Raw genomic sequence first — 62,291 nt, forward strand, 5'->3', positions numbered from 1 at the left:
GTTTAGCATCATTACTTCAGCTAACGCGACAAGACGCATCCCAAAGGTTTCTAACTTTCGAGTTGAAGCTTTGCGAACCTGTATTCTCAGCATAATAACCAAGTCAAATTGGAGGTAAGCAAATACCTATATGAAAAGCAAGTATGCCGCTTCGTGTTTCACTGGCTGTTAATGTCTGTAAGTGCACAAGCCTTGTTATCAAGCGTGTTTACTGTATGCTTTTGTTTTTCCTCCTGTTCGGTTTAAGTTACAGTTATTGACCTGGGCTCACATTTGTTTACTACCCACAACTGGTCAAAATGAAGCAACAAACAGTGCTTGTCTTTGTTTTTTGTTTTGTTTTTTTTTAGGATTTTCAGTTTCGTCAGATGAAGAAAGCAAGAGTTTTTGAGGCCCCTGAGGATTTGCCAAAAGAACGATCCAGCTTGCTCACCATCTCAAACAAATTTGGTTTAACCTTTGTTGGGCTCGACAGAACATTCAAAGTTTACCGAACTCAAGATATACTGGCTGCTGATAAAGCTGATGGAAACTCCAACGAAATAGGTATGAATATGTTCCTACAGGTTTAAGTATGAATACTTACCTTTTCAGTTTTGCGCAGCATTATTATGTTATTTGTTGTTACTCAGAATACATTTTTATTACCTCTCATGTCTCTTACACACAATTCACTTTAGTTTTCTTCTTTGTTTTAGTGAGTGGGATAGCAGCAGTGGCGGAGGTGACTGTGGAGCTGGCTCTGCACCACTTGGCTCTCAGTTGTGATGAACTCACTTTGTCAGTATGTGGCATGTCTGAGGGAGGGGGGTTGTCCCTCACATTCTACGATGTCCGCACCTTTATGAATAAGGTAACCCATTTAGTCAGTTTACCTAATGCACCAGTGTTTGAGGCACACATCATGTCATTTCAGGTTCCAGTGGGGGCTGTACAACAAACATACGGGGCGGATATATTTGTTGATATATAAGTTGTGCTGCACAATACACAAAGGTGTTGTTCTAGATTTCTAGATAACTACACTCCTCCAGTAAATAAATGTCCAATGCAGATGACTGACTATAATGAACTGACTGCAGGGAAATTACAGATCTTTTCTCATAAAATTGTTCAGTGTGCACAGAGGGCTCAACAAAGTAGACTAATTCAGAATAGGAAATGCATGACAGAATAGAAGGGATAAACATGATCTGTAGTCTCTTTTGTGGAGTTGATGCATCTCTGCAACAAAACAAAGCATACATTATCATTTGGTATAGTAGTGTCAGCAGCAGCAGACTTGCAGAGATTCCTATTATGAAGAAATCCCTGACATGCAGCTAGTCAACATAATATGTAATTAGAGTCACTGTAAATTCTCCAAACAGTTAATCTACCTTTTTTGTATTTTGACCTTTATAAATACACAGTTTGTAAACCCCTGCTGCTGATGGGATTTTCCGACAGTTACAGTAGAGGGTAGTAAGTACATAATAAAATAAATCTAGGAAATTGCACCATTGGGATTTTCATATTTACACATTTAATTTCAAATTTGACAACTTTTCTTACCCAGGTATTCAGCAGTATAATATCATAGTATCTGCAAGATTTGGCCACTTTAGGCATTCTGCACCTGTTGATTTTATAATTTATTTTCCTCTTTTCCAGGCAAGACTACAGAAGTTACCTTTTACGTCGATGCAGGCGGCTGCACCCTCTGGCACTTCAGTGCAGGACCTGAAGTGGAATCCCACTCAGGCATCCACTCTGGCTGCCTGCCTGTCTGATGGCAGTATGATGATTTTGGATGTCACTGACAGTGTCAAAGTACAGGCTCAGCTACCTGCTTCTAGTGGCATCACATGCAGTGAGTGAGGCTGAGGATAATAATTGAGCTTACTAATACTGCACATCTCCACTGTGACTCATATGTTGTTAACATTCTTTGTTTCACACAGTTTGCTGGAGTCCAAAAGGAAAACAAGTTGCTGCTGGAAAAATGGATGCCACAGTCACTCAGTATACACCAGTGAGTGAATCTAATTCACTGTCATCAAAGATAAAACACTTATTGCTCCCTGACAGCTACAGCACCCAGTCACTGACAAGAAGAATAACTGATTTTCTCCTTTGTTCAAAAGTCACTAGAAGCGAAGAAAGATATCCCATGTCCACACTTCTACACTTCTTCCTCTGTTGAACCTGTCAAAGGTAAGACGGCTGCTCTCACATTCAATAAAATTAAATGAGATCTGTGATATATACTCATATACTGATCTTTCACCAGAATATTACACATTTAATTTGTTTGCATTTTACTGCCATTACTAAAATGCTTAAATCCTATTTGTGACTAATGGCTTTTTCCCCCCCATTGTCCTCCACAGCTCTGGATGTGCTGTGGCTGAAAACCTTTGTGTTTGCAGTGGTGTACGCTGCTGCAGATGGATCCCTTGAGACCCCTCCTGAGCTAGTGTTGATCTCCCTCCCTGTGAGTATGCTCTACATCCATGTAATTCACGTAATCACATTTGCATTTTTGTCAGGTTGCGCTCCTTCAGTCTGCAGTGCTGGCTTACTCATCGCCTCAGTAGATACATTTTACTGTACATTTCCTTTGAAATTCACATGAATGTTGCCTGAAGGTCAAATTATTCCTCCGTATTGTGGTATTGTTTTCACATATTTGTGCACTGGCTCTGTGGCTACAATAGAGCCTTGTACTGCAGTTGACATGCATGTCCTTATCGTACATTGTTACTTGAGTAGGATGCTTCGTGGAATCAACTGCTAAGCCATATAAGGCTTTTTTTCTTAGTTTCATAGAGCTACTTACTATGAATAACAGCTTATCATGCTGCTTGTTTATATCAGCTGTGTTACAGATTATGAGAGCATGTTAATTCATATATTTCTCAGTATTTGTTTTGGCATTTTCTGGTAATGATGATGAAAATGATAAATTACCAAGCAGCTAAGATAAGCTTCCACCATACAGTGTCATCAGTTGTTCCATCTTGTTAAGGTTCCTTAACCAAATGACTGTGAGAAAGTGTAATTTCATCTTATTTTTACAGAAGAAGGATGAGAATGTGGAGACAAAGTGTCTGAACTTTGGTGACCTGGTGTACGGCAGCTGCACTGAGCGACTACACCACTACTTCCTTAGCCACGTAGAGGACTGGTAAGAATGATCACAGTGTACAGGCATGTGTGAAATCCTTATCAATGTTAACTTAAAATGCATTGTTTATTCCTTCTAACTTTGGCCTTTGTTTAGCTATAATGTATTGTTAAATTGCAATAACAATCTCCTTTGCGTCATTGTTTATTTCATCCAGGGACCTCGTGTTTGCAGCATCAGCAGCTTCCATAGAAGTCAGCGTCATAGCAAAACAAGATGAGAAGGTACTTCATTAAATATAAAACTAAAGATGTTATAGAAATCTTATGTTTATAGACACAGAGTTTTTAAATATAGATAGAAAATAAAGGCATTTCTCACTATGTTGTCTGTTTGAATTCTTGAGAAACATATTAAGTGTTTGAGATGCTCCAAAGTATCAAGGAAAGTTACATAACTATTCTACAAAGTTCTTCTCACTCAAAACACTTTTCCTCGGCCAGCAGAGCTCCCCACCCTCAACAAACCTTATGCCAAATACTTAACTAGCCCATGTGGTGACAGTTAGGCCAGCTTGTGGATGTGCTCATGTTTTTTAATTACTGCTTTAGGTCTGCATTCAGAAACATGTTTTCTTGTGTTTACAGTGTTTAACCAGCTGAGACCTGAACTAGACTTGATTTAATCAAAAATACAGCCGAATGCATGAAAATATGAAGCTCTGTGTTTTATATAATAAACAGATTATATTCTCATCTTTTTCATTTGCTTTAATTTACAGTTTGTTTGATGCTTAATAAATGGTTATTAAATCGTTAATAAACACACCTACAGCAAAGTCTGTAGACTGATGACAGAGAATTACTGTCCTTTTAGATCTGGGAACTTTGGATCCTGGAAGATGCGAGTAGGGCTGAGCTCCCAGTGACCGAGACCAGTGACGACACTCTGCCCCTCGGCTTAGCCATAGACTACACCAGCCAGCAGGAGATCCACATCTGTAAGTGACTTGGGTTTACTTTATATTTCCCCTTTTCACCTGTTTGATGTAGCCTAATATTTGTTGTCTGACCGGTCTTATTTATCTGTTATTAGTCGAGTTGAATTTCCGGCAAATATACATATACATACATTCACAGCACAGCTGATGCTGAAGATTTTAGACATAGTGTTCACCCCTGTTTGCAGCCATAATCGCAGCCTTTTGCACCCCAGGATTTTGAAGATATTAAATTAGATCTCTTCTCTATGTTTTTTGGTTGTCACCTTTAGTTTTACAGTGTCAATCATTAACACTTTTGTGTGTCTGCAGTGGGGTGCAGTGAATTCACTTTTTCCCCCACAAAATAGTTAGATGACAGTATGGATGGTGTGCAGAAAATTGAACCACTTCAGGCAAGTCTGCCACCAGCGATACTACCCACCCCAATAGGCTTGTTTTAATGAGCATGCATGCTTAGAATATTTCATATTGAACCTGGTGAGACATACAGTATGTTTTACTGGTGCTTAAAAAAGGTCAAGGCACTGTAACCTTCTTATTTTGTCTTTTCAGATTTCTACAGACTAATGGTTCTGTGGTGTAAAGTTTTTTTTTTCATAGGCATTCCAAAGATCTCCTCTAATGGAAGGGGAACCAGGAGGTTTCTGTCATACCTAAGTTAACTTTCAATTTCAGGTTTCTTTGTGCATACAGCATCCACTGCAGTGCTGTATTGCAGCATGTGTAAAGAATAGTGATAAGCTACCGTCTCAGTGCACTGTTTTATCTTAACTGGCCCAGTCTGTCAGACATTCACGTAGAGCTGCTGTTGCTGTCTAGTCACATCTCTCCCCGCTCATTCTATGAGCTCCTTCCCCATCGAGAGAGAAAAAAAACTTGCAATTTGAGCAACATTTTGACATGATTGTAGTCTGATCAAAACCTTTATCCTAAGTGAGACATTAGATAGGGAAGGCAAAGGGAGAGTAACGAGAGCGTTATCTGCAGAGGAAAAAAATGCACTCATTAAAATGGCTCAGACAAGCTAGAGGACCACAACAAACAACAAAGCCCAGACAATCCTGTTGCAGAATGCTGATGAGGTTTACCGTGTGCCTCTCCCTTCTGTTCACTCTCTCTTTCACCCTCTATCTCTTTGCTTCTCGCTATCTTCCAAACTAAAGTTTCATAACTGAGATGAAAATAACATTAGATGCTAGAGTTTTGTGTTTTTGTTCTCCGCATTGTGTGCCTATTTTGTAGAGAACGTAGGATCACTTTATTTCTTGAAATGTAATATTTGCCATCTTCTGTGCTTGAATATATGTTTGTATATGTATATTGAATATGTGATTGTATTTTTGTGTGTGGGTGTATATATCTGTGGTAGATATAGGTTTGAATTCATGCAGACATTAATGGAATGAATATGCAGTAGGTGTAAAATGTAAGATAACAGTCACAGACGTGAGTCATAGGTAATTAATCAAACACAGAGAGGCACTGAGAAAGAACAGCCACCGCTGTTATCCCCTGATGACAGTGAAAGTTGTACTTGAGGAATAGTTGTAGATATGAGGCACAGCTGTAGAGAGAACAAAGAGGACAAAGTGCTCTGTATACATTACTGATGTATCTAAAATGACTAGAATCGACTCTGACTAATGCATCTTTATTTTGGGGTGTGAATACTCCGTCTTCATTTAAATGTTGGTTTAGACTGGATTTGCCATTTTTGTCTGCAGCCCACAGCCCACTGTGTGATTTTTGGAAAGTGCAGGAAAGTGGGTGTGAAGAGCAGGAAAGAGTTTGGCAAGAAAAGGAATGTGGTGGACTGTGTTTTACCAAATGTGGCGTCTTAGGACAGTCGTCTTACATGACTACAGTGTGCCTTTTTCAACTGAGCACTGGTTGCTTATTTTAACCACTAGAGAACAGAGTGAGCCAAGGTCAATGAGATAAATAACTAACATATAGTGTCTGTGCTCACATGCTGTCAACACTTGATGATGATTTTGATTCATAATTAAAGTGACAAACTGCATTTTGCCATTATGAACAGAGAAAGCACAGTGAGCAGACAACACTTACTGTTAAGTGTTTTGCATGTGGTGTGAGTTAGAAGCACAGCGCTGTGCAGAAGACTAAAAGTCACAAAAGTCTGTTATTATGCAGTGTAGACAGCACACGGATGTGGCTCTCAATTGATAAACTATCTATAAATTTTTCTCCCAGAGCTGTAGAGATTCTCCCTGATTCTTTGATCTGTGGAAGGTTACAAAATGACTGTCTGAGAGGGAGGAAATGGGGGAGTCATGCTAGGGAGGAAGATGGAATGTGTATGTATGTGGGTGCAAGTTTTGTTATGTTTCAGTCTGTACCTCATGTCAACACTTTCTCTCAAATTATCTTTTGTCTGACGCTGTTTGTATCTCGTCTTTCCACCCTCTCAAAGCTGATGAGAAGACCTTACCCCCAGCGCCCACTATGCTAATGCTGTCCACAGAGGGATTACTCTGCCCATTTGCTCTGCTCAACCTCAATCCTGGGGTTAAGCAGCTGGTGTCACCTCCCAGTGCCCTCCCCTTGGAGGGAGAGAGACTGTCCAAGCCAGGTAAAAAAAAAGCCAGTGAATTAGACAGATGTTTTAGTCTGAAATGTTGTTGAGAGGGTTTCACGTTTGTTCATAATCACGCAGTGCAATGATGTATTTTTTCAAGTGATAATTACTCAATACAATGTTTGCCAGATTTTCCATTTCCTGGTGTGATGCCATCAAAGGCTGTTGACAAACTTGGACATATCATTTTACATATCATCCATTTGTCTCTAACTGTGGAGTTTAGTATCGCCCCCGTGTTAGTTGTGGAGCTGAGTTGGACCACACAAGTGGCAGTTTCCACAGCTCAGTTTAACAGCCTGAGAGACCAATCAAATAAACATACATCCAGATATATCCCTCATTAGACTTAATGTCTTCTATTTTATTCTGCATAAAATGTTAGTTCTTAGACTACAAGTACGTTAATGATGTTTTATCACTGTTTACATAATCAAACAGGGGCCTAAAGGCATTATGAGTTGTGTTTGGGTGTTGTTGTTAACTGTAGTGTTAATTAAAATACTTTTTAGAGAGAGAGTGCTATTTATAAATACTGACAATCATTTTAAGTTTTAATTTTTGTCTCTTGCTGGAATGTTGAAGAATTTATCAAATAATTTCTTGTTCAGTGGTTTTTTATACACACACACACACACACACACACACACACACACACACACACATATATATATATATATATATATATATATATATATATATATATAAAACATGTGATGAGATCAAATAACACCTAATTTATTTATTTATTATATTCACAGGTTCTTTGGCAACCCAACCACCCAAAGTCACTGCATCCATCCTATCTGCCCCAGTGGCATTCCCAAGCCTTGGCTCTACTCCTGCAGCTCCTGCTGCCTCTGCTGCCTCTGCTGCCTCTTCGTCTGTGGCTCCATTCAGCGTTGTCCCTGTGTCATCGTCATCAGGCTTCACTTTCTCTGTCCCAACTACCTGCGCCACCTCAGCCCCTCCAGCTTTCTCCCTTGGGGGATCCATACCTTTCGGCTCAGGATCCTCAGGCTTCTCCTTTGCCTCCAAACCTCCCTCTGACACGCCTTCAGCACTTTCAGCATTTTCTTTCAGCACCCCTTCCATCAAACCACCAGCAGCTCCAGCTCCAGCTCCAGCTCCAGCTCCAACTCCAACTCCAACACCAACACCCCAGAGCCTTGTCACTGCCTCTCCACCCTCTGTGAAACTGAATCTAAATGAGAGGTACTGAGCTATCATATATGAGGGTATTCTGACTGACACATTGTGGTTTATATACATACACTCAAATATATACAAATCTGTCTACTCTCTCGTAAGGTTTTCAGCAGTGGAGACCCCAGCACCAGCCCCACAGTCTTTCTCCTTTAATTCTCCGCTGCCCAAAGCAACTGTGCCCAGTTCCAGTAGTTTGACAGCACCAGCAGTGTCAGCCACTAAACCACCAGCTGTATTGGGTAAGAAAATCCTACATCAGGTCCTTAACTTATACTTCGCATAAGTGTCTCATTCTTGTTATATATTTTTAAAAGTGCAGAATTATTTTACTCTTAAGTGTTCATGATTATGATTGTGATTCTAATATTGTTGGTTATGCCTCAGCCCCAGTGCGTCCAGTTCAAACCAGCACACCACCCACAGTTGTCCAGAAACCCACTCCTGCCGCCCAGGGCCGTGTCCAAACTCCACAGGTCCTGTCTGTTTATCATGAAGGAATATTTCTGTTAACATATGAGATAAATTTGTTTTGTTGATATTTTGCTGAAAGTACACCTAAAGATAAATAGGTCTACTGTAGGGACACACTGAAGGCAGGGAACCTCCATCTGATTTTTAAGAGCAATAAAATATTTAGCCAGAATGTTGTATGTAATGTTCTCCACTCTGTTTTTATCATGGGAACCCTTTTCATGCAGCTTTAGCTTGACTATGAAATATTTTATTTGGTAAATACTGAAGTTGAATGGATAATATAATTCTCCTGCTCTCATTCTATGTGTAGGTGAACAGTTATGCAGTGAGCTAAACAAACCTCAGTAAAAGCTTAACAGTTGCCCTTTAAAGTTTTTGAAGAAAGCAAATGTGAAACTGTGACAGCAATGATAGTGATTACAAATTAGAAAAAGATGAGACACCATAAACAAGACTGAAGAAGTAGAGCCAGAAGTATTGTGGTGATAAACATGAATTATTGGGGTTACAAGAAAACAGAATTCACATTATCATTAAATTAGTTACATTTGTTTCTTCTTGTCATCTAACATTACAGGGAGAAACAGTACATCAGTGTTGAAAGAATAAGAATCAGTTCAATCATTACACAGTCTATATGCAAAAAACCCCCAACAGTTTTTAATGCACTGCAATAACAACACATTAGCCTCAGACAGCTAATAGCTATGTATAAAGGCTAAAATGGTTGTAGTAAACTGATCACAGTAAAACTAAATTAACAAATAACATCAACAATAACAATGACTGACAAAAAGAGTACATAGTAGATAAAACATACAGTATTTATGTGGTAAGAGGTCTAACAAAATGGAGGATGTAACAAAGTCAGTTGAATTGTAACTACTATGTGCTGGTTGTGGTTGCTAGTAGCAACAGAATATTCATCTGAAACTAACTGATGGTGGCGAAAGTGTATGTTTACTAAGTCAGACAGAAACCTTTTCAATCTATTTTTTATTCGTACTTGTGTAAACAATAGGTTTTGATGTAACTCTATCACTTCTCGGTGCAGGCTGCTGTTAATGTGAAGGCCCTGGAGAAGCAGCTACAGCAAAAGAAAGACTCGGATCACATCATGGCTGGTATTTTGGAGGAGGTGAGATATGTTAGCCAGCCAGCACTGAATAACCATGTACCTCTTTTAGATTTACTTGCTAGACGCTTGTGTTTAGGTTTTCTTGTTTAATTTTTCCACCTCATGAAGATGTAGTGTTAAATCTGTCAATCATTTTTTAAGCATATTAACTGTACTGTTGGCTTTTTCTGTGTTTTGGTATGTTCGATATAAACATAAATCCAGTTGAAATTTTTATGTGCTTAGTGTTATATGTAACATTAAAACAGATAGCACCATGTAAACTAATTACCATGTAGAAACTAGTTGCTACCAAATATTTACACCCAGTAACTGCTACATCCTGTCAGCTAACTGAACTAGCTGACTGACACTATATACATATCGTAGATAGATATATACTATGCATTAAAGCGATTCCTGAATAGCTGATACAACTCATTCCTGGTCACTATGAAGAGTGGTAAAATGAGTCTAGACAATTTTTCTCTCAAATTGTTTTGTGACTAAGCATGCCTTTGACTCGTCATTAGATTGCGCACTTCCAGAAGGAGCTGGATGACCTTAAGGCAAGAGGTGCAAGAGCTGACTTCAAAGTTGGCACCAATGAGGAGATGAAGGAGTTGAGGAAGGAGTCTGAGGAACTCCATATTTTCACCCTGGAGATCAAGGAAACTACAGAGGTAAGACCATGGTTGGGAAAACTGAAACATGCTCATATTATTTATGTCTGTTTGCACTCTCAGCAGCCGTTGTGTGTAAACTAGTCCTCAAACCATTTAAGAAATTAGAGATTATGTATTAATGTTTTAAGTCTAGGCCTATTGCATCAGCACCATGTTAACTCCCAAATGACTTCAAGACTTTAAAGTAGTCTTGTTTAGGCACTGTTTATTTATATGATGTATAATGCTCATTACTTGAGAATTATTGAAGCAAAAATGTTTGTTTGGCTTGCACAAGGGGACATTAATGGGCTTCTGAGGCTACAGGCAATTTAGAGTTATCAATTATCCTAAGCTGCATGTCTTTGGACTGTGGGAGGAAGCCGGAGTACCAGGAGAGAACCCACACAGGCACAGGGAGAACAGGCAAACTCCACACAGAAAAGTCCTGGTTCGAGCCTGAGGCAACAGTGCTAACCACTGCATCACCATGCCGCCCGTTGTATTCATCATAGTATATATAGACTTCTATGCCTTGTTAAAAGTATATACCACTTAGCAACCAGTCTTTTCAGTCCTTTGGGTAAATTTATTTACAATCAATAGCCTGATAAACCTATTTAGATTTTTAATCTATTGTTTGTATCTAGACTTTTATAAAAATTTATAAAAATTATAATGTGAGCTTGGTCCAAAACTACACTGTCATTCATGTTCAGTTGTTCTGTTTGATTTTGTTTAAGAGTAGTGGTTTCTTTTTCTGATTCTTAGTCTCTCCATGGGGACATTGGGACTTTGAAGACTACCTTATTGGAAGGCTTTGCTGGGGCAGAAGAAGCCGTAGCCCAAAGTGAACTGAGCCGAGACAGAAATTACAGACAGCTGCTGTACAAAAAACCTCTGGACCCTCGCAGTGAGGAACAGCTCAAGGTGAGACGCAGAAAGATCGATGACTCAAATAACGCTTGTGTGAGTGGATATATATTTTAAGGCCTTTAAATGTATCATCTATATACTCACAGAATTTTAAGTATTTTATTTAATTTTTCCTTCAGGAGATTCGCAGGCTGTACCAGTATGTTATGTTTGCTGTGGAAGATGTCAATGATGTGTTGGATGTGGAATGGGAGAAACACCTGGAGAAGAAGAAAAAGCAGAAGTAAGCGCAAAAGACCAGCTATTTGAGGATTTGATACGGAAAAGATTTTGGCTTAAGTATCATTTGCTATGAAATAATTCTCCTCCTCACAGACACATGGTTGTGCCAGGGCGCGAGGGTCTGTTCACTACACTGGCCAACAACCTGTACATCATCAACCAGCAAAAGAACAGACTGGACCAGCTGGTGAAGGAGCTCACTTCACTGCGGCTCTACAACAAGACTACCACACCAACTATAAGCCGCAGCACTGCTACAACAACAACTGCTGGGTAGGAGTGGAGGAATGTGAAAACCTCAGGGATAAATGAGTGTTAACGTTTGTAGATTTTGAGTTCACCATGAGAGGGGAAAACTTGCAGAGCAGGTTTGGGAATCAGAGACTTCATACTTAAAGTTAATGATGACTTAAATGGGCTACAGTTTGAATGTAGAGCATTTTTGAATAATTAAAATGGAATAAATTCAATTTAGCAGGCTGTTTTCATAACTGGACAGTGTAATAGCTAACAATATAATCACCATAATTCATGAATAACATAAAGGCTGCACTCAAACCCATTACAGGGATGTAAACATTAATTTCTAATTATATGTACGAGTACACTGCAAATAACTTTTACAAAGGGTGTTGTTGTTTGCAACTTAAAACATCCTGTTTCTGTGTTTTATGACAGTTTGGAAAGCGAGCTTGAGAGTTTAAAGGATGCGCTTCTGAAAGCCAGACTGGACACCACCCCTCCAAAGACCAAATCCAAATCTCCAGGTTTTTCGTGTTTCTTTGTTTTTAATTTAAAAAGGACTGCACGTGTCCTAATCTTAACAAATACTAACCATAGATGTTTTTCTCCATTAGTCAAGATATCACCAGTGAAACAGTCCCAGCTGCGAAACTTCCTGTCAAAGGGGCAGATGCCTCCTGTTCGCTCTACTGCACCAGGTACACATCTTTAACTAATTAAAAGAGTTACACTAATATCCAACTGATTAATTGATTTCTCTTTTGCAAATTCAATTTACAGACTAGAAATTTGTGGTTGTAGGAAAGTTTGCAATTGTTTTTTTGGCTTTATCATGAACTCTCAAATAAGAGCGAAGAAAGGTTTACTTAAGCAAGTAAAGGTTCAGAAAAATATTCACATGAATTGGGCTGTTGAACAAGACTAGACTGATCCCAGTGTAATTCATGATGAAATTCAAATTCAAATATTGATGGTACTGTATAAAATATTAATATATTTCAGCTACACTACAGATTATTTAGATGTTCTTCATATATCCTCTTTCAGCCAACCTGTCTCGCTCGGCCTTCCTTTCACCTAAATACTATGAGGACTTGGATGATGTGAGCTCTACCTCATCCCTATCCCAGTCCTTGGACCCCCACCCGGCTCACTTGGAGCTGGAGGAGGAAGAACTACAGTCAGAACTGGCTCCCATGCCTGTCATACCCCCAGCAATGTCCACCTCCCGCCATCCCACAGTTGTGAGGACTTCTTCTCTCCAGCCAGGCTTTGGAGCCATCCAGTCCACTCCTTTAACCAAAATTCACCCAGTGCAGGGTTTGGGCTTTGGACTCAGCCCTATTGCCAGCCCTAGTAAGTAATTCATACCAACTATTGCCAAGAGATCAATGAAGATGTGACGCAACATACAGTTGTTTGGCATTCCAAGCCACAAGATGACTGCTTTAAAATGTCACATGTAACATTCTTTGTTTCATAAATGTTGCTCACTGTATTTATATTTCAGTTCCAGCCAATAAGATCAACCTCAGTGGGCCTGATAGCACTGCTCTGGCCACTAAGACAGTAAAACATGGAGCCCCACCAACTGAGAGGACAATACCTGTCACCATACCTGCCCAGCAGGCTGCAGCCAATGCTGCTCTACGCAGGCAAATGGCCAATCAGAAGACGGGTAAGAAGAACATGTCCACAGTCACCAGCCCTTGACTGCAATTGAAAACAATTATTTGTTTATTTTTAAATGATGATGAAGATGACTTGGTTGTAATGGGCAACCACTGTGTGAATAAGAAGCTGTTTACTTAATATCCTATTGCTATGCCCTCTGGAATTCACCAGGGGGAGACACAGACTAACAAAACAAATCATGTGAAACTGACAGCTTTATGTCTCAGTTCATCGCCCCTTCACATCTGAGAATCACTTACTACACTGTTTCAGTATAATTCAAGACAGGACCATCACCATGGAAACATTCAAGTCATTCAATTACATCTGTCTGGTCTTTTCTATTTTTAATATAAACAGTGGATTTACATCTCTGCATGTACATCTGTTTGTGAGTTGCTCACACATGCATTTGTGTGTGTTCCAGCTGTAGTCAGTACTTCCCTGACAGAGTCCACTTTGAAGACTGTTCCTCAGGTGGTCAATGTTCAGGAGCTCAAGGACAAAGGATCTCCTGTTTCCAATATCATCAGGTAAAGAAATTATACTGATTTGTTTTTATTATGTTATGGGATAAGTAAGAGACAGTCTCTACCTTGTAATGATTGCTAGTATCATTTGATTTACTTAAATCTACCAGTTAAACAATACTGAGGATTACAATGGCTAGCTCTGTTTAAAAAAAAAGTGTAATTTAGCAGACACAGTATGTATCCAACACTGCATCGTGTTTCATCTTTTTCTATAATTAACTGTTTTCGTTGTCTACTTTAGGATGTAGCATCCCATTCCATGGTGCAGAATTATGACAATTTGTTAACAAATAACCAACCATTTCACACAGTTTCACACAGTTGAATGCCAGGAATGCTGACATGTTGTGGTCTGTTTGCACCAACCTAATGTAATATATGAGCAGCACAGAGAATAGATGCTTTATTAAGCTCTAGCAGGGTACAAGGACTTGGGGCATCTTGACAACCCCACAGGCAGACACTGCTGATTATTATTTCATTGTCTGCAGCTGAACACCTGTAAATGGCCCCACAGTATGTGTAGTTTGTAGGCTTTCGGTGAGGACACATTATAGCTGTCTGTTCCTGCATCATTTCCAGTGGCTGTTCTTTGTGGTTCTTTGTTAGAGCAGGCTGGAGAGATAATTCTTCTCAAAGGTGTAGGCATACTTCAAAGCTTCAAAGTCAAGATGGACACATCAATAAGAAATAAGAGGTTGTACCTGTGGGTGTTTGATGGGGAGACACTATTTCTGCAATTCCCAGTCATTTCTGTATCAATGCATGCATTTTCATGGGTTTCCTTTTGAATAGGAATGGAGTCTTATTGGTACAGACCAATGCAATTGTGTGCAGGTGCCACTAAGACTGGTGCAGATAAAGTTACATAGGTTTTGCAGTTTGCTATTAGGATTAATAAGGAACTTATCCATCTAATCTATTTCCTTTCCTTTAATGTTAGGCATGTTATGTAATATTCATGGTGTTAAATCATGCCTGTATCCACTTGGAATCTATTTCAGATACAGTGAGTAGACCGTCTGTCACTGCAAGTCCTCAAGGGGTCCAGTGTTTGTTTTGAGTGCGTCTCGTTGGCATAGATTTATTAAGGCAATGACATCACCTATTCTTAGCCAATGCACACGACTGGCAGAGGCCAGCAGTCTTTGATACACCTGCATCCCAGTTTCTTTCCTCAATGACTACATCTGTTCTATATTTTCATATTACTCATTTTCTTATTTTATTAGTATTTTTAGTATTCAGTTAAAAATTCTCTCTTCATTTTCTTCCCTTTCTTAACCTTCCTAAAGCTAATGTATGCAGTATTGTATATCACATACTGCTCAGTCTGTAAATATAAAAATTGTGATGCATATTTTATTGGGTGCACCAGCACACTAGGTTTTAAATTAAACATTGGTTTAATGTAAAAACCAATATGCAGCAGAATGGAGTCAAAACAAAACAGTGAGACTGTGCTGTATTGCCTTTTCATAATGGTCTGTTTTCATAACATTCTCCTCTTCACTTCCCTCTCTTCATGACTTTCATTTGGCTTTTTATTCACTACATGATTCACACACCCATGTCTTGGCCCTTTGCTGTCTCCTGCACCTTACTCTTTCTGCCTCACTGGGCTGTGCTCCACTTTTGTGCTTGATATTTCGACAGGCCATCCCTCCTTGGGGCTTTTCCCAAATAAAGCCTGCTCACGCTAACAAATAAGCAAAGTAAGGCATTGTTAGAGTAAGATGATTAGGGCATGTTGGTGCAGAATCAGGGAAAAGCCCACTTTCATATTCTTTCCCTCTGTCAAACAGTAATGGTACAGACATTGCTTCAGATGATTCCCAACCCAATATAGAGGGCCAACATATATACATATAATCTAATATATACATACACATAGGTAGAACTTGGCAGCAGAGACCAGGTTTTTGGTTGTTCATACAGGACCTGGACACCTCTTTTTTTATTAAACATGAATAGCTCATTTCATGTAATTGTAATTGGAACGTGATCACTCTCTTTTCTCCTTTATCTGCTTTCTTTTCCAGCTCATCAGTGCCAGATCCAGCTCAAGTCTTTGCAACAGTTTCTTCCAACCAGGCCAAGCGAGTGAGTATTATTGATCCACCACTCAAGCAGCAGCTGTCATTCATCTTTTCACAGTCTTATGTCTCACTGTATTTCTGTCACTCTGGTATCGCATTCCACTCAAATTTAAACTGTCCATGAACACATATTAAATGGCTCACACACTAAATATGTTTACAGTTTTGATGAAACCTGATACTAATTTCAGTATTGTCAAAATACCTGAAACAAAATAATACCACATATAATTAAAAAGACCAGATTTTTTTTTTTTTTATAGAGACCGATTAATTTGTAAAAAGAAAGGTGCAAATGTCAGCTTTCTACAGTGGCATGGTGCAGGCACAACTAAATGTCTTCAGTGCATTTATATCCATTTTATGTGCTATTATTTAAATACTCAAAATCAAGCAAATTCTGTGTAACAGTATCCCTCCTCTCTCAACTTTGAACTTGTGAAATTCACAGATTGCTGACAGTTTTGCATGCATAGACAGACTATTAGCTACATGGGTGAGAAATGTCCCAGTGTCCTCCCGTGTTGATGTTACAAATTGCAGTTGGGTGACAGGGGAACTCCTCACACAAATCACTGTACTTGTACGGGCCCCAGTTCTATTTAGTGGGAATGACCCAAACATACTGATCTCTAGTCACATGTTTTTTTTCACTACCACTGTTTTAAGATTTAAGCTCATTGCACTTGTGCTGTGATCTGTTGTGGTGTTTTACAGCCTTGCAGGATTAAGATACAATATTCAGTACCTATTTAAAACTGTCTCTGCAGAATCCTATCCAAGGTATCCAGAAGATGTCCACTGAAAGTACAACCACCCCACAAACAAGCTTCATGTTTGGTAAGCAATGTTTGATATATGTTTACTGTATAATCTAAGTCTCCTCTTACCTATTGCTCAGATTTGGTCACCCACAAACAGAATTACAGCCCAGTGTTTACAATAGTGACATTTTATGCTGCTTTGGGCTTTATGTCAAAATAAGGTGATCCTGTAACTTCCATGAAAGATATTGACTGACTTGATAAACTTTGTGTCCTTCAGGTCAACCGTCCAAAACTGATGTTTCCGTGGCTCCTGCTAGCTCAGTGGAGCAAAGCACCAACAAAAGTTTCTCCTTCACCTCAGCGTGAGTCAACTTATGGAAATTAAAGAAACATTTGGAAATATAAAGATCACTCAGAATTTTGTATATCATACTGAATGTTCATAATTTTATTTATCATAATGGGACACTAAAATAATAACATTCTTTTTAAAATATTAATATATCAAAATTCTTAAAAAATTCCTATACAATTGTGAAATATTATGATGACCCTTTCTAATCAAATATGATTTGGGGCAATCAGCTAACCCAATTCCATTATATAAAACAGCACTGGACCTTTCACTTGACTAGTGTGGGTGGAGGTGAATAGTTCTGTGCAGCTCTGTGACACCCTGCCCAGAATTTCAGTTTCACTCTGAAATATGCCTCATTACAGAGGCCAAAGATGCTTTCAGTGTCGTTTCATTGTGACTTTGATGGTTCCTTTTGCAGGTCCACGGGCTTCAGTTTTGCTTCAGTTACACAGGGAACTGGAATGTCACAAGGTAAAAAAACACACAGCAGCTTGGTATCAGATAGTTGTAGATTGAAAAATGTTCATGCACTTATGTATTTCTGTTTTGTTTTTCCTTATGCCTCTCCAGTGAAGGATGTAAATAAATTTTCCTTTGGTGGAAATGGCAAGATGGTTTTTGGCCAGACTGGAGAGGAGGCATTCTCCCTCACCCCAAAGTCCACATCCCCTGCACTAGGCACTGCGTCCCCCACCTTGCCTGCAAACCTGTCAGGAGAAGCAGCCAAACCCACCTCCACCACAGCTGCCCTCAGGATAGAGCCACAGCCCCCTAAGACAATAGGAGGAGAGAACTCTGGGCAGTTTCTCTGGACTACGTGTGGGCCAAGGAGAAGAAGCTAAAGATTCCTCCACCAAATCTACTCCTGCCTCATTTACCTTTGGTGATGCTGGACTTGGGATGGGTAAGGGAGCAGCACAGTTTAGCTTTGGTGCAGGTCTTCAAAAGTCTGCAGAGGAATCTACAGGAGCAGACCTGTCCAAGGGGGTAGTGTCAGGCAGTTTGTTCAAGCCTCCTGAATCGAATAACAAGCCGGCCTTCTCTGTTCCCCAGTCTGGCTCAACTGCTTCAGGTTTACCTACGTCTTTCAGTAGTCTTCTTACGGCATCTTCGGACTCCTCACAGGACCCAAAGGCTCCCCCACAAATTTCAGAACCCACACCACCCCTGAGAAAGAACCTGCTTCTGAAGCCACTGTAGAGAGCTCTAGTCCCCCTGTAGTACCTGATTCTGCAGGGGATGCAGCCACCATAGCAGCCAAACCAACACCTGCAGCACCAGCACCCACACCTCCTTTGGCTGCACCTGTCCCAACTCCAGACCCTGCCTCCACCATCACTGCACCCCCTGAAGCCACCCCTCCAGCGCCAATCAGTGCTGCTCCTGCAACAGAAGCTACCACAGACACCACCACCACTGCTCCTGTGCCCACTTCACTTCCTGCCACCCCTGCTGTGGCACCTGTCTCCCAGGTAGCACCAGCAGCGTTTCAGGTTCCTAGCTCTGACAAACCAGGTTCCATTTTTACTCAGCCTCCTCCTGTGACAACAGACAGCAGTTCCCTTGGAGTCACACCAGTTATCAACACAGTTGCCCCTGCAGCCACCACTCCCACCCCCACCACTGTTAGCAGTGCATTAACTACTGCTACTAGCACTGTGTTTGGACAACCTGCTGCACCTCCAGCTTCTTCAGCCCCCTCAGCCCTAGCGGCCCCAGCAGCACCAGCGGCACCAGCAGCCCCAGCAGCACCAGCAACCCAAGCAGCCCCAGCAATCACAGGATTTGGCTCATCTGGGTTTAGTGCATCAACAGGAGCTAGTTTTGGCAAATCTGTATTCGGTCAGCCGAGTAGCTTTGGCCAGCCCGCCAGCAACACTGGAACATCCAGCAGCTTTTCTTTTGGCCAGCCAGCATTTGGTGCAAGTTCTAGTAGTGTGACTACGGGAGGAGGAGGAGGTCTTTTTGGTGCTTCCACTGCTAGCAATGCGAGTTCCTTCTCCTTTGGCACAAGCAGTGCCAACACAGCCAGCAGCACTGGCTCAGGGCTGTTTGGACAAAGCACAGCCCCAGCATTTGGCCAGAGCTCTGGATTTGGGCAAGGGTCTGTGTTTGGGAGTAACACCACCACGTCATCATCGTCAGGATTCAGCTTTGGACAGCCCTCAGGTGAGTGTGTACTTGAGAAGTTTGTGGCTATTTTGTTTGTTTCCACAAAATAGTGACACCTAGCATTTCTGTAGGATACATTAGTGGTATAGCTATAGAATCAAGTGTGTTGTCATCATAATGTGAGTGAAATAATGTTAGTTAAATGCCGCCAAAAAAGCCTCATCAGATTTGTACTTTGTAAATCTTGCGACATTAGTATTGTTAATGATAAAAACATCATTTTCTACTTCCAACCAGTCAGCCATAAATAAAAGTCACCAAGAGACAGTGATGTTATATTCTCTAATCAGAGCTACACAGCTACAGTTAAATCACATCAGACAGAGCTAACCGTGCCTGACAACCACTGAATTATATTGTCATATCTGTGAAGGCAGCAGGCAGTGAGGGAGGCTGTGTGAAAATATCAACTCATTCAGCTCACCTGCACATATTGTGGTGATTGAAGCCAAATGTGACACTTGACACTTTATTTAGTCTCCAGTGTACTGCCAGCCCCAGTGGGTTGGAGGTGAGGCAGTGGCTCTGAGATATGGGCTGGTGTGGCAGTCTGAGTAAGGAGGGTGGCACAAGGGGAGTTGTCCCATTCCCAAAGATTCTCTAAATTCCCAACGCAGTATGGGAATGTGTCTGTGTCTCTGGACAGCTGATGTCAATGCATCAGCTCAGCAGTTACACACAGCTCCTCCTGACTCTGTGTGTGTGTGTGTGTGGGGGGGGGGTGGGCCAAGTTTTCAGAGTCAGCTCTTTTGTTTTATGACACTGAGGGAGGAAAGGGAAACAATGTTGTATAGTGGTGACTAGAGAATGCGTATGGCATCATCAGCTACGTGGCATTTACTGTAATAGTGCAACATCGACTCAGCCATGACGATTTTCTTTTCTTTTTATTACAGGTTTTGGTTGCTCCTCTGCCACCCCTGTGTTTGGCCAACAATCCAACAGTGGGAGTGTGTTTGGACAGGTATCATTTACTGATTGTTCAGTGTGATGTGTGTTATTGTCTTAAAATTCAATATATTATCTATTCTGGATACATCATATGACTAATTTTTCTCTCGCAGCAGCAGCCATCATCTGGCGGGGGTCTGTTTGGTTCAAGTTCAGCCAATACAGCGGGCTCAGCAGCTGGTGGAGGATTCTTCAGTGGCCTGGGAGGCAAACCGACCGAGGAGGCTGCCAACAAGAACCCATTCGGCACAGCCGCCTCCACAGGAGGGTTTGGGCAGTCTGCTCAGACAGGTAGGCTAACACAGTCTATTAAAAAATGAGTTCACTGATATATTTTTATTTTTATTCTATCCTCAGCTTACCTCACCTGTACCATACTGAAGACCAAATAGAAACCATGAAGCAAAAGTACTGTGAAAAAAACCTTCATTTTACTGTCCTTGAAAGTTACATTCACCAACCTATTTCTTCTCTAGGTGCCAACAGTCTGTTTGGGAACAGTGGTGCCAAGACCTTTGGTTTTGGACAGTCCGGTTTTGGTGAGCAGAAACCTAGCGGGACCTTCAGCACTGGAGGAGGGAGTGTCGCATCCCAGGGCTTTGGCTCCTTCTCTACTCCTACAAAACCCGGTACAACTATCCCCATATTGTTTTTTTTTTTAATTCTAATGTTAATTTTACTACTGTTCTTCAGTCCTTATCGTCTCATTCTTGAGATACTATACCCACTCTGCAAGAAGTGCTTACTTGTACATTTTCACTTACTGTTCATACTTAATTAGGGGAGGGATTCATTCATTTATTCAGATAGGTCATCTATTTGTGATTCTCTGTTCTCTCACATTGTTTTCAGGGTCTGGTTTAGGGGCTGTGGTTTAGTCATGCTTGAGGCTCAGTGATAGTGGGGTGGGTGTAATAGAAACCCTGTGCACCTATATGTAGTTGCATTTTACTCAGCAGCCAACTGCTTTCTGCTTTATCATCTGAGCTACAGTAAGTGTCCTTATCTCCTCACCCCAGTAGAGCAGAAAGTGAGGGAGTCAGATGCTCCGTCATTACCTGCCAGAATACTGCTGATGCAATGTTACCTCTGCACACTGCTAAGTCACAGTGCAATGAAAGTTGTGATATATCTATTTAAGTATCAGATGGACATTTTACATTCAAATATATTCAATAAATTATCTTAACCATCATTTGTGATACACGAAGAGTTGTGTATACAGATTTTAATATTAACATATGTAAGTTATTGCTGTCACTATATAGCTAGCATTACCTTTAAGAGCTGTTGACTTACCAATCTAGAATAAATTCCTTTACTCATCAAGAGCTGTCTCCAGCAGTAGAGAGTAACACTATTGTTAACCCTTATTTTGCATCTGTTCTGTCAATTCTTTTCAGCCATCATTATACTTACAGTTCATTTCAAATGACAACAGGTTAGAATACACCTTTGGGCAGCATTATTTCTTTATTTTTTCATGTTTGACTGACAGTAACCTGGACGCTACAGTGACTCATTATCACAAAGTGGTGTGATGAGATGGGACAGGCTGGGGTTAGCTGGTTAGCATGCTAACTTCAGTCAATATCTCTGCAACATAATATATAGACATCTTTGACATAACATCTAAACTGTTATTTTTCACTTTCTGTTGATATTTTTTAATTAATTGATTAATTTTCATTTTTGTTAAAATACTTTAAAGATAATAGATGTATAACCACTATAACACCAATCCTAGTGCCAACTCTGTGCCTGTTACTTGAGGTAATCATGCAGTGTCTTGTGCTGTTAGAGCATTTATCCGTTTGTCACTACACTTTACCTTCATAACAACAACATAACCGTTAAGAACATGTGAAGACAGCTCATGATGCGCATAAGTGGATACTGTACCTCATCCTTGTTGATTTGTGACGATATGCTTCATGAGTTATCGGATAAACAAGAAGTGTCAAGTCATGGAGTTAATTTTGGTTATGCTTACACTGCTTTGCTGTTTACTTGAAAGAAGACTAACTAAAGATGTGTCAGACCTGTTCCTGTTATTCTTTGTTATCAAACAGAGGGTGATAAATACTGTGGGAAGAGCCTTTTATTTGTGTGGTAGGACACAAGCAACTTTAGGAACAGGTAGAGGAAGGGAGGAGACAGGAAAATTGGCCTGTAGATTTTCATGGTTTAAACAGCCTATTGTACTCCCACACACCTAAGCTCCAAGACTATTTAGCAAATGAACAATGAACAGTGTGTAGTGTAGAGTGTAGAGCAAATGAATGTAAACCATACCTAAATAGATTATTTGGTTCTAAAGATGTGAATTGAACTACTGATTTTTTAAATAATAAATACTAGCATCTATCCATGCTATCGCACCACTCCACTGGGATATTGGTACCACTCAGCACACTAATGCCCTATCACTGGCCCACGTACAGTGCATGTAATCTTGTTACATTAGCTCAATCAATTATTTACTGAAGCATGCTGGTAGCCAGGCTGTAATTTCAGTACGGCCTTTCTCCCCTGCCACTGCTACCTCTGAGGCTCTGAGTTGGTGTGAGGTATTCATTCTGTCACTAAGCTTTCACGATGTGCTGTTCCAAAACAGCAATGTACTGTGTACAACAAGACAATATAGTAACTGTATTCACCATGTTTAGATGCGATATAGTGTGACAAACGTTCATACTTGTTAGAAATTATGACACAAATACTCAATTTTTTACAGCTGTTAACTTGTTATTGCCCTGTAAGTAGCAGCTGCCTTGGTTCAGACCACATGTGGAATGTATGTATGTAAGAGTCTGAACGTAACTCTTCACACTGATGTGATTTTCTGTCTGTGGCCCAGAAGGCTTCCCTGAAAAGAAAAATACCCTTGACATAGATGAAATAACCTATGTAAATGAGCCCAAGCCACAAAAACAGCATCATGACTCACCTTTTTTTTTTTAATCTTTCTTTTGTAGAAACAGTGTTGTGGGCCATTTACCTCACCCATGTACCCTTTCTTTTACAAAACTTTTTAATAACCTACCTGTTTTCCACCTCCACAGGTGGATTTGGCAGCGCTCCTGTGTTTGGGAGTCCCCCGTCTTTCGGTGGTTCCCCAGCATTTGGTGGTGCTGCATCATTTGGCTCCAGCCCTTCATTCAGCAACAACATGGGATCCTCAGCTGGTAAGGTGTTTGGAGAGGGAACAGCAGCTGCCAACATGGGAGGATTTGGGTAAGAAACTTAATATGTTCTGTTCTCTTCTTTAGTTTGTAGTTGAGATCCTTGTTTACATACTTAACTAAAACTGGTAACAGCTAGTTGCTAGTTGCTGCATTGGAGTGATAATGGAAGCCAACAGACACAGGTTTGACAATAGTTCGAATACATCTAGACTCACTTGGCAAATTAAGCAAGTTTTACATGTTTTAATGGTTTAAATTGTTGCCTACTGCAGCATTCAAGCCATAAAGCAGCAAATATTTTATGTGGCAGGACATCCAAGTAACAAAGTACTGTAACACGTTAGACCAACTGTTTACTTTGTGGTTGTTACATTGCTGCAGTCAGACAGTATTTGAAAATGTCAGTGTCACCAGGCTTTTTGTGCAATACAGAGGGGGGAGACGGGGTAGCAGGGTTTTGCCTGCAGCATGGAGCAGCTTTTTTGGAAATCAGAACATCTGTGGTCTCTCACTCACCGCGCTATCACACAAGCATAACACATAAAGGAACTGAAGAGCAGAAGCCACAGTATTGTTAAACACTCTATTAACATTATAGTGTTAAATAAATGTATTTCAAGGCTTGCTGGTTAGCCAAATGGAGTCAGGTTTCGATAAGCCCTTAGTGGAGCCTTGTCCAATTATAAAGTGAGACTGTTTTCACAGTGTTGACTCCACTACCGTTATGTATACATTATTTCTCCAGTGGCTAATACTTAAGGTGGCAGGTTTTAATTTGACAGAAATATCATAACTCCAGGTCTGCTTTCTAGCCTTTTCTGGATCTCACTGCCTTTGTTACTGCAAGGGGTCTGCTCAGTATTTGTCCATCTGACGAAACCGATGTGCAACATTTTAACTAGTGCCACTCGTGTGTTGATTCCTCTTCTTCTCATATTTATTTTTCCTACAAACGTTTTTCTTGAGAGTTTTTTGTAACCAGTCTCCCTGCTAATGCATATGCTTAAGAATCATTGTCATTTTACAAATTAGATTGCAGTGAAGTAGAGGATCAAAACTGCAGTTTTAATATAATTAACTGTGCAGCCCTATTCTGAAGTCAAGGACTGACATTTTACTATGAAATATAAAAATACCACTGAATGGGAACATCTTTACAGCCCCCAGCAAGTCAGTTTCAAGCCAAGTGAAATTCCTTTTCAGCTACAGAAGAAAGGATTAATTCATCTTTTACATCCTTCCCACCCTTTCCACTCAAATGATTTCTCCAGCTTTAACAACCTTTGTGTGTCCGCCATGTGCATGTGTGTTGGTACCAGTGGGCATGGCCATGAGCCCAAAACCATGGAGCTCTGTGCAGGACCAGATTATTCCCCTCAGATAATCTCACTCTGGGGTCATGCCGCCTGCAGATTAAACTGGCCTGCTCTCTCCCTCTCTCTCTTCCTCTGTTTTGCTTTTTCTCTCTTTTCGCTCCCTTGGGAGTCAGTGGGCGTAGGTCCTGTAGAAGGGATTACTGCTTAAACCCCCCATCTCTCAATCCTCTAGTACCCTGACACACCCATACAAACGCACACACACACACACACACACCATCTGACACCCTCTATCTTGCTTGCATGTTTACTTGGATAGAGTTAAACAATGAATATCTCTCTTCTTTCTCTTTGCCCAAATTAATTGTTGGTGCAAAGCACTGCTGTTAAATTGAGTCCCAACCTTAGGCAGAGTGTTGTCAATCATTTTGTCTCATAAACCCCACTCAGTATCTCTATCTACCTCTGTTTTCAGGTTTGCCCCACCTCCCAACGCCCCGTCCTTTGGGGCTCTAGCTAATCAGAACACTCCGTCATTCGGGAGCCTGGCCCAGCAGGGCTCTGGGTTTGGAAATCAGCCCAGCGGCTTCTCTGGCTTTGGACAACAGCCACAGGCAGGAGGTGAGGCGACTACTTCAGTTGCTTTTCTTTTCTTCCTTCATTATCTTCAAATGCTCTCTGGTTTACCTGCACTTAGTTAAGCATTGCAGGCAGCATGGTCAGTGGCTCAAGTGGAGTCTGGAAGTAGGTTTTCCACCCACTATGCACTGGTTCATATGATATCTGTGCACTTAATGTTATTAAGAAGGTTATTTAATGCATTATGTATTGGCTGTATTGAAATAATAATCAAATTCTGCAACATAATTTATAATAAAATGAATATACAGGATGGCAGATGATTCCTACAACCAAACATGCAGTTGTTGTCGTTCAGTTCAACTGTCTGTAAATGTTGTGTGAATTGTACACCAGATGTTGGTTTTGTAAAGCTGTTCACTCACCTTTTTTTGGTAACAAGTTAGAACAAATGATAAGTGCTTATAAAAGTATAAATGCAGCAATCATCACGATGAAACCGCACCAACATGATGGTCGTGTTATAGGACTGTCACACTCAGATATGTCCAACCATTTGGTGTCCATCAACTCTCACTCCACAGAGATGATGAGCGTGCACTTGACTTTCAAAGACCCACATTTCTTAGCAGATCAGATTTCTCTTGCTGCCTTCCTCTCATTTGTTTCTTTGTGTTCCTTGTTCAATCACCTTTGCTTTTCTGCCGCCTCTAACGACTCTCAGCCATATGCCATAAGCGATATTGCTCCTCTCATATATTCATCTTTCTATACCTCCTCTGCCTCTGTCCTCGATAGCCCCCGGGTGACAAAGCATCTTCTGTGTCAGGTCATGTTGCGTACACAGCACTCAGTCAGATACACACATCTGTCTGTCAAAGATGACTCATGCTGTGTAGGTTGTGGGTTATTAATTTATTGCCACACTGACAGTCATAATGTTTATTTAATCACTTTTTTCCTGTTTTTCTAGGATTCTCTGGAAACACCTTTGGGTCTGCAAACCAGTAAGTGAATAAAGTGTATAAAACTAAGTGTGATCCATTTGGTTTGAATTCATGTCTTTTGTCTCTTCATTGTGTATGAACTGATGAGTAGACAGACCCACATTTCTCTGTTCCTCCCTGGCAGCAGTGTGTTGTGCCTGTGGTGTTTGAACTCTGCTGAAGCTCACATCTTTTCTTCCACAACACTGCTCCCCATAGAACCTCTCAGATTTAATACCACCTCATCTGCCCTCATTTATTTCCTCCTCTTCATCTTTTCTCCGCTCTTAATTCATTTAGAGTCTGTTTCAGCTTTGTTGCTGTTTCACTGTATTAGAATACAGTGAAAGTTTTCTTTCTGGCACTTTCAGCCTTGAATACAAAAACACAAGAAAAAAATGAATAATACATTAAACTATGTTTAAAAAGATGATCCAATAAATAATGCAACAAATACAATGCTACACACACTAAATACACAGTAGCTTCAAGTGTTTGACAGGTAGGGTTCATCACTCGGACTCCCTCTGGGAGGTCACTGTCCCTGAAATGGGTGGTGCGTGAGTTAATGCTCTAGTAGCACTTCTTTACTAATTGCCCCCTTGTGATTAGTTTTTCATTCCCATCCCACTGTCTCTCCTTTTCAACCCTCAATCCCACTTTCTACCTCTCCCTGTCTTATTCTGCTTCTGCCCTTCGTTTGCTGCTGCGTGTCACATGGCAGCCAGTGTTCCCTGGGGTATGTTCCACTGGAATGCACTCTGAAGTGTGCAGGAGTGCGTGGAGACAAGGCTTAGCGTATTGGACACATTCACATGCTGTTAATAATGCTTCGTTCAGTCTTTTTTTGCCTTTGTGTTTTCCTCTATTACTATTTTACACACACTGTGGATCGCTGCTGCATCACAGTCATCAATACTCGTCCCTTATTTTCTTGGAAATATACAAAAAGAGCCTCTGTGATTTTAAGTGAACAAAAGAAAAAATACACTGTTGTACCACAATTTAACGCCCCACTGCAACCACACTGGAAAATAACTAGTGGAAACATTGAATTAAAATTACAACAATTTCTCACCAATTTCTGCGTACAGTGTTTCTGCATGAAATAAAAGTTGTGACAAAAAAAAGTGGTGCTGACAAACTAACACATCAAACCCCGACTCATAAAAGACAAAACAAACAAAAAACCAAACAAACAAAAAAAACATCACAATAATGACTAATAACCAGCCAGCAAAAGTACCTTCTTCTGCCATGCCTTTGCCTCCCTGTGTACATGTGGTTTCTCTTCTCTGTCTGCAGTGTGAGTATAGTGCACTTCACCACATTCACATGCAAGACATCACTGCCCATAAAAACAACAAACAAAAACAGAATACATCAAAATCTAATTAATGGAAGTCATTGCCCAGCGTAGACCCAGTACAGTCAACCTACTAAATCCTGAAATTATTAATCCATGTTATGCTACAGTATTTTATCCGTGTGATCACTGGTTAAAATTGTGCTGCCATTTCATTTATCATGACATTTGATTAATTACAGAAACACAAGGGGAAAAACTAAATATATAGTTTTTCTTACACATTCATGTACGTTTTTTTCTAATACATTAATAATTGCAGTATTACATTAGCTGGAAAATTGCACAGGTCTATTACATCATTCTGTTCTGTATTTGATTTACACATTAAAGGGGTATTTCTAATACTCCTACAATCAGTACCTTTTCGAGCATTGAAACTCTTTTTCAATAATCTCTTCCTCTCTGCTTTGTCTGTCATTTCTTCTTCCAGATCAAGTTCACAAACATTTGCCAGTTGGAGAAGCTAGTTTTATTAAACCTCCATGAGCCACAGTACTCTCTGCAATCAAGTCCTTTGTGCCACACAATGGGAGGAGGGAAAGGGGAAGAGCTGTGTTGCATTTTGGTTGAAGGGGTAAATAAAGTAAATTAGAGGATAGATTTACGTGCATTTTCTTTGTAGAAAACTCTTGTTTAAGAAAAGAAAATGACAAGTTTTCAAGCAGCTTGCAGAGTGCAGTTTATTCTCTACGTACTGTATTCATTTAGGAAGTTTGTGACGTATTACGCGGTCTTCATATTTTCTTAGGACACAGGAGTGTTGACCTCCTTACAGACAGAGGACAGGTCAATGTGAGAATGTGAAGTGTAGTCACACATTGTTTCACGCTGATACAGTTTACAGACTTCAATATCATCCCCTTTACCGTCATGACATTCATACTCCAGAGTGATGTTGCCTTCTGTCTAGCATTTAAAATTTGACTTTATGCACTTTGAAACATCAGTGTATTAAAAGTTTTGAGCTTTACTTCTGAACATTTCACTTTTTCTCATAATTATGTGTAATGGTATTGTCAGCATGGCTTTATGAAATACTGTTCAATCCAGCTCCAGCTAAGTGTCCATACGGCCTTCAACAGATAAATGTTGAAAATGCATACCCATGTGGAATGTACCAAAATTTAACAAACCCAACCTTTTGAACTATGACAAAAGGAGTTGTGATTTTAAATTAAAAGTAAAATTTTCCTTTTCAAATAGTTTTGCAGTAAATCCCCTATTGATGTATATTTTTACATGAAAAAGTGGAAATAAACAAAATTTCTCAAAGAGTTATTTGTCTACTCTAAATGTGATTACTCTTAATATCACAATTTATTGAATGGTAATGACTCAGTGATTATATTTGTCTTCAGTGAATAGTGTGTTTTATGATCTGGTTGAGCAAAAGTTAACATTGTTAGATTATAATGTGACTTATTCACTAATGTGCCTCTCTATGTTCTTGGGAGTATATTCAGGCAGTAGCAGCTAAAAGTCACAGTCAAGATCCTTTCTAAAGCTTTCATCTTCATCCTTATTTAACAGGCAAATTATCATGCATACATTTTATAGAGTTAACTGTATAGAAAAGCATCTCGACATACACTGCAACAGCACTGCACACCATAAGAGTTAAAAACACTGCTTCGTATTTGCTTAATACAAAAGGAAATAAAATCTCAGCTGTGTAAAACTAAACAGTTTAATTTGAGGTGGCATGAAAAATAGCATGGCAGCTAGCCCTGGGCTATGTTTGGATGGTTCATTAATTAATGCTAAATCCCTCTTGATATGCAGCTCATTCCTCTATCTTCAGTAAGGAATTCACTGACTCACACATGGAGCTAAATTGGGCTGCGGGAGAACGCTGATGGGGATCTATGGCTTGTATCAGAGCCTTGATGCTGTGGCATGTGGCCACCATCAACAGAATTACATTCCCGGCTTACGGCTGTGGAGCATGTCACCGTCACTGTCGACCCTTATCTCACAGAGCGAGTAGCAAGAGGTCCCCTCCCTGGTCACTCTGAAGTGGCATGGGAATGTCAGGGTCATAACGTGACCCATTGTAGACACCTGCTGCAGTGGTCAAACCCACATTCCCCCAACAGGCGTTAATAGATATAAACAGTGGACTGGAGCCATTGGCTTTTTCATCATACGTGCATTTAATTTTTTAATTCTTTTTTTTTTTTTTTTTTTCCAAGTTAGCAGACAGAATATATTCAAATTAGTTTTTAAAGTTAGACTTAGGAGACATCAATAGCAGCATTATATATTCAATCACAATGATGTGTGATCAGCGCCAGATGTATGTGATGTCTCAGGTAAAGAATTAACAGTTGGACACATTGGCAGATTACAGAGGCACACAGGCAGTTACAGAGCTCAAAGTCTGTAATGCTTTCAGCTAAAGCCGATGAGCTTATGAGATTTTCAGCACCCACTCCACAACTGGCCTCTATAAAAGTATTAACAGCAGTATTTTTTTTGTTGTTGTTGTTTTATTATTTTTTTTAGCTTTTATTATACAATAAATAACAGAGATACTCAGTAGTGACCGTACTTCTTTCTCATGTCACTGTTCCTGATGATAGGAAAGTGCCGGAAAAGTCTCACAGACACTCAGGAGGACGGCAGCTGTCTTCATGGAATCCAGATAAAAATAGCTTAGTCCAAACCGCCCCCTCCCCCAACCCCACCCTTATTCTCTGCTCTTCCCCATCCCTGCTCACCCCCCCACCCCACCCCCACAGTGAGTGATGATTAGCAACTCTTGAGCGCATCCTACTCTGCTTCGCTGACATATTCATCGTCTCTGCATGCGCCGCTGGAATCCCTAGTGTGTGCATCCTGTTAGGGTCTTGAAGCATTTCTATGAACAGCATGCCGGCTTCTTTATGTGTTGTGAGGTGAGTGTCACCTGGAGCGCTTGTGGGCACCAGCTACCCCTGAAAGAGTGTGCTACAATTTTGCCTAATGGGTAATTTTTGTCTGCACAGATAATCCAAATCCAATAATCCACTAACAGACAAGGGAGACCTCGCTCCCTGCCTCTCTTCTCGCTGCACACTGTGCTGACTTGGTGGTGCATTGCGGAACGTTTTTCCGTGAAGCGTCCCGCTCTGTAGAGAACAATACCTATGGATAGCCAGTGACCACACTGTTGTGAAAGGTTGAAAGACTGAAGAAGATGGAGAACATGAGTTAGAATAAAATGGAAATGTGGTCAGAAGGAGACCGATATTTCAGAGGTTTCCAGTGTCGGCTGAGTTGATCTTAACTCTGCAGAGCAAGAAAATCAGACTTGTGTTCATAACTTTACATCAGGAAATCTCTCTCACTTTCTTCCGGACTGAAATATCTTGGGCATGTATTGCCGTGAAAATTGTTATACATACTCAGGGTGCACAGAGCATGTACCCTTTTGACATTGGTCTTCCCCTGACCTTTCCTCTGGTGCCTGCATGAAGTTGACATTTGTGGTTTCGAGTGAGGTGTCTTAACAGCTATCGGATTGGATTGCCATAAATGTGGCATTTGACATCTGGTTCCCCTCAGGATGAACCAACTTAACTTTGTTAAACCCTCAACTTTTTTATGTAACACCATCTTCAGGCCAAAGTTTTACTTTGTCCAGTACTTTAGTTTATGACCACACACCTGCAAAACTACTGACATCCGATCATTCTCAGCTGCACTGTATATTTTCCTGTATTGCTAATTAGCAAATGCTAGCATACTAACACTATATAATAAACTTTATGACTCCTTAGCATTAGCACATTAGTGTTATTATTGTAAGCATGTTAGCATGCTGATGTTAGCCTTTAGCTCAAAGCAACGTCATGCCGAAGTGCAACCTGCTAGCATGGCTGCAGACTCTTGGTCTTGTCGAACAAATTTCTCGGGGAAAAGTTTGAATTTTTTATGCCGGTAATATAATCCCATTAATCTGAATACTAAAGCTTGACTCCTCATAGTCCAGACAATAGTTAATTGTTATGTATACCGCTACCATTACGTTGCAGAGTGTAAGGCATGATCTTTTAGCATGCTATCATGCTTGAATGCTAGGCACAGCTTTGAGCATTGTAGCAGCACCGACATGAATATAATGCATGATGCATAACATCCAAGCCACTATGCCAATAAGTCCATCCTAACCTTTAATTACCTACCTGCCTGCGTTCCTCCTCCTCTTTCACACTCTTTCCCTCTCTGTCTTTAACTCACTCACAAGGATTATGCAGTTCAGTGTCATTACTTATCCTGATACTTCAAAGGAGCTTTATACCGAAAGTTTTAATTTCCATCAAACTTAATTTAGTCTTTGAGTATACACAAAAGTGCTCCCTGTGAAAGAAGTCAGTCCACCCTTTTCTTCCCTACATGTGAGACAACATTAACAGGTGCATGCAACAGCAATTTCAACACTTACTTTGCATGTGAATGGATTACGGCGAATGGGCTTAAAGTCTTATCTAATAGACTTGATCATGGATGTCAGGCATTATCACAGATGTCAGAGGGGAGGGCTTTGAGCATCACCAGAGAGCTGTGCACAGTTGCTTAGGTTTTGGAAGAAAGCAGTCTTGAAAATACTTTTTTACAGTGTTCTCATGAAAAATATTTAATGCTGTTAATCCCACTACCTGCTACTCGTTTCCCATATTTCAAGTTTAAACATCAGGGAGCATCTAAAATGAGACGTAGCATCACAGAGAGCAGGTGCCATGTGGAAGGATATCAAGTATCTGCTAATGATGCCTTTGATCTAGCCATGATAACTGACACTATGTTAAACCAGATATATAAATCAAGAAACTTTATACTAATAGGTAAATTATTTTGCATATATCAACACACCTACACTGCTGTTTTCTCATCTCTGAAAGTATTCAGCCAGCTGCTCTTCTCTGTTTTCATAATGAGAGTCCTTCATCGCCAGCAGGGTTTTATTATTTTTTCAAGCTGCTTGCACCACTGATGTGAGAAGTCCTCATTTGTTTACACTGAAGTGCACTTGAGGTTAGCCCCTTGCCTTAGCCACAGAAGCTCTTTTTTTCTTTTTAAATGTAAGACCTGAGCCACAGCTGGCTTCCAAGCATCACCTCTGAATTCCCCACTCAGGTGAGCATTTTCTGCTACAGCACTGGAATCCAGTTTGAGCTGATGCTTCGCTCCCAGTCGTCGCCCAGGCTTCATCTGCTTTGTTAGAACTGATCCCAAGAGTAACTGCGTTGTTCTAGCTAATCCAGCCTCTTGAAGTATAATTTGATTGCAGGGATTTTTCTCTGTCTGTTTTGCAGCAGAAGACATGGTTAGCTCATTATTTCAGAGTATTTCATTCTGAGCTCTTGAATCTCAGTCAACACTTAACTAAAGTTAATTCTCTTATTTGCTGAATCTAGGACTTTCCTCTTTTCACCAAGCAAGCATCTTGAATTTGAATGCATACTAAACACTGCTGCTATCAGCAGATATGTTGTCCTGGCCAAATTTGGGGTACAATAAATTAACTAAATCTATATCTGCCCCTAAAATGATTCATCACAAACTGTATGAGCTTTTACCTTTTTAGACATTGTCATGTTTGTCACACAAAAGGGATTAGGATTGACAAATTCATTTGTTAGCTGCTGGATAAGTGTAAATATTATTTATATTTAAATTCTGCATTAATAAGAAGTAAAAGTTAGCTGATAGCTTCTCACTGAGCTACAAAGCAGTACTAAGTGTATTAACAATTGATAAAGCCATTAGTTACAACCCTTAACTAGACTGACTAGATAGCATTTTTGTTAGAGCTTGTTGATATATGGAGGTGCTACACATGACGCAGTGGTGGGGAATGACAAGACATGACAGTCCACAGCCATTAATTCAATGTAAGCAAGCTGGCGTCAAAGAATTTTTCACACGTTGTCTTTACTGCTGTCACTCATGATGAAATGTTTGGCTGTTTTTGAAAATTCTTGTTGCTTAAAAAAAACATGTAACAGACTATGGTGAGGGAGGAGGGTTAGTCAGCCGGGACACATGAACAAAGTGTATATCACCACCTGGGCTGCACATCAGCAGCCAGCCTGGGACAACGCTGCGGGAGGTTGGTAATAGCGCACCAACACAGTCGGTGTAAAGAATTATGGACGTGGCTTTTGTAAAATGATCCGGCACTTATTCTAAAAATGTTTCTCGACCCCCTTTTTTCTACCTTATATTAGACTTGCCCCTCATCCCACTGAATTTTCTTAACCTTTTGTAAGCTTCTTTAAGTTGTACATGTTTGATGGGAGAGAAATTATGAAACAAAGGGTGGCTAAAATCTTATGTTTTATTCATGTTAGTGAAGCCATTAATATTCACAGAAATGAAGGTGTTCAGTTTAATGTCTCATAAAGTAGCTCAGCTTATAACTGTGTAAAGGCTCTAGATGCTTTCCCTCAGGAGCTGCTTGTGATGCTTGGGGTTTATTACAAAAGCCTTTGGCAGAATGTGGGAGGTGTGGGATCCAGCAATATCACATGCTGTAATTACACTGATGGCAATTAAAGGTTGCCCATAAGTACCCCTGTCCCAGCTTGTGGGATGTTCAGTGTTTAATGGCTGTCATTAATTTAAATGGAAAATTGCATTATACTGTAGAGTGAGCATTTATTGTCCTTAGCCAAGGCTCAGTCTGAATGGTCCAGATGTGGCACTGATGGACATGTTGTTTAATCAATCTCTTATATAACTGAAGCGGTTGCAAAGTGAGTGCCTGGCTGAAGTGTAACAATGATTTATCTACTTTGCTGCAATAATACCTTTAAATAAGTTACACAATATTGTCTGCAGCTTTGAAAAGTCGTGAAAAGCATTGCATTCAGTTTCCTCAAAAAGGCCCTAGAGGGTACAGCAAAGTGTAGTTTCATCATCATCTTACATATGTTCTCTTACCTGCTGTAATATTAGTAAGAAAATTTCTGTATTTGATTGCAGGTTGAGATTTTACAGTCAGTAATACTAGCCACAGTAAGCTCACTTATTCAGGTCCAGGTTGCCTTAATCAATTACACCATTAGAAACTCTTGCTATATACAGCTGATAAGTACTGAAAAGGTGTGAAAATAATAATAATCACTCCTGGTTTTCCATCATACCTTCATATTTTGGCTGTTGAAAAGTCCTAACTTTAATGTGGTGAAGTGTGCTATCAACAGGGATCTCAAATCTTGTGACCAAGGGGAAATATGTCATGTAATAGAAATCTGTTTGTTGTTCCTTCCTCCATTAATTTGTCCCATTTGTGCTGACCGAGAATCCGACAGGCAGGACAGGATATTACATCCTCGAAGGCACAGGGATCCAAAGACTGTGTAGCTGGTGGCCTCATAATCATTTCATAACCGACACATAAACAACACAGTGCCTTCAGAAAGCACTCCTTCCTCCACTTTATCCACACTGCAGTGAAAATGGTAACTGAGAAAAGGAAATCTAAATCATGTTTTCTGTAAATGTCCATATTAGCAAGTTCTAGAACTTTGAAAATCAAAGATGTGAGATAGTGATATAAAGTGTAAACTGACTCCTTCGCCAGTTTACAAGGTTACATCGAAGCCAGTCCTGGTCAAGATGAAAGTCTTATTGAACCAGAATAGACAGGCTAGCAGATTTATGTGGATCAGTGGCTAATAAGCCATAGTATTGTCTGGTATGCCTGTTGTCTGTCTGCTCCTACAGTTCATATCCAAGGATAGGGACAAGCAACCTATGTGGTTGTTTAGGTTGGAGGACTTGCGTTGCAAAGACTGGTAGAGGGCTATTTCAACTCTAACAGTGGCACCATGAGAGTACTAATAGTAACGTCTGGTGCCAAAGATACAGTGGTGCAGTGATTATTTAGTATTACAAATAGGGACAGGTGGATGTATGCAGGGAAACACGGCAACACACTCGCAGACTCTGAGCCTTGTAAATATAGCTGTGAATGTGCGGCTCAGGAATGTGACAAGGATAGCATAGACAGTAGAGGCTGCAGGTCTGGAACTGAATCCAGCTCCTAGACATATATAAGCTGCTGGACTCTTTTGAGCAAATCAGCCATTAAGACAAAGTGTAGTGTTACTTTAAATCAGCCTCCCTATCCCCTCTACTTCACTGTTTTCCCAATTCTCATTAGAGCCACCGGTGGCTAAATCCCAAGCTTGTCTTAAAATTTGTGAGTCAATGTCCTCCATCATATCTTTAGCAATTCTCTGAGCCGAAACTGAGGGGGAAACTGTCAGCTCCCTGGATTATGCTGTAGACTAGAGATTAATTTTAAGCCCTTAACCTACGTGCTTAATGTGGTTATATTACATAGCAAGTGATGAACAGAAAACTTAAGGAACCCAGTGGAGCCTTTTACAATCCTCTGAGAAGTCCTCAGAGAGGCGAAATGGATGTGCAGTGCAGAAGAGGGGGGGGGGGGGCGCACTCCTCTGCTATCATTGCTGTTCAGCAAACCTGTGTACCATTCTTGCATTTCAATTACTTGATACAGACGCATAAATTTTGATTCATTTGACTCGATGATTGTGTCTTTGGCGGGATGCAAAGAGTTTCTGAAGCCACTTAGATTTAGTTATTGCTCCTTGTGCCTAATCTTATGTTGCCCTGCTGCTCAGAATTCAAGCCATTTAATTTCTCTGATAACCCTATCATCCCCTTTTATGAAGCCGTACATAAGTTCTAAACATATTAACTGTCAATTTCAACTTAAGAATATCTGAAAAGAAAGGTTAAGGCTGGGGATAGACCAAAACCAACAATGCATTGATTCTAATAACAAGTACTGCCTATGTAGCCAAAGCCTGATATCTACATTTGTGCCATATAATGCACCTTCATTGTTGTCCTACTGACATGTTCCCTCATTAGAATGACCATGGGCAATATAGTTTATTTTAAATTTAAATTTTATTTTATCCCCTGTGCTGAAAATCCCTATTTCTCTATTGTATTCCCTTTGCCTGTTTCTTTTTATACCATTTCTCTTGATTTTTTCCAATTCTTTCACTCCACCACACATCCTTTCTTTACTTTATCCTCTTTTATTGATTAAATCATCACCATCAGCAAAAACAGGCATATGTAGAGCAGTAACATCCCTTTTGATGCTATAGAAACCTCTTGACTGACTGAGGCATACAGTACATCATGTGCTCAGCGGTGTACGTGTAGCCTCGGGGATCTTCATATGCATTCAGGCTTTCAAGGTTTTTCAATTCAGCACTTACGAGTGTGGTTCTTTGTCCAGACTCAGATGGTATCCGGTCCCTATGATTTGTGCAGAGTCAATGAACATAGAGCCGGAGAGAAAACTGTACACTTGTGTAGCAGAAACAAATAGGTACATAAATTAAGGAAGGAAATGTAAGACCATGTGTCAACCAGACAGCTGAAGGAATCATTTTTGGTTTCAGTTTGGGTACACAACTCGGACCAGAAAAAATTTTAAAATAAATTGGCTACAATAGTTAATGATAATGATAATAATAATAATAATAATAATAATAATAATAGTTAGTAAGCAAGACCTTAAAAGCAAGCTGAAAAGTATATCTCCACATTTAAACTGCAAAGGAGAGGAAAGGCAACAGGTAACATTTGTACATTTTATTTATTCATGAAAAAGACCTTTTTTATATATATTTTTTCTGGGATTGTTTCCCCAGTGTTGTGCATTTTCACAGTTTTAAATATTTGCCAGAACTGACCCATTTTCAAGTATTGGTGTAAAAGTCAAAGCTGAACAAAAGAACACATATTGCATTAACTATTTCAGTGCTGTATTTCCAGAAAACAAACCAAACAAAATGAGAAACACACATAGTTGTTCATAGTATCTTATGTACTACATGTACTACAATGGATTTATGTCATTTAATTTCTGAAATAAGGAGAAGAGCGAGATGAAGTGACTTGTGGAACACCAATTTTTCTTTCTCATGGGGAGGAAATGAAGGCAGGTGATCCTGAGTGTGAACTTGGGATGATATATTGGTTTAAATAAAGGGATGTCTCACAGGGGTTTAAATAACTACATAAAGAGCTGAATCAAACGTAGCAGCCCTCAGAAGAACTGTAATGGCGTGGGTTTAGGAGAGGAGGCTTTTGATCACTTGGCACAGCTGTACAAGCAGAAAACGCTACAACAAACAATGTCCCACATGGCTACATTTTGCATTTGTGATGTTTCTCTGGAAATACAAATACGCTAAATGCATTTAATGATCAAAAACAACTGAAAATAGGCCTATTATTAAGTGCCAAGAGGTTTTTAAATTCACAAGTTACTAACTATATTATACTGCATAGTTTTGGCTTTATCCAATTTTGGCACTTTTTGCCTTCCATACACCAAACAAACAATGTGCGATTTTGTTTTTCTGTGGCTTAGATTAGGAAGCACATAAAGCATGTATGAAGTCTTTCTGTGGTGTTAATGTAAAATACACATCATTAACACAAAGTCAACAGATTCAGACACACACACAGAGAAGACAATTAGTGCCCTTTTGTTGTTAGTTTAACAGGCACCCACTCAGTGGCCTCTGTACTTCCATTTCTTTTTCACATAAAAAATGTCCTCACTCTAGTTTATCAACAAAAGAGATACATATACCATTGCCTGTTTATTAGTAGACAGGTGTGTTTTTGCATATGGCTTTGTAGCATGTGCATGTATTCAGACAGTCCACGTGCAGAGCTGATAAATGAGTTCACACTGCCAATGTGACACTGCTGTGACAATCAGATACCACGCCAGGCCTGCTCCTTTCCCCTCAGGGTGTGTGTGTGTGTGTGAGTGTGTGAGTGAGTGTATGTTTTTAAGGGCAAGCTCTGTCCCTGTTTTATGACAAGGACATAACCTTCTGTGCACTGTGTGTTTGTGTGTGTGTGTGTGAGAGAGAGAGTGAGAGAATGACTCAACAACAGCAGTGAAACTCCTCATCCTCCCTAAATCCTTGCAATGGCATTTAACACACACACGCACACACACACACGTGTGCGAACCAATGCGTGTCAAGGTTTAATTAAATTACATGTAGTCCAGCTTGAATACAATCCGCCGTAACCATAGGTCATCGCAAGACATTACGAGGCGGTCCGCGATACAAAAATGACACCATGCGATGTTAGGTGAAAGGTCACCGAGTTCATAGCATGAGCCAGTGTTCTAAGTGGATTCAATTTGTTGTCCCCTTCATACTCATCCCCCCACCTCACCCCACAGCCACTGGACTGTCTATAGTTCAGTTTTTGAAGCGTGACAGCCCTTCTTGCACAGACAGGCTGCCCCTGACCTTTGCTATTTGACCTCACTTAAGCCTCACCCATGACTCCAGCTAGCCACTCGTGTTGCGCTGCGCGACTCGGCGCGGTTCCGTTCATCTAGGGCATGTAAGTGTGTCACCACGGATCTAATTATGACAGCAAGTCCCCCAGCTAGCCTCTTCTCTTCTCCTTCTCCCATCACCGCGATGCCCTGTGACTCAGCCCTTAGCAGAGGTTACACATGAGCCAAGCTGAGCAGCAGTATCTGGTGTAGCCATGTATGGGCTTAGAGTGTAATTAAAATATGGTATGAAGAGAGTTGATCTTTGAGCACTGGTTCAGCTATATAGTATTTGACTTGTACTACATTGCTCTAAATGGAGCCTTTAGCTAGTTAATTCTCCAAAGACGGGAGTATAAGGTTGTCATTCTACTGAGCTAGCATTGACATTGAGAAGTATTTGACTCATGGTTAAATAAATATTTAAATATTTTGGGTGTTTCAGTTTTGATAGGATAGATGTGAGAGCGGTATCAATCTTCCAAACCTTAGCAACAAAGCAAGTAAGCATGTTTTCTAAAAATGTTGAACTATTCCTTTAAGGTTTTAGTAGAACTATCAGCCAGTTCTAGGTGCTACTGAGTTAAGTCACACAGTAATTCTGTTTTGTAATGGTAGAATGAACAGAGTATCCCAAAAAAGAAGAAAAGAAAAGAAATGTGGCCTGAACCAAGCCTGAAGGCTGAAGGCTTTGCTCAGTAAGAAGTAAGAGGATGCTGATACACTGAAACTGTAGCAGCTTACAAATCTTTGTGAAATACATGAGCAGATCAGACTTGCATGCAAATTATTTTTCTGGTTGGAGCCAAAACACCGGGACTTGGTGAGCACAGTGAACTTGCAAAAATGTTTGGAAGTGAAAAAAACAACAAAAAAAAACTGGCCTTTAACAGAACAAACTCTTACAGAGCTCATTACCACATTAATGAAAAGGCAGAGTTTTGCAGTTGAAGCCACGCTCAAAGATTAACATTTAAATTAGCATTATTTCATTTAATGTTGGTATTTAGCTGACCAGAGCTGTTTGTTTATGTGTGTGTGTGTCTCACATTTGCTGGCGGTGAAATAAAGGGAGACAAGCCCCACATTTCTGCAGCAAGAGCTACAACTGGCAAAGCAGAGAAGTGGGTCATCTATATGCCAACCGAGCAGTTGGGATCAAACTTGCATGCCTCCTGCTCTGCTTTTCAGCCTCGACAACAGATAAAGAGCGAGAGGAAAGGAGGAGTGGGAGGGGGAATACTGGCGTAGATGAAGATTACAGACGACTGAGGGAAAGGGACAGAAAAGTAGCAAATGCTATCAGTTAACATGAGACACAGGCATGTTTTGATTTTAATATTATAGGAAGAAAGGGGATGGTTTAAAGGAAGGCAACAATAATAAATACAGTGTGTATGATTGTCAAGACGAGCGGATGACAAAAGATTGCGAGCAGCAGAGATCCTGCTGTTTTTATACTCCAGTTATTAAAAGTTATTTCCCCTGTCTGTGACTGCTTATTAATAAAAGTATTAATTGCTCGATGTGAGCAACACTTAGTTGCTGTGGCAAGATGGGATGGATAGAATAAAAGAGAAGGGAAGGAAGTGAAAAGGTGCCCTGAGATGGAGTGATACAGAGAAAGGAAAACATGTTTTCTGATGTAGAATGCTACGGCTGCCTCTAAATAGAATAAAGTGAATGAAATGAGGTTAACTGAGAAGTGCTTTCAAGTACCTTTTGCTCAAGTTGTTATTGCACGTATAGTTTAATGTGCTGAGTGCTATTGACGTGGGTTGGCTTTACTGATGTTCTCTGTATGTCCATCTGCACAGAGCATCTCTTCTGTTGCATAAATGCACAACTAGTTCATCTTGTATAACTGTGTCTAGACATAAATGCTGGTTGTACTTGTTAGACAATACATTTGTCAAGTAAATGCAACTGAACATAAAAAAAGCCTAAATTTTAGACCCGGCTCTTCTTCTTCTGTGGTGTTGCTCCTCCTGTCCTAAACCCACACATGCCAGCACCAACAGTTTTTGGACGAGATGAGACAAATGAGCAAAAATACTGCATTGCACTTTGTTTAAGGCTAAAAAGTTTGAAGTGGAAAGCGATGTAAACGTAAGGCAGCATGGATTGAATGTCTTGCATGTTTTTTAAAAAGTACTAAAAATCTAGTATATCACCCAATGCAAATCTGCCATGTGAAGCACATGACAGCAACAACAACAGCAACAAACAAACACAATTAAATGCACTCTCTTCCAACCCATAAATAAAAACACAACTGGTATTTGAACACAACGCTTGTGCATGTAGCATGTGCGCAGACATGGTCATGTAAATACTCTTAACTCCACCAATCACAAACCTCGTATTACTCGGCCCGAAACAGCCAAAATATAAAATTCCAACTTAAAAAAACCCCCAAAGAAATACCCTTGTTTTTCATTTTTGCAGTGACTTCATTTAGCACAGTGAGACCCGACCCAGTATGAAGGTAGAATGGTTGCAGTTTGTTCACTCCAGTTTTAAAATTATGTTCAACTAGCCCCCACCCTCATAGCAACAGCTGGTCTTTTTCTCAGAGCTGGTTTAATTTGTGTCTGCCTATTTTCCTCTCCGTCGGTTGTGTTAAAACATAAGAGAGAAGAGTAAAGAGGCAAAAAAAAAAAACATAAGAAAATTTATGTCAAAAAAGGGTTAAAGCAGTGAGAGCTGGTGAAGAGCAGGAACGAAGGGAAGAGAACAAATAGAGAATGATACTGTTGAAGTATCCAAGGCGAGTCTGGTCAGTGAAACAGGTCAGTATTTGGGTGGGATGACCACAACGGGGTCACCATTCTTTGGCCGCCACATCAGCACCTGGGCGTCATTGGCGTTGGGCTTGACCATGGCATTGGGGGGGATGGGCTCATTCTTGCCCAGGATCTGGGGCTGTTCCTGGGCCACGGGCTCATTCAAAACGGCCCTTTGACCCAGAGGCTGGTCCGGGTCCACTCTGATGTGAAGCCGCATCCTCCAGCGGATTGTCTGCAGGACAAGGGTCTCTGAGGTGGCCTGGTTGATGGCCACTAGCCAGGTCGTAAAGCTCTGGTCGCGGTGGATGCTGCTAAGCTGAGGCACATTGCTGTCGCTGACCGGCACGCCCCAGGTCACGCTGGGGTAGAAATTGTCATTCATGCTAACGGTGAACTTGCTGTCCTTCTTGGTGGGGCCTACCACGGTGCAGGTCTCCGTGGTGTTGCCGTACCATGGGTAGTTGACACCATCCGAGTCACTGATGGCCTGGATCTTTCCATCACGCAGATCGGGGAGCTCCCAACTTGACCTGGAAGTTGAAAAGAATCATCAGAAATGGAGCTCATAGCGTGGTTAATGACATTAAAGGATAACTGGAAGTTATCACAGCTGGATCTTTTGATCGCAGTTTTGGTCATCATTTCTATGGATTACAAGCGAACAACTTCTTTGTAGGGATATCAACATTCCTCTTAATGACAGAAATAATGGAAAATCTACAAAATAAGACCCAACTTGTGATAAACTGGAATTATCCTGAAAGTTTAGCTCCTACAAAGTAAACCAAACCAAAGGCTTCCTCATGTAAAACGCACTCCTGTCTAATCCCTTCTGTATAAATAGCTGAGCATTTGCATCTCAGTAATCGCCCTCTTGATATCACTGTCTATCCAGCAGCACAACAGCCTCTCATTCCCTGAAGCTGAGGACCACCAGAACAGAGGAGATAACAGTGTGATCACAGCCACATGACTTAGTGCCTGCTTGGCCTCACATTCTGATTTATATATTCACCCAGGAGCTGAGATTAGCATGTAAGGCATGATGTTAGCTGGTCTTTGTATGCATGTGTGAATGCGTAAGTGTGCATGCGTGTGCATATGTGTGTTTCTGTTCTGAAAAAATATCACTTAATCCTCTGAACTGATGCCTCCAAAACAATTTGCAGCAATCCATCGTGTCAGTGGCATAAACTCAGATAACTCTAACACCCCAGATATCTCAACATTGAATATCTGCACCCAGTTGTCTGGGAAACTTCTATATTATAATTTATGAGAGTATGACTTGATATTAATATCCAGCTTTTAACTGTACAGACAATACGGATTATACAAGCACATCATACTTAGTCATTAACATGTAATTATTTTCCTCTGTCAGATAGTACTTGCCATCTTAAGTTTGTTTTAACTTCCTTTGTTTGACAAGTGTCAGTTTGTTTGACAGGCAAACTGAATTGCTGTGAAACTGTCATGGTAAAAAAAAAAAAGCATTATATAATACACATCAAGAGCAAGAATATAGCAGCAAGTGTTAATGGCAGAGGTGCCAAGCGAAAGCACATCAAGCAGAGTAGACTGCACACAGGTACACTGAGGAACTTTGATCATGACTGGGGAAAGCATTGCAGAGATAGGGCTCACTTCCTGTTTGTGTCTTCACTTGCCTACTTTGTCACAGCCAAATGGTCGGCAGTATGCAGCATGAGTGTCTGTGACAGAACCGCAGGGATGTTAAAAACGTTTCACTCACTTCTTTTAAAAAAAAAAAAAAAAAAAAAAAACTACTCACACTGTCTTGCATTGTGACTCCTGAGCGTGTCAGTTATTGTAAATGCTGCATACACTCTAGTACAGTTAATCTCAACCAGGGGCACTTGTACCCCAGGGGGTACTTCTGCAGTTGCCAGTGGGGTTCTTGAATGGATTGTGGAGTAGTTCAACTAATAAATTATAGTTTGATTAAAAGTATATATCTGCCAACTGAGTCAGGTGTTAAACCAGAACAGAGGCGTGCAATTGAGAGTGCATGAGGCCAGTTAGCAATCAAGCGGATTCGCCAAGGCAGTTAACTACTCATAAAAGTAATGGATAAATGGTTAAAGAAATAGCTAGAAATAACTGAAAGAGTTCTAATTGTTATCTAAAACAGTTTAAATAGTTAGCTAAAACTAACACATACACAAATGACAGATGGTGAATTAGCTAAAGGTAATGGATGCTTTTTAAAGTAACTGATAAACAGTTGAAACAGTAAAAGTAAGGTGAAGTAATAGATAAATGGCCGAAAACATCTAGCTCTTGCCTCTTGTAGTACAAATGCAAACATGACCAAATCAACTTATATGCTGACAGTTCAGCTGTGAGAAAACATATGCAGAGTTAAATAACATTAAAACATTAAAGAGCAGAATCAGAACAAATCATCATATTTGACATGAGACATGACTGTTGCTGTTGAACCTGAGATAATCTGACAATCTGTGATATTTAGAATGTAAAAGCCTCAGGCCTGTTGACAACACTAGGGTTATTAGACATTTCCAAACAGCCTCATTGAGAAATTGTGTCTACTGAGAAAGTTTGATCATGACTGAGCAAAAGCAGTGTGGAGAAACAGCTAATTTCCTGTTTCTGCAGCTTTGCTGCCACATTCATTTGCATGTTAAGCGCAAACGGTTTGGAGAAAAAAATTCTGTTGATAAGACATTGTAAAAACTTGAGGTGCTTTCTTTGATGATGGTGAAGACTGGATCAAGTTTGCAGGAATACAGTTTTAGGGCAACACAGCAGGATGTGTATAAGCATATGTGCGTGCCCGTTCATAAATACACACAAACTGTCCAAACTCACAAAACTGTATCTCAGTAAAGCTGCTCTAGAGAACATGAGGAGAGACGGTGAATGTGTCCAGAATCCAGAGCACATCATCCAGAGCCAGCCACATTACCATCCTCGGCTGTTCTGTCTAATTACGGCACACTGACATTTTATTACCATCAAAGAAACTACTTAGTATGAGAGTATCAGCAGTGAGAGCTGCAACCTCGTCTCTTGCATCCTAAGTGCGACTTCAAAAATGAATATCAAGAATAGGTATGCTGGTGAAGTTCTGTCATTATGTGCCTTCACTGGAAAAGAAGAAAAGTCTTATGACTTTAATAATGGAATATCATAACATACAGTTTTGAACACATGAGCTACAGGGAGGACAAAATAATGTAAACGCTGCACAAAGAAGGGATTTGACTTTGCAAACACTACTGCAAAGGTGGGTGGGTGCATTCCAACACCCCTATATACAGCAAAGTACTATATATATACTGTATCTGTTACACCCATGTTGGTTAGTTCCAAATTGGGATCAGTATCTTCTTTGTCACTGAGGATTGTCTGTGTTAACCATACACTGGCATGGTTTTTGAGAATGTTTCTTCATTTTGGTTTGTTTGCTGTAATGTGGGCATTTTCTGTCTGTAGAGCTGTAGTAGTAGTTTCATTTTGCTTTAATGCACATTACCACATGTGAAACTGTTGTTTACCAATGCTCTTTAATAGCTGACAAATGCTGCTAGGTGGCATTTAACCTAATACAGCCTACCTTTATAACTGCGTTTGTAATTTCAGAATTTAAGACTTTAAAGTGACGGGTTTGTGTTATTTTGCATTGCTAGTTTGATCTTTGAATCCCTTTCAATTCGATTAATAGATTAGTTGATCAACAGAAAATTAGGGTTATCAACTATTTGCTGTTTCCAGCTTTCTTTCTTACTCTGTTTTATATCATAGTAAACTAGCAGTAAACTAGTACCATGAACTCGGCAAAACTGCTGGAGGACATTTCTTTGACAAATCAGCTAACTGATTGAGAAAATGATCAGTAGACTAATCAAAAATGAAAGTAAAACTTTATCAAATTGGAATGAATGCATAATATTGACTATCTTTCCAATATTCTAGTGTCAACCAAGTCAGGTACAGTACACTGGGAATTAGCGACTGTCTCTAATTTTATGTTCTGGGATTCAAAATGGGGAGCTATTCTACTGTGTTTCAAGATTGGACATATTTGGAGGTGTATTATGTTTCTCTACATGGAAACAGTCATTAACTAAAAAAGACAGCATAAGGCACTGATCAGACTGAACTGACAGAGTACTTGGGGGCTTTCTCACATTCTCACCAGCCCTCACAACAACACACAGACACATGTGTGGGGCTGTAATGGGGTGGGGGTGCTGGGGAGGTGACTGGCTCTCTAATCTTAGACGTGCAGCAGTCAGACATCCTCTTCTGCAATGTCTACAGATAAAGCATATTCTGGGTGCATGTCCGCTTGTGGTTGCCCACTGTGGGATAAAAGATGAGCACTACTAGTATAACATTTACCGACACACACACACTGAGAGACAGGAGAGAAAAAGGGACAGAGAATGCAAAAGAGACCTGTTAACAATCACTCTGCATATTTTACAGCTGCTTTTATGTAGTGTGGTGTTTGTCTTGTTAATACCAACTGGTGCAAAATAACTGTATTGACAAATGGGGGCATCTGGCAGGTCATAGCAATTATTTTTCCATCACAGAGCCCTACTCCCATATCTGTCAGATTTTGAAGTACTTTGTAGCCTGCAGGTATGCAGCCACAAGCCCACATACTGCAGAGCTACTGATTGAATTAAAGTGCACTTACAAACACCTCCATTTATCTTCCTTTTGTTTAAATGTTATCACCCTGAAAACAGATGTTTAATTTGTGATATTTTGAGGAACAGCCCAGATGCAACCGTCGACAAGTTTCACTGCTATGGAATATTTCCACTTTAGTGGAGTAATTTTAGCTTTATGTATAATACAGAAACAGGAACTCCAACACTCTCACAACCCAGCCCATGAAATCGCACTGACGTCAAGGTTCCCTGCTAGTGACTCTCGTATTACTCTTCTTTGTCCACTTTTAGAGTTTGGCAATAAGTACCTTGTTTACTTTAGCTGCGTTTCTTTTCCTCATGTCCAAACTGGTTACATGTTTTTATCTGCATAGCCTAATATTGGGAATTTATTTGTGGTAGCATTTGGCAGCCAAAAATTTTCAAACTTGTCCTCCATACTTTTTTTTGGCTAAAGCACTTTTCCAAAGGTGTCTTAATCTATGTTTTAATCAGTGTCAGGTGGTAGTGTTAAGTAGGATCTCAATGATTAGTCGATCAGAATTAAATTGATGTGCAACTATTTTGATAATTGATTAATCGTGTAAGTCATTTTTCAAGCAAAAGCTTTGAAAAGGTGGTACAGTTTGGCAAACGGCAGAGTTGGCGGCTCACTTTTTGTTATATGAGACAGTAAAGGAACTTTGGGTGTTGGACATATGGTCAGAATTTATTTATTTATGGCATTTTATCACTTTGTGTCATTGGCAGCAATTTAACTTAACAGAGCTCAAATGGCTTTATTGATCAGTGTGGGAGTTCAGCACTGCAACCATACAAGTCTGTGTTTGTTTCAGAATATTTCTTATGGATCCCTGGGGAGTCTAAGCCAAATATGCAGCTAAACACATGCTGGTCACCTAACAATGATGATCGTCCAAGCTTCAACACAGAGTTTTAAAAAAAGGAACCCATGATACTCACATCCCTTTGTTTCCATACGTATTGTAGAACTCCATGTGATTACACGCTTGAATCCAGCCGATGGTCCATGTCTCCTGGCCGGCCACTGGCGGCACCAGGACCTGGGCGTGAGCTCGGAAGTGAGGCGTCCGGTAGCGCAGGACCACGCTGTTTGACTCGTCGATGCTGGTGGGGTTGGAATCGATGCAAGTGTTCACCTCCAGGACGATGATACTGTCTCGGAAACTCTTAGGCTTACACCTGATACTCTGGATACAGCCCATTGCATTAAACAGCAACACAATCCACAACAACGTCCAGAGGTCTGGAGGATGAGAAAGACGCATGGAAAATAGCAAAGGGGGAAAAAATCACCACAGTTGGATCTTCATCATGTTCCTCCCCCCCTCCCTCCCAAAAAAGAAAAAAATAGCTTACCGGAATATAAACTGCTTATTTACAGCAGACTGTCTCTCAAAAAAAAGCCATGCATCTCTGATCCAAACCCACTTTCAGAAAGGAAAAAGAAGAAGAAAAAGACCGGATTAGAAAATCTTCACATGTGTAGAGCGCATGCTTTCCGGTTTGTAAGAGCAACTTCACCAAACAAGTGCAGGTGCAATAACTTTTCCTTATCCGTGCACTGATGTTTTCATGCTGTCAAGACACAAGTCACTGCCTCCGAAATGCGCTCTAACGCAAAAATGACTTCTGGCCACATGTATCCTGTGGAAAAGCTGCGCGTAAAAGGTTCGAGTTAATTATGGGCTAAATAATTAACAAAAACGACTAATGTTACATTTTGGCGTCGTGTTGTCCTTTGTGCGGTTCTTTTATTTCGTTACAGGCCAAATTCTACACTGTTATCTAACGTTTAAAGCGTCAGAGTATCCAGCTGTTGACAAATCATACTCAGAAAAAAAAATGTTAAGCCGGACAGTTATAAACGACAAATGGCAGCTCACACTGAGCAGAGCTGTCTAGTGTCCATTTAATCCGCAATAGCCTCAGTTCATCAGAATGAAAAAAAGTGTAATTTACCATTTCAGAACGGGTTTTTACGTCAATACAACATGTGCGGATTAAGGGTTCATGCGGTGCAGCTGCATGAATTGTGGTCTATTTATAACCGGACAAAAACAACATGCAAAAAAAAAGAAGTCTACCTATGAAATTGTGCACCGGAAAGTCTCCGGTGTCTTCAGCAGGGGCGAGATCCTGGAGAGATTCAGAGTGATCGGCGGCTCTCTCACTCACTCACTCACTCACACACACACACACACACACACACACACACAGTTCTTCGGTCAGAGAGGTAATTCCTTTATCTCCTCCACGTCCGCTCCCGTTATATTTCTCCTCTTCCCCCCCTTCCACCTCCACTTGTATAGCTGCAAATTATTTCACCGTCCCACAAGAGAGAGGCAGGAGCATTTCCACAAGCGGCTGAGATCTAGTCGAGTTGGAGACGGAGCAGCGCCGCAACATCCAGAGGACACCGCCGGGTCAACTTTAGCACCCATTTCGCCGGATCCATGCTTTTAAATTTTAAAAATAAATAAAAGAAAAATATATACAGCCAAACGCCTCTGAAGGGGAGGGAAAGAAGAAATGCCAGCTGTCACATAGTTCGACCGAGCTCGACAGTTGCGGTTCCCTCTCTGTGTGATGGGATGCGGTTCAGCCTAAATTCCTGCACAAGCTGTCATTTCTCCGTGCTCGTCCCATCGCTGCCACGGCAGGTTCACCCCCGCTACGCATTGGTCTATTTCAGCTGCCGGGGAAGCGGCTCTAGTATAAGTATCTTTGAGACGACACTTCCGCCCCATGAGCTGCGAGCATGCTGGGAAATGGAGGCGTAGACATTTCCGTTAGGTGCGGTGAATTATCAGAAAATTGCGTCAGAGCTCATTATTTAAGCATTAGCGTGTTATTAGCTTAAATAAGCGTGCTATTTAAATCCCGAGTAGTTAACAGGAAGCGGAAGAGGGTTAGCTTCTGCTCGAAGTTAGCCTACAAAAAGTGACTTTTGTAGGCTACACGTGCTTGTTCAAATAACAACAAATAAAAAGCGTAACAACAATAATAAAAAATAAAATAAAATTAATATAAATTATTTTTAAAGGCTAGTAGGAGGCTGGTAGTGTAGCTCTAGCAGTTGTACAGGTTTTAATCTAAACATGCTGATAACTATTAACAATAATGTTAACATAACTTGTGATTCTTTATCTGTTTTGTTTCGAGTCATTAAAATGTAATATTCAACTTTAATGCAATTTTGACAACACAACCTAACATCAATATTCATGACAATGTTTTGTTGTTGTTGTTTTTTCTTTTGACTTTACTGTAGCCCAGAAGAGGTTTTTGGGGCAGAAGTAATCAATAATCAATTTATCATATTTTGTTTTGTGGTGTTATTTGTTAGTAGAAGTCATTTATTCGCCACAAAACAACGAAAAAGCGTTTATTTGTTCATTTATTCACTTGCTCTCTGATATTTTGGATTTTTTGTTTGTTTGTTTGTTTGTTCGGTAGCACAGCTGCTGTAGCATTTAAAAAATCCTCCCTGTGTCTTCATAAGGCAGACAGCATGATACGGTGCCTCCTCCGTCCCGCCGCTGTCTGTTTAAGCACCTTGGAGAACTCCGCTCCGCAGCAGAGCGCACCGCAGAGGGTGAATCGGGACCGTGCGTAAACTACGTCAAATCCGCGCGGAAGAACGGAGCGCCGCGGTGGCCGTGCCGCCTCGTCTTCGCAGCCCTTTGTTGTCGATTTTTTTTTTTTTTTTAGCTGACTCTTAAACTTCTTCAGCGTTTGCCCGCATTGCTTTACACTCATGTCCCCTCTTCTTACTGCTAGGTGTCGGATATGGAGGTTGTGGGGTATGAGAGATGTAGAGTGATGCTGTGTGGGTTTGTAGCTATTCATCCTTCAGCCTGGTAAGATGTCAACACCGCGTCTTGCGTCTTTTTTGCACCTCTTCTACTCTCAGCTTGTTTTTCTCAGAGGTACGCGCAGTGAAGTACCTGTTAACTGTGTGGCTGTGGCGTAACAAGATGCGCATGTTGTTATTTTATCTCTGTGCTGTAGATCGGGTTCCACTGGATTGGCCGAGGCAAATGCCATTCAATACACTCTCCCTGCCTGCATGGTATAAACAGCATGGCCATCGCACATTCCAGCAGGTCTAAATATATCTATTAAGGGCACAGGAGGGGGAGGACTGGTTTAGGGGGGGTGTCTATCCTGGGACATTTCACTGTCGTGGTGAACTCGCACCACTTGAATTTATCTAGCTGAGATTGGCAATCGGTTATTGCACCCACAGAGGCGAACGCGGCCCTATCCAAACATGCCCTCGAATTACAATGCGAGATCCAGGGCGCGGGAGAGAAACAGCGTCCTGAGCAGACCTGAGTTCATGTCCTTGAACCATCAGCCCCTTCGCGGCGGTGGTGGCGGTGGCGGCGGCCCCGGCCCCTCTGAGAGCCGAGGCAGCGCAAGGCGACCGGGTCAAAACAAGCACCAAACAAGCCAGCAGAGTGAAGAACCTACCGACAGCGGCAGCAAGGACAGGAGAGAGTCCAGCAAAATGATGCCAGAGGAAGACTGTATGCAGCTGAACCCTTCATTCAAGGGAATTGCAATGAACTCCCTCCTCGCCATTGACATCTGCCTGTCCAAGCGCATGGGGGTGTGCGCCTACACCTCGTCCTCCTGGGGCGGCTGCCGCTCCATGGTCGCCCTGTTAGCGCTCACGGGGCACGGCATCACGTGGATCATTGGCACTATCGTGTGTCTCACAAGGAGTAACACTCTGGCTGGACAAGAGGTCCTGGTCAACCTGCTGCTTGGTAAATGCCACATCACACACACCACCACCCCTGCCCAAAAACACGCGGGTCATCCATAAAGTGCACCACATGGCTGTATGAAGAAGTTTACACCAAGAACTAAACTACTAGAATGACCTGCACCCACAATCCTCTTTTATTCTCACCTGGGGAATCAGTCACCTGTGCCAGTCATGCAAAATCTTCATATCTCTAAAGAACTTATTAGTTCAAACACAAGGGTTTATTTCGTTTCCTAAAAGCGCTTTGTAACATGCAAGAGTGTGCATAACACCCTCTGCCAAGTCATATTTCCTACTTCTTATTATTGAGATGAGAGGGGCATCTTAACATTACAACCTTAAATATGTCTTATGAAAAGGTTATAGCAGCTCTGTAAGTCATTAATTAACATTTTATTAACCATTAATTGAGCTAAAGGCATATAAACATATAAGGTATGGCTTATTAGAAAGTGGTTCAGTATTTGTTTTCACACACACACTTTCTAATACAAAGTGGCCTTTGTTAATCTTCATTATGACTGACACACTATAAATATTTTGCTGATTCTGCCTCAGCCACAGAGAACAAAAGCTGCAAATTCAGACATTGCGAGGAGACAGAATGGCAACGTGTCAGCTTTGTACAGCAAAGTCAAAATTATGTCTAAAAAAGGTGGGTTTAATGTCACAGCTTTTCTGTCTGTTCCTCAAGTTTTTCAAGTGTCCCTCACAGTCTAATGCAATCCAGTACAGCAGCCCCACAATAAATACCTTTAACCATCTCCAACTCATGAAAGTAAAGTTTTTAGTATAGGGTAAGCATCACTGCCTGTAATGTAAAAATATAATATGATCTAACACAGCTACACACTGCGTCAGAATTCTGAAAATTCACAAAAGTTGTGTTTTTGCTGCGCTTTTTTTATTGAGTCACATATCACAACGGTTCATGACATTATGTTGTGCTGATTAGTTTTAACTCCAAAACAAGATGCCTCCTTCAGGAACAAATGGATTCACAAATGTTTCAGGGTCCCCCATATATATGCAGACATTGAGCTTGTTAACAGCCTTCATTTGATAAGGTCTTGTCCTTTGTGTCCACACATAAAAAGATCTTTGTTGTGGTTGATCTAGTACTGAATTCTTTTTCTGTCTCTGCTGGTGGCAGTAACAGCGTAAATCAGTAGCACAGCACATTTTATGTCAACATATTTCTGCAGCAAAGAGCAGACAACATGAAATTGAATTTTTCAGGATGATTTGGGGACCTGTATGTGTGTGTACACACACATGCACAGTCTTGACCCAAACACAGATTATTGACTAAAAAGCAGTACAAATCCCCTGGTTGTAGCTACTGTACATTGAGCTCTGATTGGAAGCCAGTAAATCTTTGGATTTGGGACACTGTTGTATTGTGTTTGCGACACTGTTCAACTCCTAATGCCTGTTCATTATTTGTCGGTCCAGGATAATTTCTAATTTATTTAGGTCTTTCAGGAGGAAATCTACGAACATAATGAACATTGGGGTGGGGAATTAAAATTTAATGCTAATACTGAAATTCTGATTTGTTTTCATCTAACAGGAAAGTAATCAGCTGAGACTGGTCTGTTAGGATTGGTTTAATTCAGTCCACTGTTAGACCTTATTGTGCTGTGCAGAAATATTTCCCATATAGTGTTTTGAAAACAGTCTGGTCACTCAATGACTGGGGCTATCTATAAGACAGCTGAGCATGACAGAGACTCTGAAAGCAGACCTTGACTGTGCAGGGGATGTTCCCACCCTTATCATCTGCAGTGTGTAGTCCAGCTTTGGTGTTTTCTGGTTTCTTCATCTGTGCAACTTAGTTCCTCCAGGGACCTAATTACTCCATTTCTCAAAGAGTCCATGTTCACCGGAGAAGAGATATTAACATCTGCCATAGATTCTTCAGGCAATGAAATGTTGCTAAAAAGACAAGGTCCTGTTTGCATTAATAAATCAACCTTTGCATGAAGGAGGCCCTTGAAGTAATTTAATATATATCAGCAATTACAGAACAGTTAACTTACACTGAAAGTCTTAACAGTTTATACTGGACTTTCAGTCTCAGTGTCTTTGAATATGAAATACTATTTCATTTCAAGCATCTAAACTTGGTTCTTTGAGCTGATATCTAAGATGGGCTTTTAAAGGAGTTATCTGTAAGTTTTTCTATAGCCAACATTAGCATTAACAGCTACTTACCAGTCTAGAAGACATGTTGCGGTTCAACTATCAAACTTCATTAGTTTTTATGGCGAGGTGTCTGTAGTTGTGGAAAGCAACGGTAATGTTTTGCATCTAGTTCTAACACTTCTTTACTTCTACTAAAGTTAGCATGCCAACAAGCCAGCCCTGGCCCATCCAGCCAATCTCATCACTTTAAGATAGCAACTCACTGTAGCATCTTAGATGTAGCGCTGCTCAAAGACTGTGTTCTACCTTTTGTGTTGTGAATGCAATGATGGCTGAAGTTCTTGGCAAAAAAACCATCACCACAACTTACAAATAGTCCCTTTAATGCATGTCACATCAGATCTGCAGTCCTTAAAACGTTCAAAGTCATGTCTTTATAAATGGGTCCAATACGACAATTGTTGCTGTTATTTCATTTTTATTTCATTCATGTGTTTATAAAGATGGCACACATTAATCTACATTTCTTGCCAGTATTAGCCAGCTGGCTAATTTTCAACAGCAGTCCTCTGTCAAGATGTTCTGAAATCAGTAATGGTTCAAAATTGCAAAAGTCAAAAGAGCACAAGACCATTAAAACAGCAACAAATTCAGCTTTCTTAAGACAGTGCATAAGCTGTGCATATTTACAGATTTACACAGCAAGTAAGCAAATGCAATTGCAGTAATATCAACGCTATTACCAGTTGTGCATGAGAGCAGAGTTTGGTGGGCTCTGAGTGCCCAGTTCCCTGCTACAGTTGGGGCCTGCATGGATAGCAACTGGTAACAACAGACATGATTAGGCCATGCTCTCACAGCTGTCGTCTTTTTCATTAAGCTTCGTGGAATCAATAGCTCAGTAGTCAGCATTGTATTTCAAGAGGCTTACCTGTGTGCACCATTTGCTTTCTGCTGGCTTCAAGAATGAGCAATGCTACAGTCAGTACAGCAGGTGTAATCAATATTTCTATGTTAAAAATGGATCACATGACTACTTGTATGTGAAAGGAATCACTCAGAGGGTTAGGGTTAGCCTGGGTTAACCTGCAGAGAGTTAGTGCCCAACTCGGCTCAGATCCACAGAGCTTTATTGGGGAATATGACTCATTTTCTGGGTTGCAACTTTACTGTTTTGGTTTACTCTCATTGCTCTTACCAGCACTGCCACAGCAGGCAGATTTTTTCCCAAAAAAAAAGCTAAAAAAAAAAAAACAAAAACCAACAAAAAAACAAATGTTTGCTACATGCCAAATGTCAAACAATTAGAATTAGTGACTAATTTGTGTTTGAATTGCCATAGTAATTAGACAGGTGTGCGGTAGATTGGTTTGGGACAGGGAATGCCCATTTCAGATTAACAGATGGGAAATCACACATCCTGATGGGGGAATGTAAGATGCTTTTAATCCTCTCTGTTGAAAACTTTATTAAAAGTAAATTAAACCAGCAGCAAAAGCAGAAAGGGTCACAGATGGACTGCCAACCTTCCCTCCAATTGCAGCCACCCATGGCCTGGCTTATCACTGATGTGCTGAGTCCTGATATGGCAGCAGCACATCCCATATGGCACAAATCGTATGCAGGTTCATCCAGTAAATTCTTTTGAAACTGGTTTGCAGGCCACAGTGAGTCAGTCAGACTAAGCTCTCTCATCCTTGCTGCAGTGGGAATGAAGAAACTCTGATCAGGCAAAGCATGAAGTGTTGGTGCTGGTACTCCATCTTATCTTGGGCACTGTGAGAAACAATGACCATTGTGAGATGTCCTCGAAATGCAAGTTGATCTGAGGCAGCCTGACTAGTTATCTGTCCACACCTGTTGCACTTCTTGGAGATGGAGTTTCCATTCCCAATTTAGCAGGTTCCCCTTGAACAGTCAATGAGAGTTCAGCAGCCAGGATCTGATTTAACTGATGGAAGAGTGTTTGACTGCTCAAAACTAACGTCACTGTGTGATCAATAACTGGGTGCTGACTGACAGGGGACTTCAAATCGCACATTGCTGACTACAGTTGCCCTGTCTGTCCTGACAATGTTTCAAACAAGAACACTGAAAAAAAGTCTCTTCAGTGAGTCTACAGTGACAGCACACACTGCAGAACAGAAATACTGACTAGGGAAAGGAAGTAACACAATCTGCCAGCGCAAAATTCTACAGGATATAAATGAGATTCCTCTAGAAAACAATGGCAAAGACTAAAGCCAGAATTTTGCACATTTATCCCCTCACTCTTTGAGACTTTGATTATTTGATGTGTTGATGATCCCAGACAAACCCTACCAAGACAAATTGAATCATCACTTGCTCTAGCCAGCTGAAGGGCATCACAAACAGGCTTGTGCTTTACAGCTGATATGATGTGTCATTGCTTGGCTCACCTTCTGCTTCCCCTCAGTACTTTCTAGATGTCGGCTGCCACAGTGCACCGAGGGGCTGCACCGGTCTCACTGCCTGTCTGTTTTTACTTTTTACGAACCTGCCCACCTCTCCTTCGTTCCTTCATCTCTTCCTTTAGTATTTTCTTTTTTTCCCCAGTTACCATGAAAAAAAAAATATATAGAACCTCACTAGCCTGCCTTTAAGGGACCAGAATGGAAGTTAAAATAATAGCCCCGTTAGGACAGTGAGTGGGCGAGTGGAATGAGAAGTAGGGCAGCATAACCAATATGTCAGACAACTGACAGTTATTTAGTGCAGGGTTGGTTGAGTGTGTGTGAAGATGGCAGACTTGAACAGAAGTTAAAGATGGCGATGGGAGGGATATTTTTGGGAGTGCTATGGAGCTATAAAAGGCATCTGCAAATGTGTGGTATGTGGACTCAAAGCAAATGTTACTTAGTATTGTATGCCTTATCAGTTATTCTTGGTCACTGAGATATCTATTTACTCACAAGTACGATAGTTGTTTTCTGCTATATTTGAAGACTCTGTGCATTATATACGAAATCCCAGTAAAACCACACTGCTCCTACTTGACCATTTGTTCATTATTTGTGTTTTGCTCTTGTCACCATTGGATCTGTCCAGTATTTCTCACACATTCAACAAGACTAAGAGTCTACAGTCATGCTAGCAGCTTAGACTATACTCAGCAAAAGAGTTTAGCTTAAAGCTAAATGGTGACATCAAATGCTAACATCACAAATATGTGTACCAAATGTCAAGACAGTCCATCCATTAGTTGTTTAGACGTTTCACTCCAAACCACAAATGTGAACCTCATGATGGTGCTACAGGGAAAGTCAGGAAATCGCCAACATCAGAGGGGTAGATCCTTCATGGAGCCATGAATGCGTATACAAAAAATCTGTGGCAATCCATCCAAAAGTAGTTGTTATATTCGTGTGGACCAAAGTGGTTGACCGACTGACTAACAGACTGACATTGCCATACCTAGAGCCCTTGCTGCTAGCTAGCATGGCAATAAAAACACACAAATGCAAGGATATGCTGAAAAGTTCAAAGTACAAAGTGGTACAGTTACTCTGTTGTGAGGATTTCACTGTCCCCATGAAAGTTTATATACTAAAAATCCCTCATATAAGACAATCTGAGGATTAAAACTGGTCACAACTCATGTTTTCAACAGTTTTTCAGGTTGAGATTTTATATAGAAAATGGAAAAGCTAGTGCCTACTTGTAGTCAGTTGTCATGTTATCACATCTGTGAATTGTTAGCATTCAGCAGTTAAGTATTTTAGATTGTTGTTTTACTGGATACTTTTACTTAAGAAAAGTATCTGCATACTTCCTCCTCCACAAATTCTTAGTCTTCATAATCTAACTCCCTTTTCCTGTGACAGCCCTCATCCTTGATGTCATGACTGTGGCCGGAGTCCAGAGACTGGTGAAGCGCAAAGGACCCTGGGAGATGACGCCCGGCTTCCTGGATTGCGTCGCCATGGACTTCTACTCCTTCCCTGCAGCTCACGCCAGCCGGGCTGCCATGGTCTCCAAGTTCCTGCTGTCCCACCTGGTCCTGGCTGTGCCGCTTCGCATCCTGTTGGTGCTGTGGGCCTTTCTGGTGGGCATGTCGCGGGTGCTGCTGGGGAGACACCACCTAACTGATATGGTGTGCGGCTTTGCACTGGGCATGCTTCACTTTAGCTTGATGGAGTCGGTGTGGCTCTCATCAAGCACCTGCCAGACTCTTATTTCCATTAGCACATTCAGCTGGAGCCCCTTTTCCTGAGCTCTTGATATAAGGCTACACTAGCACACAAGGCTTATTTGATACACTAACCCCGCAATATCAAAGACTTAGGCAGGTCTTGTAAGTTACTTTTTCCAAGGGTCCGAAGTTCTTATTGCAGGCTGTGAACAGAAAAGCTTTAATATTTAGATGCAGATGCTGGCTTGCATGTAACACCCAAGACAGGCAGGTCACATGACTTTACAAGACATTTATAATGCTTCACAAATCCTAGTACCTTCAATCAGATCTGCTCACACACACCTCGACTGACTGCTCCTTCATAATAAAGGGAAACAAGGAAGTGATTCTTTTAAGGTCTTTTTTCCTTTTTTGATTTTTCATGTCCTATTTTTTTTTCCTTTTCATTTCCTTTTTAGATTTTTTATGCTTATACAGTATAATAGCTGATACTATTCATCCATACCTGAATCTCTTTTGATTCAATAATTCTGCCTTGAGTCTGTGTGCCTCCTTCTCTTTACCATCTTACTTCCATTATGTTACTTTTTACTCGATTTATTTTGAAATAGTTTGTGCTTTTATTTTGGGCTAGTGAAATACTTAAATCGTGTTGAACACTGATTAGAGTTTGGTGTAAGGGTGTAACATTGGATGTGATACTAAAGTATATCAAGTGATTATTGTTTGGATATTCCACATTGTTCCTAATTGGCATGACTATGATGTTTGTGTATTTCTGATGGGATTTTGTTCTTTTTACTGTATGTTTGATCAAATATGAACTTATTTTTGTGCAAACCAAATATCACACTCGCACAGAATTTAATATTTTTCTTACGGAGTCAAATAATACTTACTTCAATGTGCCATTTACACTATGCTTTAATGAGTTGAAATCATTTTTTTACTGCTCCTTATCGGATGCTTATGATTTGACTTATGCTGATTGTATGCCCCAGTAAATAACTGAAACATGTGCACTATATGTGTGTAGATGCACAGCAAAAATATCTGTTTCAAGTATCAGTTTTTAAGAGTTTCTGCCTTTATTTTTTAAATGTGTTTTTTATGGACATTTCAACAAAACCTGTTTTTTTTTTTCTTGGTATTTCTTAGTTTTTTGTGGCTAAAGTATTTCAGTGCATTGGTGTGTAAATACACTTTTATGTACATTAGTACATTAGTTTGATCTGTACAGGGATCTGTGTTTCATGTTTTTGCTTTGTTTTTCCATCTTATGAATAAAATGAGGTGGAATGTCAGTAAAATGCAGATGCCTAATTTTATTTCAAATTTCGTATTTGGAAACAGTCTGGCAACCAGAATGAGGAAAACACTGCTTCACATAAATTGATCAACAGTGTTTATGAATCAGCTGAATCCTATAAGAAGTGTAACCGCCTAGTTACGAGGCAGCTTTTCACAATAAATTGTTTTGATTGCTTCAAACATCACATGGACTGTGAAACATCACATGGCACACAACTTGGTCAGCAAAAGAATAAAGAAGTGTGGTCTGTTGAAACCTCAGACATGGTCATTATGCTCTTTCCAGCAGAGATAAAAAAGAGCTCTATGGTGAGAAGTCAAAGGCTAGAACCAGCATCCCTCTGACATTTGACTCTTCTCTCCAAATTATATCAAAGCATTGTACTTATTCCACAGAAAAAGGTTGCACTTCACATGGAGCACCATTAAATCCTGCCATCAGTCTAAAAAAATGTGAAGATCCACTATTGCACTTCTACTTTAAAGAGAGCTCTTCAGTATGCACAGTTGCAGTTCACTTGACATAAAGCCTCAGTGGTTTGTTATCAAGAGATAATGTTTCAGTTTTGCCTTATGGTTGCCTAGTAACTGAGTTACTATGATTTTTAGCCCAAGTTGTTTTACCTGACTGAGATTTGATCCAGGCAGCAAACATTCATGTACTAGTGCAACAGTATTTTCTGACTGTCATTAAGGCTGCGTATCTTCACCGCCTCTGACACTGCTTTCCTGTCACATTGCTCTTACCGCAGGCAATCTGACAGGAAGCAATACTAATGCAATGGTGTGTGTGTTCTCAAACAGTTCAAATAGCAGGAACAGAAACTGCTTTGAAAATAACTCTCTAGCAGAGTGTGTCAGACGGTAAGACTTTAAATATCTTCCACTGAATTTCCTAGCTAGTCAGAGATTCTGATGCCGTTTCCCGGTTATGTGCGTACAGTTACTGATCAGAGTAAGTTGGCAAATATCTGAGGAACATTTGGATCAAAATCCTCCGTCTTAATTATTGAAAAAAGTCAGGCAGTGCAGAGTAGCAGAGACAGTTGAAGATACACGCTGACAAGCTCCATCTTGAAAGTCAAACACCATTAATATCAAGAACTAATGGATTGTATACAGGGAGATATACGAAAAGAGTGAAGATTATGAAGCTGCAGAGCCTAACTTGACACAGTCGTACTGTCTAAATGGACTTTCTGGTTTCAGAAAGTGAAATAAAAGTTGAATTAAAATAACATTCCTCACTCTGGCGGCCTGTGCTTTCATTCTGACCAAGTTATAAGTTTGTACAGTTTGTACAGGATGATTTGTTTCCACCAAAATCAAGGCCTCTACAACCCCTGCAAAACATGAACCCAAAATATCCCTGTAAATGCTGATAGTGCTTGCAGGCCTGTTTCCACATGCACTGAGTTAACAGACACCACACTTCCTGCTGTTGTGTCTTTACACCCTGTTTGTGTCAGGCTCTTAGTTATATAGAAAATAGACAGAACTAACATTAGTATGTTCTGAAATATTCCCACATCAGGTTAAAGAAACTACTATATTTAAAAGATCATCCCTGGAAGCACTGCAGGTTTATAAAAGTATTTGTCACTAATCTGCAAAATAGCTGCATAAAAAATGAAATAAACTACCAAGAACTTGGTTTGGGCCAAATTGCTGAAGGGAAGTACTTAATGTGTTCAGTAGCACTCTGCAAAGAAAGGTTAGAGAAGTGCTCCCTCTAGAGGAATCCACTTGGTTACACTTCAGCGCTCCAAGAGCCACTCTCATTTTTGGACAGTTACAAACTGCCATTACCTAGCATTAAGTTTATAATGAACTTTATATTGTAACCACATTGATTGATTTTTTTTCCGATACAGTGAATTCATCATTTTTAGCTGGTAAAATCAGAAGAGGTACCATAATTGTTTTTAATGCTATATGCTATATTGTATATTTATTGTTAGATCTTACGTCATTTCTAATTCCAATTAAATTCAGGAGCACTGCTTTATTTTCTATAGTATAACTACAGTATATTCCCACACTGGGGTCATAGATCATTGGGGATTTTTTTGATTGAATAAAAGACACATTGTTGGTAGAGAGATAGAATCAGTTGCACACAGAATAAAATCTAAGCCAGGATATGACTCAACACCAGCATACAAATAGGTTTGTGAACTTACTCACTGACATTTAGCTAGATTCTTTAGTTTCATTATCACAGAGGAAACACTTACATTCTCATTTCTCAGTTTGTTTAATTTAAACATATTCATCACTTTATTCAATTTACAGTATCTGTATTGCTGCACATTCAAAATAACTTTTTTTTTTTTTTAATGCAGCACTGGTACTTTCTTGGTAGAGATCACTTTTGAACCAGACATACTGTACAAGTCAATCCCACCAAAGCAGAGTGAAATGAAGGCAAGCCTGTTATACACACAATTAATTACTTTTTCATAACTCTTTATGGACAGAAATAATAAGAGCCTTTTGTGCCAATAATTGAACTCTGTGGAAAACAAAGAGTGAATGAAGTGGAGCTGTAGCAATATTTATTTATCAAATCAAAGAGGATGATTTACAAGATTTGTACCTGAGCATGATAGCTTGAGCATGACAGTGTGCTTATATCAAGTTGCAAATATGCATGTACAAAGTCAAAGTCAAATCACCATGATGTCTCTGAGTTTCACAGATACCCAGTGAAAACAGTTCAGTGGTCTGTCTGGCAGTTTTGGTTGGGCCTCAACAAAGGCTGTGACTCAGCTGGTGGAACAGGTTGCTCATATATCACAGGGTTGGTGGTTTGATTCCCCCGGCCTCTGAGCAAAACACTGAACATGGTAGTTTACCAGCATTGTTAGTTAACACTAAATAATAAAGTTTTATTGCAGTGACATTTGCTGCAGTTTGTATTTTATATTCATGACAGCCAAGTGAAAATTGCTCCTCTGCATTGTTAAAGAGGAGGTGGAGGTATAGTGGTTGGATACATATACCTTGAAAGGGCCAGATCAGACTCTGGGTCGTTAAATGTGCACCACAAGATGGTGCAGATATCTTACCATTCTGCTGTGGCATGTGCAATATTCTTTGCTGCTATCTGCTGGGGCAGCAGCACTGGCTCTGTGCTGGGGGACTTCTCTGGTCAAACAACAGAGTGCTTGCAGTAGGATACTTTCTCAGCTGTACTATGACAAGAAACACTGCTGGAAGTCATTGCTGCCAGCTGCCATCACTCTGTACGAGGTTTCGCCTCCGTGCTGAGAGAAGGGACTCCTCTGACAGAACAGTTTTTCCTTGTGACAGACTGCTCACCTGGAACTGTTTATTTATCACATTATGTGCCTGTCACATCTGTTATATATCAGATCTTTTGAGGTTTGTGTGGCTCTCTTTCTAACCTCTTTCTCTCTCTTTATATTTATTTGGATCCCTATTTGCCTTCAGAACTACCTTAATGACTTGTAGCATAGATTCAACAA

At 40.5% G+C, this 62,291-nt stretch overlaps 3 protein-coding genes across 6 annotated transcripts in view; 2 read left to right on the plus strand and 1 right to left on the minus strand.

The window, feature by feature from the left end:
- Nucleotides 1-28,847, plus strand: part of nup214 (nucleoporin 214) — a 29,447-nt gene extending 600 nt beyond the window's left edge. Inside the window, 37 exon segments of the mRNA XM_018662340.2 lie at nucleotides 351-546; nucleotides 699-853; nucleotides 1,654-1,852; nucleotides 1,944-2,014; nucleotides 2,127-2,196; nucleotides 2,373-2,476; nucleotides 3,063-3,169; nucleotides 3,327-3,393; nucleotides 3,986-4,109; nucleotides 6,547-6,705; nucleotides 7,473-7,926; nucleotides 8,023-8,159; nucleotides 8,305-8,393; nucleotides 9,449-9,532; nucleotides 10,045-10,194; nucleotides 10,948-11,106; nucleotides 11,232-11,335; nucleotides 11,428-11,607; nucleotides 12,013-12,101; nucleotides 12,192-12,275; nucleotides 12,625-12,933; nucleotides 13,088-13,255; nucleotides 13,679-13,784; nucleotides 15,827-15,887; nucleotides 16,654-16,723; nucleotides 16,928-17,012; nucleotides 17,427-17,479; nucleotides 17,579-17,799; nucleotides 17,801-18,170; nucleotides 18,173-19,177; nucleotides 20,077-20,144; nucleotides 20,245-20,422; nucleotides 20,608-20,760; nucleotides 23,197-23,368; nucleotides 25,111-25,256; nucleotides 26,188-26,221; nucleotides 28,000-28,847. Of these exon segments, the coding sequence (XP_018517856.1) occupies nucleotides 351-546; nucleotides 699-853; nucleotides 1,654-1,852; nucleotides 1,944-2,014; nucleotides 2,127-2,196; nucleotides 2,373-2,476; nucleotides 3,063-3,169; nucleotides 3,327-3,393; nucleotides 3,986-4,109; nucleotides 6,547-6,705; nucleotides 7,473-7,926; nucleotides 8,023-8,159; nucleotides 8,305-8,393; nucleotides 9,449-9,532; nucleotides 10,045-10,194; nucleotides 10,948-11,106; nucleotides 11,232-11,335; nucleotides 11,428-11,607; nucleotides 12,013-12,101; nucleotides 12,192-12,275; nucleotides 12,625-12,933; nucleotides 13,088-13,255; nucleotides 13,679-13,784; nucleotides 15,827-15,887; nucleotides 16,654-16,723; nucleotides 16,928-17,012; nucleotides 17,427-17,479; nucleotides 17,579-17,799; nucleotides 17,801-18,170; nucleotides 18,173-19,177; nucleotides 20,077-20,144; nucleotides 20,245-20,422; nucleotides 20,608-20,760; nucleotides 23,197-23,368; nucleotides 25,111-25,256; nucleotides 26,188-26,221; nucleotides 28,000-28,036 (6,018 nt within the window). The 3' untranslated portion in view covers nucleotides 28,037-28,847.
- An 8,337-nt stretch (nucleotides 28,848-37,184) lies between these two features.
- On the minus strand, nucleotides 37,185-49,093 carry fam78ab (family with sequence similarity 78 member Ab). Of its 3 annotated transcripts, XM_018662344.2 has the most exons (4): nucleotides 48,493-49,093; nucleotides 47,765-47,835; nucleotides 47,348-47,651; nucleotides 37,185-42,241 (listed from the first exon to the last, which is right to left on the minus strand). In XM_018662344.2, the coding sequence occupies exons 3-4, from the start codon at nucleotides 47,608-47,610 to the stop codon at nucleotides 41,716-41,718; spliced, it is 789 nt and encodes a 262-aa protein (XP_018517860.1). In that variant the 5' UTR covers nucleotides 47,611-47,651; nucleotides 47,765-47,835; nucleotides 48,493-49,093; the 3' UTR covers nucleotides 37,185-41,715. The 3 variants fall into 3 exon arrangements, with proteins under 3 accessions (XP_018517860.1, XP_018517861.1, XP_018517859.1); XM_018662345.2 differs by having other exon boundaries at nucleotides 47,765-49,093; XM_018662343.2 differs by lacking the exons at nucleotides 47,765-47,835; nucleotides 48,493-49,093 and having other exon boundaries at nucleotides 47,348-47,753.
- A 381-nt stretch (nucleotides 49,094-49,474) lies between these two features.
- Nucleotides 49,475-58,799, plus strand: LOC108874005 (inactive phospholipid phosphatase 7). 2 transcript variants are annotated; one of them, XM_051072919.1, is made up of 3 exons: nucleotides 49,475-50,268; nucleotides 50,420-51,183; nucleotides 57,179-58,799. In XM_051072919.1, the coding sequence occupies exons 2-3, from the start codon at nucleotides 50,682-50,684 to the stop codon at nucleotides 57,565-57,567; spliced, it is 891 nt and encodes a 296-aa protein (XP_050928876.1). In that variant the 5' UTR covers nucleotides 49,475-50,268; nucleotides 50,420-50,681; the 3' UTR covers nucleotides 57,568-58,799. The 2 variants fall into 2 exon arrangements, with proteins under 2 accessions (XP_050928876.1, XP_018517857.1); XM_018662341.2 differs by having other exon boundaries at nucleotides 49,475-51,183.
- The last annotated feature ends 3,492 nt before the right edge of the window (nucleotides 58,800-62,291 follow it).

This window comes from Lates calcarifer, linkage group LG9 (genome assembly GCF_001640805.2).
Source record: "Lates calcarifer isolate ASB-BC8 linkage group LG9, TLL_Latcal_v3, whole genome shotgun sequence".
NCBI classification, from domain to species: domain Eukaryota; kingdom Metazoa; phylum Chordata; class Actinopteri; family Centropomidae; genus Lates; species Lates calcarifer.

Excerpts from the sequence above, each read along its gene's own strand:
- fam78ab (XM_018662343.2), bottom strand. The coding sequence starts at position 47,673 with ATGCGTCTTTCTCATCCTCCAGACCTCTGGACGTTGTTGTGGATTGTG. Across the intron at positions 42,242-47,347 it reads ACGTATGGAAACAAAGGGAT|GTCAAGTTGGGAGCTCCCCG; the intron begins GTGAGTATCATG and ends TTCAACTTCCAG.
- LOC108874005 (XM_018662341.2), top strand. The coding sequence starts at position 50,682 with ATGCCCTCGAATTACAATGCGAGATCCAGGGCGCGGGAGAGAAACAGC. Across the intron at positions 51,184-57,178 it reads CCTGGTCAACCTGCTGCTTG|CCCTCATCCTTGATGTCATG; the intron begins GTAAATGCCACA and ends TTCCTGTGACAG.